This window comes from Ambystoma mexicanum, chromosome 2p (genome assembly GCF_040938575.1).
Source record: "Ambystoma mexicanum isolate Mex_15411 chromosome 2p, UKY_AmexF1_1, whole genome shotgun sequence".
NCBI lineage: Eukaryota > Metazoa > Chordata > Amphibia > Caudata > Ambystomatidae > Ambystoma > Ambystoma mexicanum.
In genome coordinates this window covers 981,066,535-981,138,623 of record NC_090923.1, presented here as the reverse complement: position 1 = coordinate 981,138,623, position 72,089 = coordinate 981,066,535, and positions in this window count along the sequence as shown.

Below are 72,089 nucleotides of genomic sequence, written 5' to 3'. Positions count from 1 at the left end.
GCTTCTTTATTCTAGAAGGCCAATCTGACTTTGAAAGTATCCACTGAGCTCATGTCAACTACCTGGTACACATCACATGACTAGGGCCATGTGGAGTGGAACATTCTTAAAGACCCGCCAATCATGCACCTAGAACCCAAGGTGGCGGAGCAGAAGTCCATATGTAGGGGTCCGGGTAGATTTGATGCTTCCAAGGTACTATAGGGGACTGGCACTATGCACATAGGTGGTAGCCAATGAGGGTGAGGATAAATACTGGATACTGTGTGCACAGGGGGGCGAGGATTTGCTTTATAATTATCTGTCTGCTTTGAACTAACCCAGAGAGCTCCATGGCAGTTGGATTCTAAGGCACCTTCTGTCACCTTTTTCCTTTTTGTATACAAAATAAATCTTGTTTTCCTTGCAATGAGATGCACCAAGCCTTTTTCTTAGAGGATTGTTTTTTCTTGTGTCTGGTTGTCTGGAGGTCTGCCTTACACCCTGTAACTGTTTGCAGTAGCACACCTCAGTAAAGCAATTGTAAGTAGATGAAAAGCTTGCTTTGCATTTAAAATGATCATCCCTTTTATAAAGGTGATGACCTTGTTTCTCAGCCTGCCCTTCTCAGGTTTTCTGAGACCTCTGCAGCCTCAAGGTCTTAGTGTTTAATTGCGGGTCAAAACATCTAATCGTGGGTCAGTGGGCAGCTGTGCTAGAGGGTGTGCATCTTGGAGCACAATGACAGTTCCTGCATGCAGCAGAGGACACGAGCAGGACCAGAGCAAAGCCGCCGATGGAGGAAGAGGGGTCAAAAGAACTTGCAAATAGCATCATCGTGAGCCCTTGGCGGGTGGAGAGGAACCCATAGCAAAATCTTCCTTTGTGGCATTTTAAACTTTCTAATTTATTTCCATGATGTAATTGACAAAAAAGTTTTCTTTTCCTTTACATTGGGCATAATTGCAAGCTGCAGGTTTGGTTCCCTTCAGGCTTCAATTTAAGTTGCAGGACCAAGTGGAGAATGGGTTCATAGTGATAGCATCGACAGTCAAAGCATCGACAAACCATAGCATTGACACCAAAGCATCTAAAAAAAAAACATTGATTGCAATTTTTATTTTTTAATGGGGGGTTCCCCACCAACCCACCTTTTTAATGGTTTAAAACACATTTTTACTAAACTAAACCCTTTACCATTGAAAAAAATGCATTCAATGTTTTTTTTTAATGCTTTTTTTCGATGGTATGGTTTGTCGATGCTTTGTTTTAGATGCAATGACCGGATACCAGGAGAATGATTAGTGTTGCATTACTTTACATTCTGTCACTTGGATACTTCCAATCTGAATGTGTAAAAAATGCTACACAAATTCTATTTTTGCTTAATGTATTTCAATTAAGATGTAAACAGTTGTCAGATCGGTTTACTATATGTTTTTAGCAACCCGAGCCGAGAAGATGTGTGGTCAGTCAAGGGCCAAAAAGCAGACTGGGCTTTAATGCCACCATCTCCACTTAAAGTGACAACACATTTTCCCTTAATGTGCCTTTTCTGCCAAAATGGTTAGTCCGCTGAAAAAAAAAACAAGTGATTTAAGTGTCCTGGCGTAATTTAAACAAGTAATGGGTTACAGTTACAATGAAGTCAATCTCTGAATAATAACAAAATAAGCATGCACTGGGGAACCAGATATACAATTGCACTGGTTCTATGCGATTTTACCAATTACAAAAAATGATTGTACATTGGGGGGTCCCCTGAAAACCCCTGTTTCCCTATGCTTTTAAATCCACCCACACCTCCCCAACCGTTTTAACCCCTTATCCCACCCCCTGTATATACTTATTTTTTAAATCAATCTTTTCTTGTTATTATTGTTTCATTATTAAAGTCATTCTCTGTGTTTTATTCGTTAAAATCGCTGGATATGTTAATGATGTTGCAATACATCAAGAAAGCCATGGATAGTGAACAGAAGAGTTCAGACAGTTTTGTCCAAGATCACAAGGCACTCCACTGCAATCCCACTTCCTCCCAACCCTGATTAAGGCAGTACAGGCTTCCATTGAGTGAGACAAATACGATGTAGTACTCGAATGTCAAGCTAATGGCAAGATACAGTCACATAAGACACAGTCATCTCCACTGGGGCAAAAATATTTATCTACCAGGCAAACTAATGTAAACTGTGCTTGTTCCTGATTCTAATGCAGTGCTCTCATTGTGTTGGGTCTGTAGCACATTGCATCCTTTTTAGGGTGGTGGGTGTGGTTATGCTGAGTGTGGGCAAAACATCTATGCCATAGTTATGATAAGCGTAGTCACAAATTTCCACATTTCGCAAGTTCGCCACCACATTGGGAGAGGACCAGAGCATGTGCCAAGATTACGGCATAGCAGAATCCAGCTCAGCATCCCATATTTCGATTGCTCGAAGTGTCTGCTATGTAGATGCTCTTTGAGCAAACGTTGAGTCCACGACCGTAGTGCCATCCCTACAGATGCTCTCCAGCTGATCCTACAAACCTAACACGAGTCTGAGAGCTGGAGCCGACATGCCCTTAGTGGGCATCAAAGAATAGTGTGAGTCTGTGACACAGAGTACCTGCCCTGATGAGCTGGAGCTCAGGTTAATAAAGGGCGTAACATTAATCGATGGCGTAAAAGCCTTGCCTTCCAGTAACGTCACGCCACATTGTCAGCCTTTTGTATGGTGCAGAGGAGGAGCAGAACACAACTTGCATTTCCGCTGCCTCCCTTTCTCTCCACCATACACATTCCCCAGCATTTGCGCTGCATTTCCAAGTCGGCACACATGCTGGCTCCATATGGATCCCACTGGCTTTATGCACCAACATTAAGCTGGAGGGATCAATAGGGATCCATTTTATATGACAGGCAGCGTTTACAATTACAAATGAATGTTGATTGGTATGCGAGCATGGTAGGCAGAGTTTACTCATTTGCACCCTTCATTCAAGCCCCACCTAATAGCCCAAACTAAAATGGAGGCGAGGGCTTGTTTCCCATTCATACAGATAGTGAACAAGCACAGTAACAACAGCTGAAGAAGGAAATTAAATATGACATAATACCATGACAGAATAAATGCCATATAATATCATTGCCTCACTTTGATGTTGTTAATAAGGTGGCAGCAAGGGCCTGTGTCGGAATCAGGCGCCCCTGAATACACAAGCTCTGTGACGAGGAAGATGGACAAAGAGCTAATGGAGGCCAGTCAGTGTTGATAGAAAGCTGTTTTAACAAACAAATTGAGCATTCAAATCTTCTGAAAAGAACTCTTCAGACGTGGTATTCATGACCTGATGCACGAAAGCACCTTTATTGTTTGAAAGACAGTGTGACACATCCAATTTCTTACTGGATTCAGCACGAATTGTGACGCCGTCTATTTCTTAATCATAGTACATGACGTATTGTCATGCTCAAAGACGCAGGTCTTGATGCCCTCGTCCAGTTTGCTGCTAGCCACTTTGAGAGTGTGGGCGATTCACTGCACTGTCAGGGGCTCCAGAGTGTGTTTTGCTGGAGCGCATCCAGGGCCGGAAAACACAGATTCTTTGCTGCCCAACTGCCAAATACGCTCGAGTCCGTTCACGTGCATATCATACGCACATACATACACACATGTGCGAACACACAAATACACTAAGGGGCCTGATTAATTAATAAAAGGTTTTAACCTGGGAAAGTCCCATTGAAAACATGTTTTATAAATCAGGACCTAAGACACACAAACACATACCGTCTCTTTTGGCATCCATAGTGCAAGCTTCCAGCACTGGCAGAAAGAGTGCAAGCTTTGTTCCGACAGAAAACAAGTGCAAACGTCATTATATTCATGGATGGCAGTGGCACAATATGTGCAGTAGTAGAGCAAGCTCAAACACTCAAGCGACAGGCAGCACAAGGGCAACAGCACTAAAAGCTTCAATCACACACACTGGAAAGGGAAGGCATGGACAGCAGCCCTGCAATCACACACACTGAACAGGAAAGCATGGGTAGCAGGCGTGCAAGCTTCACACACAGTTCACTTAGTGCAAGGTCTCCTTGGAAACAGCAACAGATACAGCATGGACAGGCTTAGTGCAAGGTCTCCTCAAAAACAGGTACAGATACAGCATGGGTAGGCTTCATGCAAGGTCTCATCGGAAACAGGTACAGATTCAGCATGCACAGGCTTAGTGCAAGGTCTCCATGGAAATAGGTACAGATTCAGCATGAACAGGCTTAGTGCAAGGTCTCCATGGAAATAGGTACAGATTCAGCATGCACAGGCTTAGTGCAAGGTCTCCTCACAAACAGGTACATATACAACATGGACAGGCTTAGTGCAAGGTCTCCTCAGAAATGGGTACAGCTAGAGCATGGACAGACTTCGTGCAGACACAGGTAAAGATACAGCATGGACAGGGTCAGTGCAAGGTTTCCTTAGAAACAGGTGCAGAGACAGCATGGACAGGCTTAGTGCAAGTTCTCCTCCGAAACAGGTGCAGATGTATCATGGACTGGGTCAGTGGAAGGGCTCCTCAGAAATAGGTAGCGCATGGGCAGGCTGAATGCATGCTTCCCTCACAAACTGGTACAGATACAGCATGTACAGGATTTGTGCAAAGAACAGCGTGCACCATGCACAGATGGGGCAGCTTTCTGGACTCCTGCAGCAGGGCTTGACAATCCCTTGCCCTGAGTCCCTTGCTTAGGGATCAACACGTGGGTGTGGGATGTGAAATAGATGATGAAGGGGTGGTAAGCACGACTGTCGGTGGGCCTGCATGGGCACCTGGTCCTGCTAACTTGCACACATGCTTAAAAGAGTTGCAGGTGGTAGCCATTGTCAATGGCAGCAAATGTCCGCCCACTTAGTCTGCCTGTTAGCAAACATCAGACTTTTTCAATTTAGTGATTTCCAGGTGGACAGCCCACAGACGGCAAGGCAAAGAGGCTGAACAGGAGCACAAGCAGTCCTTAGGACCACTGGTACATGCCAGAGTGCTGCCAGTGTCCCCCATATTCCATGCCATTCCTCTGGACTAGTTGTTGTTCAGCCCAGCTCTTAAGGAAGGGTACAACCTTCTTTTTAATCATCCAATGAGATCCCTTTCATACAACGTTCCTCCAAATGACCCTCCAAAACCTCTCAGCAGCAGTAGTCAGTAATAAGTGGAAAGTTAGCAATGAAAAGCACCCCAGTTATTTTGCACACAGGCACTCTATTTACTTGGGCAGCTTTTCACTGCTAACGTTCCAAGAAATGCCAGGCCAAAGAGGCCTTCAGCAGTGACTACACCCAGATATGTATTCCTTCAACATGTCAGTAGCATGAGTCCCCAAAATAAAGTCTATTTATGCAATTGTTTTAAAATTGTTTGAATAGATGCATTTCAACTGCAGAGCCCATGTTGACATGCATCGATCGTGGTATCAGAACTCTAGAGGCAGACTTTTAAGGCATTGCACTCAGTGCTCCAGATAGGATTTGGAAGTGGGAGTATTTTACTGCCTAAGTTGGGAGTAAAATTATTTTTTACAGAGTAAACATGTAAGTCCAATTCCCAATCAGAGTATTTTGTAAGTGAGTCAAAATGTTTTAACTGAAAAACAGAAATGTTTTTGTAATATTTATTTCTTTGCACGTAGTTATTCGTGCACATTAAAATATACATGTTTACTCCTTACAATCAAGCGCTTCGTGCACTACTGGGCAAAACATATCCATAGAGCTGAAAGCAGGGGCGCAATATTCCACATGTCTTTTTCCTATTTATTTGTTGGGAGTATGTTTACCCACTATTTCATTGTTTGGGAGTATTTGGCAATTTATAGGGAGTAAAAGTGGCCAATACACCACTTATGTCTACGGTTAATTGAACATGTTCATGCTAATGAAAAGGTTCGAAGAAATATGCCAGAAGCACAGCGCTCACACTTTAAAAGTGTGTTTCAAAGGCCATTGTCGGTTCCCTTTTCCTTCATCTGCATGAGATCATGCATGTCCCTCTCCCCATCCCTCTTCTGATCCAACCTGTGAGTTTTCTACTTCCACTGGTTCCAATTTTGTCTCCAGAAGCTCCAAGTCTGCAATATATTGTTAGGTCAAATCGTCTTCCTGACTGACCTTATCCAGTAACTTCACCTTCCAGATATGGCCTATTGAGCTACAACCCAAAACAGGCACTCAAACGAAGTAGGCCTGCTTTCACTGCCCCACACAGTGGAGGAGAGTGCCTCTTCCATCAATGAGCTCTTGAAGAGTTTGTCCCCTGTTTGCTGGAGGTCAACGACCAGCACCTAATCTCATGAACCTACATATTCTCTTTTGTAATTCATAAGAACAGAGCGAAAAAGCACACTGAGCCCCCTCTGGCTGGTGCCCAATGGAAGCACCCTAGTTTGCCTAGTGCTTGCCCTGGCCCTGAGTGCACTCACTTGTGATTCGAGCTGATTGACAATGTGCAACATTTTACTAAGCTGTCCATAGCTCATACATGACCTGCAAACACACCCTATGGGAGGTGTGGCAGAAGTGGAATCGAAGACCCTCAGCCTGGGCCACCCTTTCCTGCCCGGTCACACTGTATTTCAAGCTATGCCTGACCTTGGTCCATGACCTTGCAGCTTGTCTTCATATACACTCAGAGCTGCATAGAGGTGGATGTGTTTTTGTACAAAAAACAGTGACAATAATTATTCTGGTGCATTTCTGTATTGTTATAAAAAAATTGCTTCTGTACCAAGCGAACAATAATCTTGTTCATCCCAGCCTTGGGTTTGTAATGCATAATGGGCAGCTGTGTACAAAACCTTACCAGCTGCCACAGCCTACAGTCCTGTAACGACCATCAGGATGGGTAAGAACTGGGCAATCCATCCATGAAAAATTGGAGAGTAGTGGTGTTTTGCAAACATATTCTGATGTCAAAAGGGCGATGAGTGTACTCCTCCATTAAGGGCGAGCTTCAGAGGATGAGTACTGGTGCAATGATTGCTTTCCTAATCGGGCTAATCATATCTTAAGGCGTAATGACTGTCAAATCAGTGGTTTCCTTAACTTATTGGACTGAGGCAATAGAATCCATGGGTAAGCTAAAGATTCACGCCAGCCTGTCTTCCTTGGATAAGCCCTTGGGTGAACGACTAAAATATCTGAAAAGGGTTCCATCTTCTTTCTTCAGACAGCGCTTCCTGTGATTTAGAATGAACTTAATTCCAACAAACCAGCTAAAAAGTATAAGGGACTGAACTAAATCCATATCAGAATTGTGCTCCATTTGCAATGATGGCTCCAGAGTGAAGAAACGGAAGCATTTTTCGATTGACTGCAAGGCTCTGTGGGGGCTGCAATTGTCTACTTTTCGTTGGCTAAGAATGCCTGAAGGAAATAAGCCTCGCCTCGCAATCGTAGTTTTAAACTATTTACAGCAATTGAGTTTGATATAAACTCATTGAATGGATTTCAATATAGATGATTTGCAGTATTGTTCCTGCAGAAATCTATTTGGCAATTTTTTGCCCTTTTTACATAGCTCAAAAGAAGCATTTCTATCTTAAAAACATATTTTTGGAAATACATTTTTATATATTAATAATTTTGAATGCAATCTGGATGATTTTATGTGTAAGGTTATAGGATTAACCAATTCACATTAATACATTTTAAAAAAGCTTCCATCAACCAACCTCCACGGTGAGTCAGAGCGTATCCTATAGCCCCGAAGCAAGGGGAGAAGGGCCGCCTCTGGACGAGTCCTGCAGAGCCATTCTGCTGCCAGTGAAGGGTCCCGCTGGAATGCACACATCCTGCATAAAAAAGATAATATGCAGTTAATAGCAATGATATATATCCCTTTTTATTAATACTAGCATAGAACCTGCAATGCAATGGTATTAAAACCCATGTGAACGTGATCACAAGAAATAAAGGGCAATGTTAATGTTAACATGTTAATGTTCTGGCGATTATGTTTAATAGACTTGAGGAAGCGATGATGAGGCACAGGTTGATTTGAAGAGTGATGCCATGGACTGTAGGTCGCGGCTGGTTATAAGCTATTTTGTTTTATACGATAGCAACAGAACCCTTGGCAGACTATACCCCCTCGTATTTGTCCGGTCCATTCAGAATATGGACTTCAACCTGGCAATCTGATTATGTAGAGGGATTAGTACCTTCCCACGGGTGTTTCCCCTCGGCCCGCTCTATTCTTTTCGTTTCTTTGCTCCCTTTCGAGAGCAGGCGTGTGTACTGCCACTCTATTTCTGCATTAGATTAAGGGGGTAGATGTACACGCATCAATGCAACATTCTTTAGAGCTGTGCATTGTAACCTTCTGTTTATCTTTTTAGGTTGTTGGGCAAAGTGGTTTGCTCCTGAACTATAATGTAAAAGTACTTTGTGCACTAAAAAAACTTTAAATAAAAAAATAAAAAAATAAATAATAATGTTCTTTTAAACACATTATGGTGCCCCAGACTGCTACCCCTGTTACATCTCCCCTCTCTACACTTGTAGAGAAACAGGTTTTTAAACATGGGGTAAACCTCCTTCGCCCTGGAGACAATTTTAAAACAAATGACGATGCAGAAACTAAAAAAAGAGTTAAAGTTCATGACTTTTATTGAACATATTTATCAGATGTTTTCTGGGTTCGTCACAGGAGTGGTTGTGGAGTTCAGTGGCTCAGCAGCAGTGGGCAGCAGTACATTTCTCAGTCACATCCTCCATCCTCCGCAAAAGCCTCCTCCCCCTCCAAATTCCAGGCACATTCTTTCGTTCCTTCACTTTCGTAGATGCTCTCCAGCAAACGCGTCTTCCACTTCCAGGTGTGAACATTTTTCTCTTGATCACGTTCACATGGGTTGTGGGAACTCCTCGTCCTGTTCCCACCATGTGTGTCTAATTTTTGGACTTGAAGGGAGCAGGGAAGCATAATAAAAGAAAAACATATTAGTGTTTTTATTCTAACAGACAAATGACAGAATTGGGAAATGTCTTCCAGAAAGCCCCACGTTCTTCCCCAAACCTACCCTCGAGGCATGCATTAGAAGGCTATTATTAAGATGGAGGGGGGTTGCGCAATACACTTTTTGGGTCTTGGAAAGCCTGCATAGCAGGTTCAGCCCAAATCAGAGGGTGTAGCTTGTTGTTTGGAAACATTGTCGTTAAAATATGACCTGGGTGGGAAACTGCAGAAGACACTTTTGTTAATCCTATCAGGCATAAATGATGCCTTATTTATTTATTTTCCTGCTGTGTTGGTACTTCTTATATTACCCATTCTTTAGTGATGAGTTTTGATCAACCCATTTGCAACGCGGTACCCTAAGTGTTCCAGAATGGCTTTGTGAGGGTACACTTGGGCATCTCGAGGGTGGAACGAAACCAGTCACAGATGTTTCATTTGTTCCTCTATACTTTGAAGCACACATGAATAAAGAAAAAGCATTAAGGTAAGGAAATATTGGACCATGTGCCTTATTCAAGGATATAACATTATAACATATTGTGACGTGGTCTTAACAAGTCTGTTGAGCTAACAGTAATGAGAGCTGCACGATTGAGCACGAAAACAAGAAAAAGTACCCTGCAGAATTCGGTATTACCTAAATTGGTTGTTTCTAATTGACCGTATGGTACAACTGGCCGAATACGGCCAGTACTATTTGGTCGTTTGGAAACAACCAATTTGGGTAGTCACTACCAAACATGTGGAGCGGGGGTTGTGGAAGTCTCGGCAGGGGGACAAAAAAAGAAAAATTAAAAATTGAAAAAAAGTAAAAGCAGACGCAGCGGCGTCGGTTTCCGACCCGCGTAGGAGGGACGGATACGAAGTCGCAGGGTCAGAACATGCACAGACGGCAAAAAGGTAAGCAGGGGGTGGGTGTGCGAGTCTGACGGTGTGTGGGGTGGGTTGTTTTTTTTAATTAGTGCAGTTTTGGCTGTGGCAAAATTGGCTCTGCGGCTGAACTGACCCTGTTCAATTCGGCCGCAAACAATTGTGCCACAGCCAAAGCGTATACATCCCAGAATTTATGGTACTGTTGAACATCCACATGATGTCTGCTTTTAGAAACTCAAATAGATGTATAAGACGTAGGTGTAAAACAAGGGGCCTCAGTGCTGATTGGTCTAATATACTCTCGGCGGTGCACTATTTCTGAACTTGCATAAAGGAATATTGTAGATCGGGAACACAGAGGGCAAGGGTCTAAGGTAAATTATGATTCCAAAATAAGGGGAATTAAGGAGTGAAGTTATGGGTACACATACAATTCTGAAATAGTAATGTTGTTTCTACGATAGATTGAGGACGCCTGGGATCCATTCATGTTGGAAGAGAAAGTACATGGTTGTCCTGATGAAGGCCATCACAATACATGGACCAACTGCCTGTTAGCTTGCTAGAGGCCGAAACACAGTGTTTAATATTGTAGAAACTGTGAAACAATGAAGAATGTGTATAAAATGATATGTCGTATGAATTAAGTCTCAGGATGTGTAATGCAAACGTAACTGTGTCTATGCAGATATAATTGATTGTGTGCCCCGTGTTATTACAAACATTTTAAAAAATATATGTTTTTCATAAAACTATTATAAATAAACTATTTTTGTAAAGAATGCATTGTGTGGATCAATCAAAGGATTTACTGCAAATGAAGTCATTTTATGATCACGTAAATGTCCAGGAATGCTTTGTTGACCAGCTTTTGACATTTTGCAATATATAGTATGTGGTCTCCTACATGAAGCTGTGGATGACATTTTCTGGTAGTGGTGTAAAAGATGATCCCTTAGTCTTTGGAAGGTGATGAGTGTCCCATGCATCCGATTGGTAACACCACAAGCTGAAGTAGTCTTTTGGAGTGGCATGCACTGTGTTTTCCTAATCCAGTGGATATAGTGATACCTACAAATACCCTTCTCTGAGGTCCAATGTGGTACTATATTAGGACTGACCTAATCTTTCACACAATGAATTAATACAGGGCAAGAATTTGAAAAGTGAGTTCCCCTCCCTGAAACCTAAACAGAATACCCAGGATGCATCAGGGTGTGGTAGCCCATGTTTAACATGTTTTCTTTTTCTTCTTGGATCACAGTTGAATGAGCTTCTGGCAGCCAATAGGGTGTTTGTCATACTACATTTATAGGAGATGTTCTCCTCTAGTGGCTGGTGGTATCTACTCTGCCTGGTCAGGCGTAAGGGAAGTCCTGATAGTCATGAAGGAATTTGGCCAATACTTTCCCCACGGGTAATGGCTAAGGCTTTAAGGATTTTCAAGGATCCTTCCCTCTGAGTAGCGCGGATGTCTTCCGAATCCTACTCTTGGTTGGCTTGGCATTGGACAGGTTGTGCCACTTCTTCCTGGGCTTTCCAAGCCTTCAGCCAGTTCACGTGGTAGATTTGGTGGTCTTCTGGTTGTCCTGCTGATAGCCTCACAATGTAAATTCCCTACAACCACAGTTAGCAAGTAGGACCCATGCTCTTGAGGTAGTACCTTCTTCTCATTAGTTGGAAACAAAACCAGAACCGGGCCTCCTACTTGAAAAGCACAGAAGTGGGCGTTATTGCGATATGGATTTTTGTGTTTGTCTTGTGCTTATCTCTCACTGGGGTTCTGACCAGCGGCATTCTTTGCAGTGTTCTTCGCAGATTCAGTCAGATTGGCGCTACAGTTTTCTTGATCTTTTCACGCTTTACACATCATATCAAGAACGCCCCACCTCAGACAGGTGCACTGCACTGAAGGATACAAGCATCTACACATTCACTCCTGCAGTGCTGATATCAGAGGTACCCTGCTTGTTAGTATTACAGAATAATAGAGCCCGCCCTGCCGCTCTTACTGGTCCCTGCTGCGAAGATATTCCTCCCCTCCTACCATATTTTTGAGTCTGGAATTGTTATAGTAGAAGATGTACTATTTGGAACTAGGACATAACTCCCGGCTTCCCAACATCAGCGAAATTGTGTGATCTTGAACATATCCGGTTAGCTTTAGTAAAATTGTAAAATCACACAACATTGGCAACTATAAGAATTGAATGTGTTAAGAAAGCTTCTGCTCCTTATTTACTGGCAGGCTTGGTGATGCAGAGCAGGATTGGGGGGCAAGACGTCTTAACGCTGGTCACGTGACAAGGTTGCTGCTCCCGCTCATATCATGAAGCTTAACATGTTTTTCCACTGAAGACATTTTTACAGAAATTGGACCAAACGCAGGTTAGAAGCATAGGAAGGTGTCCGGCAAGTGATTAAAAATAGAGAATGTATTAACTGCTAAACTTAATAGTTCTTAGTTGTTTCACTATATTAGTGTTTTGTCTATTCTCCTATACTTACTGAGTAATTCGTAGAAATTCCCACAAAAGTGGCGCACGCGGCTGGCGCACAGCGTGCCGTGCAAATGTCTGCGCCAGCCGCCTGCGCTAAAATCGATTTCCGCGCACAGCGTATTCATGGATTTTCGCATCCAAAACCAGCCGTGGCGCAGCGTGGCGCAGCGACCCTGCAGCAGCGCCAGTTACGCCCCCAAGAACGCCGTCGCGCAAGGAAAAGCCTTCAAAATCCCCAAATAATCGCAAAGGGCTGCACCAACCCTGGACCAGTTCACAGGGCTGGCAAACAGCAAACGCCAAGCGGGGAACGTGTATTTCAGTGGTTCGCAGGAAGTTCCACACGCAATTGTCCTGTGTACGTGTGCATCAGGGGTGCGTGGGAAGTAACACACGCAAAAGCAGCAGGGTACGTGTATTCCAGGGGTGCGCGGGAAGTATCACACGCAAAAGCAGCAGGGTACGTGTATTTCAGGGGTGCGCGGGAAGTATCACACGCAAAAGCAGCAGGATACGCGTATTTCAGGGGTGCCCTGGAAGTATCACACGCAAAAGCAGCAGGGTACGTGTATCTCAGGGGTGCGCAGGAATTATCACACGCGATTCCATCAGGGTACGTGTATTCCAGGGTTGCGTGGGAAGTATCAACGCAAAAACAGCAGGGTACGTGTATTCCAGGGGTGCGTGGGAAGTATCACACGCAAAAGCAGCAGGGTACGTGTATCTCAGGGGTGCGCGGGAAGTATCACACGCGATTCCATCAGGGTACGTGTATTCCAGGGGTGCACGGGAAGCATCACACGCAAAAACAGCAGGGTACGTGTATTTCAGGGGTGCGCGGGAAGTATCACACGGGATCCCATCAGGGTACGTGTATTCCAGGGGTGTGCGGGAAGTATCACATGCAAAAACAGCAGGGTACGTGTATTCCAGGGGTGCACAGGAAGTATCACACGCGATTCCATCAGGGTACGTGTATTCCAGGGGTACACGGGAAGCATCACATGCAAAAACAGCAGGGCACGTGTATTTCAGGGGTGCGCGGGAAGTATCACACGGGATCCCATCAGGGTACGTGTATTCCAGGGGTGTGCCGGAAGTATCACATGCAAAAACAGCAGGGTACGTGTATTCCAGGGGTGCACGGGAAGTATCACACGCGATTCCATCAGGGTATGTGTATTCCAGGGGTGTGCGGGAAGTATCACATGCAAAAACAGCAGGGTACGTGTATTCCAGGGGTGCACGGGAAGTATCACACGCGATTCCATCAGGGTACGTGTATTACAGGGGTGCGCGGGAAGTATCACATGCAAAAACAGCAGGGTACGTGTATTCCAGGGGTGCGCGGGAAGTATCACATGCAAAAACAGCAGGGTACGTGTATTCCAGGGGTGCACGGGAAGTATCACACGCAATTCCATCAGGGTATGTGTATTACAGGGGTGCGCGGGGTACACCCTCCACGGCCCCTGCAGGTGGCCCACACCACAGCGGCCTACCCTGCACATGTCCTGCAGGCACCCCATCCACCATGGCCAGGCCCCCCAGCCAACCCACATATCACCTTGCACTACTGCCCACCAACGCATGTCCCCCTGCACCCCCAGCCACCAGGAGCAGCCTCCACCAGGCCCCCACCCATGTCTCCCATCACCCCCACCCCCCAGCAGTGCAGGGGCAGCCTCCACCAGGCCCCCACTCATGTCCAACTCATGTCTCCCTGCACCTCCACCCCCCAGCCACCAGGGGCAGCCTCCACCAGGCCCCCACTCATGTCCCCTATCACCCCACCCCCCAGCCACCAGGGGCAGCCTCCACCAGGCCTCCACTCATGTCCCCTATCACCGCCACCCCCCAGCAGTGCAGGGGCAGCCTCCACCAGGCCCCCACTCATGTCTCCCATCACCCCCACCCCCCAGCCACCAGGGGCAGCCCCCACCAGGCCCCCACTCATGTCCCCTATCACCCCCACCCCCCAGCCACCAGGGGCAGCCTCCACCAGGCCCCCACTCATGTCTACCACCACCGCCACCCCCCAGCAGTGCAGGGGCAGCCTCCACCAGGCCCCCACCCATGTCTCCCATCACCCCCAACCCCTAGCCACCAGGGGCATCCTCCACCAGGCCCCCACTCATGTCCCCTATTACCCCCACCCCCCAGCAGTGCAGGGGCAGCCTCCACCAGGCCCCCACTCATGTCCAACTCATGTCTCTCTGCACCCCCACCCCCCAGCCACCAGGGGCAGCCTCCACCAGGCCCCCACTCATGTCCAACTCATGTCTCCCTGCACCTCCACCCCCCAGCCACCAGGGGCAGCCTCCACCAGTCCCCCACTCATGTCCCCTATCACCCCCACCCCCCAGCCACCAGGGGCAGCCTCCACCAGGCCCCCACCCATGTCTCAAATCACCCCACCCCCCAGCAGTGCAGAGGCAGCCTCCACCAGGCCCCCACTCATGTCCAACTCATGTCTCCCTGCACCCCCACCCCCCAGCCACCAGGGGCAGCCTCCACCAGGCCCCCACTCATGTCCAACTCATGTCTCCCTGCACCTCCACCCCCCAGCCACCAGGGGCAGCCTCCACCAGGCCCCCACTCATGTCCCCTATCACCCCCACCCCCCAGCCACCAGGGGCAGCCTCCACCAGGCCCCCACCCATGTCTACCACCACCGCCACCCCCCAGCAGTGCAGGGGCAGCCTCCACCAGGCCCCCACTCATGTCTCCCATCACCCCCACCCCCCAGCAGTGCAGGGGCAGGCTCCACCAGGCCCCCACTCATGTCTCCCATCACCTCCACCCCCCAGCAGTGCAGGGGCAGCCTCCACCAGGCCCCCACTCATGTCCAACTCATGTCTCCCTGCACCTCCACCCCCCAGCCACCAGGGGCAGCCTCCACCAGGCCCCCACCCATGTCTCCCATCACCCCCACCCCCAGCAGTGCAGAGGCAGCCTCCACCAGGCCCCCACTCATGTCTCCCATCACCCCCACCCCCCAGCCACCAGGGGCAGCCTCCACCAGGCCCCCACTCATGTCTCCCATCACCCCCACACCCCAGCAGTGCAGGGGCAGCCTCCACCAGGCCCCCACTCATGTCTCCCATCACCACCACCCCCCAGCAGTGCAGGGGCAGCCTCCACCAGGCCCCCACCCATGTCTACCATAACCGCCACCCCCCAGCAGTGCAGGGGCAGCCTCCACCAGGCCCCCACCCATGTCTACCACCACCCCCACCCCTCAGCAGTGCAGGGGCAGCCTCCACCAGGCCCCCACTCACGTCTCCCAGCCAACATGTCACCACAATGTAGATCCCTGGCCCTTATGGTCAGCCTCCAAATGGCAAACACCCACCCGAGTATTGCATCCACCCACTTAGAAATTGCAAAAACATGACAGAAGCCCAATTGCAAGTTTTGAAATGAACACATGTCCCTCACATACACCCAATGGGTGTCAGTGAATGTCAAAACCCATATCATGATATGCATGAAACCAATGAGATAATACTACACATTGAACTTTGAAGAAAAAATATGTATTAAAAGCAACATAAATTGAATCAAAAATAAACAAACAATAATAGAAATTGAACAAAAAAAAAAACAGCAGGCCCGTGAAAAAATGCTAAACCACAAATCATAATGCAAAGGAAAGGTGTCCAAAGTCACAAATTAAAATCGAAAACCATTGCTCCATGGCGAAATCATAATAAAAATTGAAAATCCAAAAGTCAACTATGTACAGATAAACAATCCAGGGTCCATGATCCCAACCGAAGAAATGAAACCTATCTAATAACACTACCTAAAAAAAATAACTATATACAAAAATGTGGCCCATTGTCCAAAAGGTTCAAAAATAAAGCCAAATCAAAGGAAACCTAACACTAACTATATAACTATTTACAAGGGCAGCGGGCTAGTCCGACGGCTCACTTCGGGATGTTCCGGGCCGGGGCATCATCGAACTCCTGCTCAATGTCCCAGAGGCGCTCCTCCTCCATGGCACCGAGTGTCCGCAGGGCCGTCCACATGTTCCCCTCAAACTCCCTGCGGATTGCCTCGAGGCACTCGGCACGCCTCAGGGCCCTCTGCATGGAGTTCTCCGCTCTGACCATCGTGAGCCGTGCCTCTTCCGCCCGCTGCTGCTCCGCATCTATGGCGTGGCCCAACCGCTGCCACACGGTCAACGAGCCATTCGAGATGACGTGCAGTCTCCTCATGAAAAGACTGCAGGTCACCTCGCATGGCCCGTTGACGCAATCCCACACCAGTCAGGACAGGCTCAACCCGGACTCGGATAGCCATGTCTGCAGGCAGAGGAAGGCCAGTTGTCGTGAGCTCATCCCCTGCCTGAAAACGGGTCTGGATGTAGGCATCCCTGCTGGTGCAAGATGATGCAGTGACAGGATCAGGGACAGGATTGCACAAAGGCACCTCCGCGGCGACCTGTGCTGCCTCCTGTCCCTGGTCCTGCACTGCACCACTAGCACCAGTGGAATCCCCACCTCCAGACCCCGTCTCTGTTGCTTGCACGGCCTCCTCCTCCACCAAACCCCCCACCAACCTGGATGACTTCGTACCACCTTCCCCCGTTGGGCCCTGTGGGGTCCCAGCTGCCCCTTCTGCTGCTGAGGAGTCCAACTGCAACCTCCGCCTCTTGGACCTCCCCCCGGCAGTTGCGGCCTGGGGCGCGGCACCGGACACCTCACTCCCCGACGAGATCACAACCTGGGAGGGGAGCCGGGCCTTGCGTCTCCGGCTGGCGGCGCGATCCCCGCCGCTGTGCTCCACAGCACCTTCTCCGCCCTCTTCATCAGTTGACGCTGCAGACAGGGAGAAATTAAACACAGTCATCAGGGCACTGTACAATGGACACATACACACATGACAGTTGCACATGAGTGGCATTGGCAAACCTCAGACATGGCATCACAATCGGCAACACACATGTCAATTCAACTTGCACACATGAGCCATACCACAGCCACATCCCAACTGCCAGCACCATCCATACACATACAACAGCATGAGCAGGCAAAGGTGAGCCAGACATCACATGCAACACAGGGAGTGCACTACACATGCACGCACACCACCACACTTGCATGCATGTGTACACCTCAGCCAACTGTCGCAGTGTTCCGATGGGCATCCATGTCACATCTGCCAATCAGGCTTCCACATCCCGCTGTCACATGCATCCATGTTGCATCACTGTTGCACCCTTGTCAAATACACACACATGCACATGTACACAGTGCTGATGCATGCAGCTGAAAACAACATACATGCGTGACATCACGAACATGCCCACTTACATACACATTCATCCAAACATGTGTGCCCACACAACTGCATTTGGCATGCAAGCCTACACACACAAGCACCATCCATGTCTCACACATGACAGCCCTCGCATGTGTTAGCCTCACAGCCCTGTACACCCCCACCCATACTCGGCCCCATACAAACAGATGTGCAACCGGCACACTACTGGCACATCACCACACGCACAGCTTACAATCATGATGCATGTACGCTTACCGCTCGACTCCAGACGGGTCTGCCTCTCAAGGACCTGGATGTGGAGCGCTGGGGATATGCGTTCCAGGACCCTCATCTGATCTTCCGACAAGTGGCCCCGGCGCCCCTTAGCATCCGCTACCTTCAAGAGGCGCCGGGCCTTGTTCAGGGTCCTGGACCTGAAGTCCTCCCAGCGCTTCTTGACATGTTGGAAGTCGCGGACTGCCACCCCCTCCGCGTTGATGGCAGTCACGATGTCCGTCCATATCCGAGTCCGTCCTTCCTTGTCGGCGCACACACTTCCGTAGAGGGCATCATACTGCCCCAGGACTTGCTCCACCAGGACACCAACTTCCCTGGCACTGAAGCTGGTGCCCCTCTGCCTCTCTGGCCGGGGGTTGTCAGTGGTGCCAGATGTTGCAGTGCCCGACATGACAACCCCAGAGGCAGGAGTGGGTGGGCAACTGGGTCCTGGGGCTGGGCTGTGGAGCGATGGAATCCCAGTCGGGAGTCTTCGGTACCAGAAGGGGTGGTCACAGCAACAGCACCCCTGGCTGATGTGCAGGCAGCAAATGGCAGGGCATGTGGGCAGCAGGCAGTCAGGCAGCAGCAGATGGCAGGTGGGAGTGTGCTCGGGGCTCTGGGGGGCAGTAATTCGGCCTTCTGGGCAGGAGCGTGGTCTTCCGTGTGCTTACGCATGGCCAGCTTGATACGGAGTGATTTGGCACGTAAAATCCTGCACGTCTGCGTGAGAATCGAGGAAAGGCCCTTAGCGCGTATGCACGTCAGCACGCATATGCGATTTCATTGGACCAAAAGCCCTTAGCGCGTAAGCGCGTCTGGGACGTGACGCGCGCGGGTGTTTCCCTCATTATACGTGATGACAGAGCACACATGGAATTCCACCAATCGCGTGTGGAACTTCCTGCGCACCCCAGAAATACACGTACCCAGGCCAATCGCGTGTACGCTCACTTCCCTCCGATTACACGCGATGACACTCGGACGTGCAGTTTTACCACGTGTGCTCGCATATGCGATTTCATTGGCCCAAAGGCCACCATGCGCAGCTGTGACGTCACGCGCATGGCCGTAGAGAATGGCACGTGTAAAAATGAAGAGATACACGTCCGAGTGTCAAAGCGCGTAATTGGTGGAAATGTCCTCATCGCGTAGGCGCGTCTGTGACGTGTGTATAAAAGGTACGTGTAGAACGCCATTTCCTTGTACGTGCTTTTCGTGGAGAGCGAGTGGGTGAATTCTGTACTTCTTGTCGGTTCACACGCGATTTACTTCACGGCGTTTCCAGTTCGTACTCCCTGTTACCTTTGACAGCTTTTTCTCTTTTGCTCTTTTTCCTGGGCCTGTTTCCTCAAACAGCGTTCCCTTCTACTGTTGTCCTGTCTCCTCAGACAGCGTACAATTCTTCTTTTGGCGGGGGTGTTGCCAACACGCACACGCGCATATTTTTCACGCTTTTGTTCCTGGCAGACGGTGAGTCGCGCACGTATTTAACATCTGTGCTTGCCCCGTGTGCCGCGTACCCCTTCAGAGGTCATTCTAGGCTGCGTGTGACATGCATACATTCATTCTTGTGTTTCTGGGTGCCACAGCGTAGTGCAGGTTTAATTTTCCACGCACATGGTCTAGGAGGGGTTGCGTGCACCTTACTTCGCTTTTTTGGGGTGCCTGTGCGTTGCGTGACCCGTCATCTTTCCCCAGGGGTGACATACAGCCTTGCTAGAGCACTAGGGTACGATTACCATCTGGTACCCAACCCATTTGACCCCCAATTGCCCAGGACAATAGTTCACATCGACTCCCATAGGCACAATAACATCAGTGCCATGGCTGGGAGGCGACCAATCCGTAAGGGTGGCAAAGGTAGCCGAGCCCCAAGTGGTGGCCGTGGTGGATCCAGTAGGGGACGTGGCCGTGACTTGCAGGGTGCCCCTAGCCCCCCATGTGTGGAGGAGCAGTCAGGGACACCCATGCCCCCCCCCCTGGTTGAGGTTGCCGTGGCTGACACCATCCATGCTCAGCCCTTGTTGGACCAGCCCACTGTGGAACCAGACCTGGCACAGGGTGACTCCATGGCTGACTTCCAGGTCAGCAGGTCTAGGCCACGTGCGCCGGTGAACGTTGGTGTCATCAGGCCACGTGGATCAGGGGCAGCTAGGTCATCTGCTGCCCCGCGTAGGCAGGCTGGGGAGGCTGCAGGGGCAGCTGCGGCTCCATCCACCCCACCTCTCACACACCCATCCAGGACAGTGTCGGTCCAAGTCCATCATGCTGACATTCCCCCTGACACCATCACACTTGAGCTAATGCCTGCACCAACTCCCATGCTGAGTGTGCAATCCCACACTCCTGCCCCTAGTGTCCAGAGCGGCGTAGGACACTCAGGATCCCCACCACCTTCCAAGCGGAAGAGGAAGAGTGCTCATCCAGTAGAGGCTGATGCCCCAGACAAGGCTACACAGTCCGGCCCGTCAAGGAAGCCCAGCTTCAATGAGGCCGAACTGAATGCACTTGTAGAGTATGTGTCCGCACATGACCGCGAAATGGTGATTGTTGCAGGATCCAAGACCACACCTGCACATTGTCAGGCACACTGGCAGACCATTGCGGACATCATAAGTGCCCTGCATCATAAGTGCCCTGCACAGCTAATGAATGCTACAAGCGCTGGAATGACCTGAAGCGCAGGGCAAAGAATAAGCTGGCCTCAAGTCATGCCGCAACTCTAGTGATTGGAGGTGGGTCTCCAGCAGACGACATAAAACTCACTCCACATGAGCAGGTTGCTGGGACCTACGTCACGGAGGAACAGATCCAAGGCGTGGGAGAACTGGCAGATTATGAGGCATTGTCCAGTGAGTGCACATGCATGTGTGTGTCATCCATGTGCATGGTGTGTGTGGGAGGGCTTCTGTTTGGGTGCCAGGGGAGGGTGTGTGTGCCTGAGTGGTTCGGCTCACACATGTGCCTCTTCCTATACATTGTTGGCACCAGCATTTGGGTATAGCAGTATCCCTTCGGCCAACATTAGACATCCAGCCCAACACCACGCCAGTTGCCCTTGGAGTGTCATCTTGCCACAACACTGTTGGTTATTTACCTCTGTTTATTCAGGCAGATTGTTTGCATACCACCACTTTTACTCAGGATTTCTCAGTCCTATTGTCACATGTCTGACATAGCTATGGTACAGTGGACTGGCTCAGTTTCCTGGACATGATTAGTTTAGACATGTCCCTGTGCTATAGGACCATTTTTGACTGGCAGCTGCAGGTTAAACATTTGAACCATTACAATGAAAATAATCAATTATTTGAGCAAACTGGACTGAATGAACAATTGGTGCCCTCCTCTCCCTCTTCACTTCATGGCTAGGGTACATGCCATCTGTGTGATGGCATGTGTATTTGACCTGCCAATCACTGGCCAATGTGTGATGCCACTGCTAGGCAGCATGCAGCAAATGTGTTCATCTTCAAGTACTGTTTCTGTAGCCTCTCAGCCCTCATTGTGTGCCATAGTGTTAATGCCTGTTTCCATTTGTTTTCTTTTATGTCTTTGCAGGGGAAGATGCACTTGATACTGCTGGGGTTGTGGAGATGGTGCAGACCCAGGAGGGGTCTGAGGGCCGACCGACCACCAGTGAGGGACGTGGTGTGGTGGTGGGTGAGAACCCACAACTGCTGCAGGTCGTGCTCTCAAGGGGTGTCTCTGGCTGCACCTCCCCCGAGCTGTATTCAGGTGTTGCTTCGGATGATGAGACCTACGTGCCGTCGCAGGTGAGTGTTCCTGGGAGGGATTCTGTTCTGTCCGACCCACCTGCACCAGGGTTAGAACCCTCAATGGGGATGTCAGTGTTGGCAGGTACGCCTTTGGTGGTTACGGATGCAGGGTCACACTCCGCGACATCTGATCCTGTTCCTGGGCCAGCAGATCAGAGGGGGAATGCAGTCCTGCAGCCTCAGGCAGTGCTGGCACAGCAAGGCGCAGTTCGCCTTTCCCCAGACAGGTGTGGTGCCCGCCGACGTGGTGGCCATACGCCACCTGGTAATACTGCATGGGAGCAATCCATTTACGGTATGGCAACCCAACAGGCAGCATCATCAGAGATGATGGCTCAGGCCATGGATAGGGTGGCCACTTCCATGGTCCCCCCCGAAAGGATGATGGAGCGACTACAGCAGGCAACCGACTCCATCTGCCAGTCACACAGGGAGGACATGTTGGCGTCCAACAGGGACAGGCGGGCGGCACTGGCGACTCTGCAGGAAGCCATCTCCATAGAGTCCAGGGCCACAGGGAAGCCCTGAGGCTGGAACTCCTTCACCTCAGGACGACTCTTGCTGAGCTTGAGGCTTCAACAAATGGAAGGACAGAACAGCAGCTGGAGCGTCTCACCTGTACGCTCTCAGCTGAGATGCAGGCAACTAGGGCGGAGGTCCGGGCATCCTGTGAGTTGTTGCATGGGGACCTCCGCACACTTATCCTCCAGAACGAGACCTACCACACCCGCATGCTTGCAGCCATGGAGGAACAGACTAGGGCTTTGTGTGGGCTGCCTCACATAGTGCCACCACCTCCTGATGCAGCTGCAGAGGGTGAGGATAGCAACAGCAGTGATACTCACACAATAGGGTGGCCGTGGAGGTGTTTTTTTTTTCCGCAAGATCCACACAGGTGGGTTTTGGTGTGCACCCTGTACTCGGACCTCCTGGGTGGCCTCCCCCATCACCCCCCCGGGCCCATTTTATTTTGGGGACAGTGTGTTGCCTTGTGTGGCTCCCGTGGGCATACGCTGCATTGTGGCTGGGCACATGCAGGCTTGTCATGGATTTGGTTCAGATGCTTGGGTTTTTGTCACACACACCCCTCCTGCTTCCCGTTTCCATGGGCTTGCAAAGGGTGTGCCCAAGTGACATTGACGTACATGGTGACATTGGACTCCCATGAGCTGTGTGGGCAGTCTGTAGTCAATACTGTGTATACATTCATAGTGCATATTGTTGTTGTATTGTACACTGCATGGTGTATTGATATGTGCCTCTGCATCCATCTCATCCTCCATATTTGCAGGTCCATTCCTCATGTCTTCACAATGCGGTCCACCTTGGAACTGGAGTCCATGTTGTAAGCAGTGCACCTACACTCTTGCGTGGCGCTAACACTGTTTACTTGGAAGTGTTCAGAGGGCTGTCATCATCAGGTGGTGAGGCTAGCTAATTTTTAAGTCTGTAATGTCATGTTTAAGGTAGGTTGGAGGTTGTGTAGGTGACTGGTATTCTTGGTAAGTATTTGGTAATGTGGGTTGTAGGTCCTGCATTACTGTGAGCATTTCATGTGTGGACATGTTTCCATTAGGGACACTGTAGCTGGTGACACTTGGGGCATGTTGTGGGGATTAATTTCTTTCCTCTCACATTGCATGACATGCCATGGTGTGTTGTGTGGCCATGCTGGAGAGGGGGTGGGTGACATGGCACTGTTTTCATGTAGTATTTTGCGAGTGGGTATTCATTTCTGCAGCATGGAAGTGTCTTTTCATGACACTGCATTGGTGGTGTTTGTGTAGGTAGGGATGCACACATTGTGACACTTCCACATGAACAATCTCAGGCTGCTATGGTTCTGACAGTTGACAGTCCCTTTGTTCGTCTTAATTGTCAGGTCGAGTCATCATTGCTTATCAGATGGTATGTGCCAGGCCTGTGTGCACTCCACTGGGGTGTGATTTCTATGTGAAGTAATTAGCCACCGGCTGCGTACGGGCTGCCTCACCCCGTGCCCTCTCCCCTCCCATGCACAGCGGCCGTGCATGTGGTTGGGGATGTGGGGGCACCACCATGTCCACTGCCAGGCCACGGCGTGTTGCAACATTGTGCAGGACACATGCTGCCACTATGATCCTGCACACTACTGGGGGCGCATATAACAGCTGCCCGCCAGAACGGTCAAGGGAGTGAAAGCGTGACTTGAGCACTCCGAATGTGCGCTCCACTATGCCCCGGGTTGCAATATGGGCTGTGTTGTATCTTACCTCTGGAGGCGTGATGGGGTTCCGAATTGGCGTCATCATGTGGGTGCTCAGAGGGTAGGCACTGTCCCCTGGTGAGGAGGTGATGGGTATCATTAGTGGGGTAGTGACATAACTCTGCATCTGACCTGCATGCATGTGCAGTGGCATTCATACTCACCAAGCAGCCTTGTATCGCCATGCCGCCTTGCTTCTAGGTCCCGGCTTAGGGTAGACATTCGGTAAATGAAGCTGTCGTGGGTGGACCCTGGATAGTTGGCATATACTGAGGTGATGATTCCCTTAGCATTACATACTACCTGCACGTTGATGGAATGCCAGTGCTTGCGGTTCCTATAGATGTGCTCAGATGCCCTGGGGGGACGTAGTGCCACATGGGTGCAGTCAATGGCACCTAGCACTTTTGGGAATTGTGCCACACCGTAGAAATCGAGGGTGGCATCCTGCCTTTCTGCAGGTGTCCTGGGCAGGTATATGTGCCTAGGGACTGATGGGTGTGCAGTGATGATGTTCAAGACCTGGTGTAGGCAGCGTGACTGCGTGGCCTGTGACACCCCACCCACTATGGCACTTGTCCGCTGAAATGATCCTGTGGCCAAGAAGTGCAGTACATTGAGGACCTTCTCCAGGGGGCTGAGTGCTTGGGAGCACAGGGTGGGTGATGTGAGGTCATCCTCCCACTCACTGACCAGGTCCAGTATTATGTGTGGGGGAAACCTGTACCTCCCATACACCAGGTCATCAGGCATCCCAAAAAGGCTGGTACTCGGAGTGAAAATTCTGGCCCTCACTATCCTCCTCCTCTTCCTTTGGTAACCCACGGCCACTGCTGCTAGGAATGGTATATTAATCCTGGCGTATGAGCTTGTTTGTTGTTTGCGCGCACTTTTATGCTGCGCGGGTCGACGTACGCCTGCTTCAGGCTGGCGTACGTGTCTCAGGATTGGACCATTTATTTTTCGGCACGTCGTAGGCGAACGTGTGAATCTTCCCGCCCACCCCAGGAATACACGTAGCACGCTCTCCCAGGCCCAGTCGCGGGTAAATATTCCTGCCCAACCCTGGAATACATGTACCCCACTCTCACAGGCCCAGTCGCGTGTGGAAGTTCATGCGCACCCCGAAGTACACGTACCCAGGTCAATCACATGTGGGACTTCCCGCGCACCCCGTAGTACACGTACCCAGGCCAATCGCATGTGGAACTTTCCGCGCACCCCAAAGTACTCGTACCCAGGCCAATCGCGTGTGGGACTTCCCGCGAACCCCGAAGTACACGTACCCAGGCCAATCGCGTGTGAAACTTCCCGCGCACCCCGAAGTACACGTACCCAGGCCAATCGCGTGTGGGACTTCCCGCGCACCCCGAAGTACACGTACCCAGGCCAATCGCGTGTGGGACTTCCCGCGCACCCCGTAGTACACGTACTCAGGCCAATCACGTGTGGAACTTCTCGCGCACCCCGAAGTACACGTACCCAGGCCAATCGCGTGTGGGACTTCCCGCGCACCCCGAAGTACACGTACCCAGGCCAATCGCGTGTGGAACTTCCCGCACACCCCGGAGTACACGTACCCAGGCAAATCGCACGGCTGGGGGGTGGGGGAGCAGGGGGACATGTGTGGGAGCCTGGTGGAGGCTGCCCCTGGTGGCTGGGGGGTGGGGGTGCAGGGGGACATGTGTGGGAGCCTGGTGGAGGCTGCCCCTGCACTGCTGGGGGGCGGGGGGGGTGGTAGACATGGGTGGGGACCTGGTGGAGGCTGCCCCTGCACTGCTGGGGGGTGGGGGTGGTGGTAGACATGAGTGGGGGCCTGGTGGAGGTTGCCCCTGGTGGCTGGGGGGTGGGGGTGCAGGGGGACATGTGTGGGAGCCTGGTGGAGGCTGCCCCTTGTGGCTGGGGGGTGGGGGTGCAGGGGGACATGTGTGGGAGCCTGGTGGAGACTGCCCCAGCACTGCTGGGGGGTGGGGGTGGTGGTAGACATGAGTGGGGGCCTGGTGGAGGCTGCCCCTGCACTGCTGGGGGGTGGGGTGATGGGAGACATGAGTGGGCGCCTGGTGGAGGCAGCCCCTGCACTGTGGGGGGTGGGGTGATGGGGGACATGAGTGGGGGCCTGGTGGAGGCTGCCCCTGGTGGCTGGGGGGTGGGGGTGCAGGGGGACATGTGTGGGAGCCTGGTGGAGGCTGCCCCTGCACTGCTGGGGGGTGGGGGTGATGGTAGACATGAGTGGGGGCCTGGTGGAGGCTGCCCCTGCACTGCTGGGGGGTGGGGGTGATGGGAGACATGAGTGGGGGCCTGGTGGAGGCTGCCCCTGCACTGTGGGGGGTGGGGGTGATGGGGGACATGAGTGGGGGCCTGGTGGAGGCTGCCCCTGCGGGCTGGGGGTGGCGGTGCAGGGGGACATGTGTGGGAGCCTGGTGGAGGCTGCCCCTGGTGGCTGGGGGGTGGGGGTGGTGGTAGACATGGGTGGGGGCCTGGTGGAGGCTGCCCCTGCACTGCTGGGGGGTGGGGGTGATGGGGGACATGAGTGGGGGCCTGGTGGAGGCTGCCCCTGGTGGCTGGGGGGTGGGGGTGGTGGAGGCTGCCCCTGCACTGCTGGGGGGTGGGGGTGATGGGAGACATGAGTGGGGGCCTGGTGGAGGCTGCCCCTGCACTGCTGGGGGGTGGGGGTGATGGGGGACATGAGTGGGGGCCTGATGGAGGCTGCCCCTGGGGGCTGGGGGTGGGGGTGCAGGGGGACATGTGTGGGAGCCTGGTGGAGGCTGCCCCTGGTGGCTGGGGGGTGGGGGTGCAGGGGGACATGTGTAGGAGCCTGGTGGAGGCTGCCCCTGGTGGCTGGGGGGTGGGGGTGCAGGGGGACATGTTTGGGAGCCTGGTGGAGGCTGCCCCTGCACTGCTGGGGGTTGGGGGTGATGGGGGACATGAGTGGGGGCCTGGTGGAGGCTACCCCTGGGGGCTGGGGGTGCAGGGGGACATGTGTGGGAGCCTGGTGGAGGCTGCCCCTGGTGGTTGGGGGGTGGGGGTGCAGGGGGACATGTGTGGGAGCCTGGTGGAGGCTGCCCCTGGTGGCTGGGGGGTGGGGGTGCAGGGGGACATGTGTGGGAGCCTGGTGGAGGCTGTCCCTGGTGGCTGGGGGGTGGGGGTGCAGGGGGACATGAGTGGGGGCCTGGTGGAGGCTGCCCCTGCACTGCTGGGGGGTGGGGGTGATGGGAGACATGAGTGGGGGCCTGGTGGAGGCTGCCCCTGCACTGCTGGGGGGTGGGGGTGGTGGTAGACATGGGTGGGGGTCTGGTGGAGCCTGCCCCTGCACTGCTGGGGGGTGGGGGTGATGGGAGACATGAGTGGGGGCCTGGTGGAGGCTGCCCCTGGTGGCTGGGGGGTGGGGGTGGTGGTAGACATGGGTGGGGGCCTGGTGGAGGCTGCCCCTGCACTGCTGGGGGGTGGGGGTGATGGGGGACATGAGTGGGGGCCTGGTGGAGGCTGCCCCTGGTGGCTGGGGGTTGGGGGTGGTGGTAGACATGGGTGGGGGCCTGGCAGTTTGCACTGCTGGGGGGTGGGGGTGATGGGAGACATGAGTGGGGGCCTGGTGGAGGCTGCCCCTGCACTGCTGGGGGGTGGGGGTGATGGGGGACATGAGTGGGGGCCTGGTGGAGGCTGCCCCTGGGGGCTGGGGGTGGGGGTGCAGGGGGACATGTGTGGGAGCCTGGTGGAGGCTGCCCCTGGTGGCTGGGGGGTGGGGGTGCAGGGGGACATGTGTGGGAGCCTGGTGGAGGCTGCCCTGGTGGCTGGGGGGTGGGGGTGCAGGGGGACATGTGTGGGAGCCTGGTGGAGGCTGCCCCTGGTGGCTTGGGGGTGGGGGTGCAGGGGGACATGAGTGGGGGCCTGGTGGAGGCTGCGCCTGCACTGCTGGGGGGTGGGGGTGATGGGAGACATGAGTGGGGGCCTGGTGGAGGCTGCCCCTGGGGGCTGGGGGTGGGGGCTGGGGGACATGTGTGGGAGCCTGGTGGAGGCTGCCCATGGTGGCTGGGGGGTGGGGGTGCAGGGGGACATGTGTTGGAGCCTGGTGGAGGCTGCCCCTGGTGGCTGGGGGGTGGGGGTGCAGGGGGACATGTGTGGGAGCCTGGTGGAGGCTGCCCCTGCACTGCTTGGGGGTGGGGGTGGTGGCAGACATCGGTGGGGGCCTGGTGAAGGCTGCCCCTTGCACTGCTGGGGGGTGGGGGTGATGGGAGACATGAGTGGGGGCCTGGTGGAGGCTGCCCCTGCATTGCTGGGGGGTGGGGGTGGTGGTAGACATGGGTGGGGGCCTGGTGGAGGCTTCCCCTGGTGGCTGGGGGTGGGGGTGGTGGTAGACATGGTTGGGGGCCTGGTGGAGGCTGCCCCTGCACTGCTGGGGGTGGGGTTGGTGGTAGACATGAGTGGGGGCCTGGTGGAGGCTGCCCCTGGTGGGTGGGGGTGCGGGGGGACATGTGTGGGAGCCTGGTGGAGGCTGCCCCTGGTGGCTGGGGGGTGGGGGTGCAGAGGGACATGTGTGGGAGCCTGGTGGAGGCTGCCCCTGCACTGCTGGGGGGTGGGGTGATGGGAGACATGAGTGGGGGCCAGGTGGAGGCTGCCCCTGCACTGCTGGGGGTGGGGGTGATGGGAGACATGAGTGGGGGCCTGGTGGAGGCTGCCCCTGCACTGCTGGGGGGTGGGGGTGATGGGGGACATGAGTGGGGGCCTGGTGGAGGCTGCCCCTGGTGGCTGGGGGGTGGGGGTGCAGAGGGACATGTGTGGGAGCCTGGTGGAGGCTGCCCCTGCACTGCTGGGGGGTGGGGGTGGTGGTAGACATGAGTGGGGGCCTGGTGGAGGCTGCCCCTGCACTGCTGGGGGTGGGGGTGATGGGAGAAATGAGTGGGGGCCTGGTGGAGGCTGCCCCTGCACTGCTGGGGGGTGGGGGTGATGGGGGACATGAGTGGGGGCCTGGTGGAGGCTGCCCCTGGTGGCTGGGGGGTGGGGGTGCAGAGGGACATGTGTGGGAGCCTGGTGGAGGCTGCCCCTGCACTGCTGGGGGGTGGGGGTGGTGGTCGACATGAATGGGGGCCTGGTGGAGGCTGCCCCTGCACTGCTGGGGGTGGGGGTGATGGGAGACATGAGTGGGGGCCTGGTGGAGGCTGCCCCTGCACTGCTGGGGGGTGGGGGTGATGGGGGACATGAGTGGGGGCCTGGTGGAGGCTGCCCCTGGGGGCTGGGGCATGGGGGTGCAGGGGGACATGTGTGGGAGCCTGGTGGAGGCTGCCCCTGGTGGCTGGGGGGTGGGGGTGGTGGTAGACATCGGTGGGGGCCTGGTGGAGGCTGCCCCTGCACTGCTGGGGGGTGGGGGTGATGGGGGACATGAGTGGGGGCCTGGTGGAGGCTGCCCCTGGTGGCTGGGGGTGGGGGTGGTGGTAGACATGGGTGGGGGCCTGGTGGAGGCTGCCCCTGCACTGCTGGGGGGTGGGGGTGATGGGAGACATAAGTGCGGGCCTGGTGGAGGCTGCCCCTGCACTGCTGGGGGTGGGGGTGATGGGGGACATGAGTGGGGGCCTGGTGGAGGCTGCCCCTGGTGGCTGGGGGGTGGGGTGGTGGTAGACATGGGTGGGGGCCTGGTGGAGCTGCCCCTGCACTGCTGGGTGGTGGGGTGATGGGATACATGAGTGGGGGCCTGGTGGAGGCTGCCCCTGCACTGCTGGGGGTGGGGGTGGTGGTAGACATGAGTGGGGGCCTGGTGGAGGCTGCCCCTGCACTGGTGGGGGGTGGGGTGATAGGGGACATGAGTGGGGGCCTGGTGGAGGCTGCCCCTGGTGGCTGGGGGTTGGGGGTGATGGGAGACATGTGTTGGTGATCAGTAGTGCAAGGTGACATGTGGGTTGGCTGGTGGGCATGGCCATGGTGGATGGGTTGACTGTGGGACATGAGCAGGGGTGCAGGGTAGTACTGTGTGGTGTGGGATGCCTGCAGGGGCCGTGGAGGGTGTAGAGGGAACACCTGGGAGGACCCACATGGCCAAATCACGTGTAGAATTCCCCGGCACCACTGAAATACACGTACCCTGCTGAAATTGCGTGTGAATCTTCCCGCGCACCTCGGAATACACGTAAACAGGCCAATCGCGTGTTGAACTTCCCGCGCAACCCGTAGTACACCTACCCAGGCCAATTGCGTGTGGAACTTCCTGCACACCCCGAAGTACACGTACCCAGGCCAATCGCGTGTGGGACTTCCCGCGCACCCCCACCTACCCAGGCCAATCGCGTGTGGAACTTCCCGCGCACCCCATAGTACACGTACCCAGGCTAATCGCGTGTGGAACTTCTCGCGCACCCCAAAGTACACGTACCCACGCCAATCGCGTGTGGAACTTCCCACGCACCCAGAAACACGCGCACACGCTATTTTTCACACACCTCATTTGTCCTAGAGGGCAACTGTATGGCCCATTCATCATGGCTGTATATGGGTGCTTTTTGTTAGCGCACATTTTGGCGCACATTTTTTTAAGCCAAAGGGGCGCTACCGCCTGCTTTCTTGTGGCGTACTTGTTTGGCCCTGTGCGCGTCTTTGACCGTGCGCTGGTTTGCCCTATTCGATTCCATGAATATGGGTTGTAGGCGAGCGTGTGGGCGTTCCGCGCACTTGCCTCCTGTACTTCCCCCGTGACGCCCATATTTTCACGCGTTGTTCCCCATTCCGTGTTACGCCCCGTGTTCCGCCTACTTTTGTTATGTGCGCCGCGCTATGTGCGATTTCGCAGTGGCCGTGGCGCACGCTGTTGGATGACCTGTGCGCGGTGTGCGCGGCGCACATTTTTAGCGCACATCCAATGTTTTTCTCGCGCACGGACTTCCATGAATCGCTGTGCGCTGGCTTCCCTGCGATTTTCGCACTTGCACTGCGATTTTCGCACTTTTCCTGCGATTCGCACGTTTTGGCGCACATTATTTCCTTGAATAGACCCCATAATGTGTAGTTTTGGTACTGGTTTGTGCTCGAACCTTCTTGAATTACCTGTGGACGAGCTATTGATGTATTGGCAATAGTATTTATAGAAATGGTACTGAGTGTCATAATTCTGAATATGACACCATTGATTTTCCTTTCATGAAATTAAAGCATCAATAAAGAAATCTGTGATTTCACTGGAATGAATAGGCGTCATAAGCACGACTCGTACTGTGCAGCTCGTGCTTGTATTTTACAGCATTTGATGTCACTCACAACAACCCCATTTTTCAGCGTACAAGCAAACTTTCCAATAATGGTGAAAACAACCGTCAAAGAAAAAGCTAGCAGGATAGCTCAGCGAGTTGAGAACACGGGCAGCGATATGTGTGTGCATAGTGCAATCACAAGTTCACATCCTGACAAATCTCACTCATCTCTGCCCAATAAATTGAGCTGCATTTTACAGCGCTTATAAATGGGAGTACCATTTCCAGGATCATATATCTTTTACAGTGAGTACCATTATGCCATTGTCTGCATTTAGCAGCACAAACTTCAGATATGCATCCCCCACCTTCCCATACAAAGGTACCAATATAAATAAGAGCCTAATCAATGAAGTACAGCACTTTTCAAATCTTATTATCTTATTATTATGAACACAATCAAATGATTGGTGCAGTCTCCGAGTGTTTCCTGTCTCCACTTCCTCTCACCCCTCTTCTCTTCTTTGTCCCCTTGTCTAAACCTCATCCACCGATCACCCATTTCAAAGCCTCTCTTGTCTGTGGAGGGAAAGAAAACACTTGCTTCCCATAGCAACCGAGTGCGCCTGCGTGGGAGCTGTGAACGAAGGTGTCAGGCTGCTGTGACAGAAGCATCGCACGAGAACATCTCATGCTGCTCAAGCTCATTTGCGGCACCGGGGCCCTCCACACTGTTAATATCTTCTCTGCCACGAAAGAAGGACACACTGCCAACGCTATAGACTTAAGGCAGGGGATAGCAACATCTAGCTGCTTATGTGTTTTGATCTAGGACCCCCACCCCCATGGACCCACACCATTGTTTATGCCTACAGGGACTGTTGGGAGTTGTAGTGCAAAACATGCGACAAAGGCTGCAGACCCCTGATTTAGGCAGTAGGGCACTGCTTTTTAACAAGCCCTACCACCAGATCCTACCACTGAGTGTATGCCATGATCACTCAGAAGGGGCTACATGTGAATGGCCATTGAATGTGTACGTCATATCCAGACTAGAGAAGATGGTAGCCATGTAGCTGTCTCGTGGACATGTCATATCTTTCACTCCTTAGGTGCATCTTGAAAGCCAGGAGGGAACATGGAAGCCATGCTGGTTGGACGGTCAGCGTGTGTTGCCACGTGATAGTGGCAGCGCGGATGGCTGACACAGAAGAAAGAGAGGGTCACAGGGGAGCTAAGTTCATAAAACCGCAACACATATGTGGGAGGCTATTGAACCGCAGACAGAGGAGAGGGAGTATATTCGCAAGGACCATAGATAATGCTTACGGTCCCATGGGACAGACTGATAAAAACTACAAAAACTACAGCAAGCTCTGCATTGTAATTTTCACATAGTGATTGATTTATTGCTAGTCAGAAATTGCCCCGCAGACACTGCCAGGATGGAAGCATCTGATCTGATCCAAATGTCTTTTGGTGTTTTCGGTCACGTGACGTCTTGGTCATATAATGTTGAGAAAATACCATTAATGTTATTGTGGGTTTGGAATGCATGGAGAAACACTTCTCCCTGAAATGTGAGAGTAGAAAATACCATTTCAGCTAAAAAAGCAACATGCCATAGGGCTCCGAAATGCCAAGGAGATCACCTGCAGTCCAGAGCAACCAAGCAGTACATTGTAGATGTACATTTTGCTACAAAATTTCACTTTGCCTTCTAGTCCAGCACTATTTTATATTTATGGATAGTTTAATCAGCCCAAGACAGGCATATTTCAAAGGTGGAGACACATAGACATTCCACAATCATTAGAAATCTTCAGTGTGTTATCGTCTGACATACTTCTTCTTCTTCGGATGGCTCCTGAAGGGCCAGAGCCATCGATTTCCATCTGGAGATACGATGTTCGCTGTTAGTCGCCCTTGTCAGACGCGCACCTCTGCTAAAGCGCCACCCACTTCCCAAGTTCCCTAACATATTGAAGGAGGAACCTGCTCTGCTTATTCTTGGACCCCGTTTTGAGGTGAAGCAAGTCAGATATATTCTTCACTGATATCCCATGCTACTCATCCTGGCTATTTGCAATTCCCTCTGCGGTCTGACTTTTTTTGCATTCCATCATATAGTGATCTGCCATTTCTGGGCTTCCGCATGACTAACAATGTGCAGATGTCGGTCTACCCATCTTAAACGTCCATCCTTTCAGACCTGCATGGCTCACTCTTATCTGATTTAAAATAGTTTCCTCTGTGTGTCCCAACTCTGTATTCCCCCCCACATCGTTTACACCGAACCTTCCTATGTACCACATATAATTGCCTCCCCTTCCTGCTCGTATCCCATCTGCTTTGCCATTCTCCATTAACTCCAACTTTCACCACCACCTGAACCTCAGACACACTTAAGTGGATCTCTATATCCACTACCTCCCCAGTCGTGGCATCATACACAGCCCTGTCCACCAACTCATTTCCCAATATCCCACTATGACTTGGGATCCATGGCAACTCAATTCCCATCCCTCCCACTGTGTATTTCTCCACCTGCTGTCTAATATGCACCACAAGATATTTTCTATCACCTTTGAATTCCTTTATAGCTTGTAATGCACTCAGTGAGTCCACAAATACTACTACTTTTGGCAGCCGTTTCTACATAGCGCTGCCCACTGTCATCAACTCTGTCTTGCATATGGAAACAGTGTCTAATAGCCACGCCTTTTTAAACTCCTCTTCCACCTTAAAATAGTAGGCCATACCTACTTTGTGCCTGTTGGGGTCCCTGAATCCACCGGTATACACTTGTGCACCTACTTTACTCCCCATGCACCCAAGTGCCACTTTTTTTGATTTCCCTTCTATCACCCTTCTTTTTCATCACTGCCTTCATCAATTCTAAACAGATCTTGGGTTCATGCATCATTCACATGGGAAACAGCACTCTGTTGACATTCTCCACAATCTGTAACACCTCCACCCCCAGACGCTTCATTAACCTATCAGCATGAAACTCAAAGGTCCTTCTCTTGTCACCCATCTTTCACCTTTGTACACAGGTATCCTGTTAATCTCCAGGCACTTTTCTACTGGGTGCCACGCACTGAAGGAGTGGCATTTCAACCAATATTTAACACACAATTCAGCCCTCCTGCACGGCTTCAGTAGGTGATGACCTTACTGTGCCTGTCGCAATTCTCAATGCTCTTGCCTGAGCTCAATCCAGCGAACCAAGCGAGTTCTTGCTGTAACTAGGCTGCAGTTGAACCCCGAACTCCACCACACTCCTAACCATTCCAATATTCAGCAGTCTCATGCTCTTTTGACATCCCCCACTCCTGCCCTGGCACCATCCTTAGCAGATTTAGGCGACCTTTACATGTCTCTATCGTCTTATCCACCTGTGTATTCCAATGTAAATACTCATCCAGAGGTATGCCCAGGTACCTAAATTCCATCACTTGTTCCAATACAATCCCATGCAGTCTAAGGTCCAGGTTTACTCCGGTTCTTCATCTATGAAACAGCATACAAACTGATTTGGAGCTAGACATCATATATCCCCATTTTGTGCACCATCCTTCCATGACATCCAGTGTCATTTCAATTTCTTCTGAGTGCTACCACCTCGCTTTTTTCTCACCTGTAGCACCCCATCATCCACATAGAACCCAACTTTACATCAAACTCCTGGACCTTTCCCATGAGACCATCCACTGCTATATCAAAGAGGACCAGACTAATAACACTTCCCTGAGGAATCCCATGCGCTGTCAGATATTCCTGCGATAATATATCCCTCACTTTCACACAAACCACTCTACTTTGCAAAAGATTCTTCACCCAGTAAAATAATTTAGCTTGAACACCATTCTCCCGCAATGCGTAGAGCAGACCTCCTCTCCACACCATATCATAAGCCATCTCCATGTCTATGAAGATGGCGCCGTCCATTTCTGTGCAGCCCAAGGCCTCTTCAATGTCCGACATCAGAGCAATCACGGCATCCACATTCTTGTCATTGGAGCGTTGGGGTTGGTCTAGCAATGTTATGGTGGGTTGAAAAAAAAGCATGGGAAAACCCTTCTAGCTGCTATTTGAGACTAGGATAGGAAATGTCAGCTAACCATTCACACAAATCACAGCCCCCCCACCCCCAGTAGCCATCCCTAGATATTCACTACATACGGCATCCGTTCTACTCCCATTGCTCTTCAACTGTGCTGTGGTGCTACACTCCTTCACCACCATTTCAATGTGTCCCTGGCTTTGTCCTCACTGCTGCTGATGAAGCCTGCATTCAACACCTGCCACCTCTGCACGCTTGCCCTGGCAGGACTGCTCCCCTGCTCAGAGGCAAGTCATGCTCTCTCCCTCTCTGCCCTTTCCAGCTTTTCGCTCGCCTTCTGTGCCACAGGCTCTATATCATGTGGGAATGGTTTCAAATTTTGGATTTTGTATTTTTTATATTTATATGTCCACATTTTGAGCATTCTGTGATTTTGAGTGTATATGTTGAGCAGTTACTGGTGCTGAACTCCTGGGGATGTGTGGGACAGAGTTGTAACACGCACCCCTGAACTACAGAGTTGGCACCCAGAAAACATCTAATTGTGTGCTCATTTAGTGGTGAGGCCTAAAGAGCCTACTGTTCACTTCCCAAAGGGATGCTATGACCTAAAGAGACTCTGTGGAACACAAAAGGAAACAGCACTGCAGAACTACTATGTTGGTGCGCACAACGCATTGCCATATGGTATCATTCCCTTTGACTCTTTGATAACACCCATTACAGTAGCCTCCATGTTAGGGTGATTGGAGTCCATGATTGTTCTGGGGCTGGGAAAGATCCTCTGGGAAGATGGACATTGTAGATAGCAGATGTATTGGTTGGTTCACAGTACCCGGCATATCTAGGCTAGCAAGGAAGGGGCTGCATTGCAGGAATGGCATGAAGAGCAAGGAAAGACAGAAGGCAGGAGGGTCAGATGTAAGATAGGACAGAGAGGGAGACAATGAGTGGTGTAATCTTTCCTTTTACTTTGGAAACAGTATTTCACATAACAGTGCCCGTCTTGGAACTGTGGGTTAGCTGTCCCCTCTCGTGTACTCTTGTGATCCTGACAGAATGGAAGTGTGATGGGCACTTGAATACAATGCTTCATGTGCACTGCCATCCATTACAGGATTCAGGTAGGATTTGTACAGCCCAGCACTGCAGAGCTTGGCCTTATACGTTGTGAACTCATTGCATTGAAAGCTGGGGAGGCATAAGTGTGCAGAACTGGCGTTAGGCCATAATTTGGGTAAAACTGCAGCACCTACTCAACCAGACACCACCAGCGATGAAAGTAGGCTTTAGGACCTTTTAGGGAAAAGGTGTTTCAGGTCATATCAGGAGTGCATTTTTCAGAACACTTAAATGTGACACCTCCGACGAAAATTAACCAGACTTTAGGGACTAGGGATTAGAAAGGGTAATCAGTGAAATTACATTTGGGTAGGCAAGTTATGTCCAGTTCCTGCTAGGGACTGGAGATCGTGCTCCTTATCTAAGACTGGGCCTGGAGCAAAACAACATGAGGGAGACTAAGTCTATCTAAGTTGACAGGTTAGCCCCCTAAGCATTAGGCCTTCCAAGAAGCTAGGGAATTAGGTGTTCATCTGCTCTCAAGAAAAATGTGCTCCACGCTGTAGAGAACATTTTACAAGGAACTGCTTTTAACTTGCAGATAATGACTGTCCACTGTTAAGGAGGTGCCGAGAATCACACTATCAGCCAGGAAAAATACCGATATGATGGAGGACTCAGGTGCACATCAAAACCCAGCTATATTCAAACAACAAATCTAAACCAGGACACCATGCAAGCATTTCCTCTTGCAGCTCTTGTATTCAGAACGATTAGATGCAGGTTTTTTTACAAAATGAAGTCAGACATGACATCACATTACATTATCAATTTACAAAACCTACAGCGAGTTGGGGTTAGTTAGTAAGTCGAGCTACATATAGAATGTTTATGGATTAGTCACTTAATAGATTGGATGACTAGCTGATGGCTCCACCTGGGCCCAACCTACCTACAGATATTTATTTCTAATACAGGGGTGATTAATTGATTGGCACAATCCATCGTGGGTTGTGTGGTCAGGGGATTTCTTTTTGGTTACCATCTAGCTTAAAAACATTGGTCAATTGACAGGTCATCAAGAGATAAGCCAGACATCCAGCAGGAGGCGAGAGGTCTATGGACTGCTCTTCTTCCAATTAAAAGTTAACATCCCACAGGCAATCACTTTGTATTTAGCCTTGTGTGGTGTTTTATGTTTATGTGTAATTTTATGGAGTTTTACAGGTGCCCTATTTGTGTTCCCTTAATTAATCTAGGAGTACGATTCTTGCGTCTTGGGAACCTTTATCTCATGCCTTCATTCTGCCGTCCCAATCTCCCTTATTTCCCTCTAACCTTGGCACTTGTTGCCAGCTACTGTCTGAGCTCTGCACAAATATGTGTTTCTGTAGATTCAGCTTTTTGAGTTTTCCCTGAGGCTTTAGGGCCTGTGTTTACTCTGAGACATGCTGTGGCTTCCATTTTTGGAAAGATGCCCCCCCAATTACACACTTGCTTCCATGCTAGCAAGCTATATTTGCTTGTCGTTCATGCAGCATTCACTTTATGCATTGGTCATGTTAATGTTCTTCAGGTTTTATGGATGCTATTTTAGTATTCTTCATGTCAAGATTCATATATTACCTTTTGTACATGCTCTTCATGTGAAGTGCATGTTTTCGTTGTGTATAATACATTCATCTCTGCTATATTTACTTGGTGTGTATGTTCATAGTCATCTAGCTACTCTCTCTATATATATATTACAGGGCCGGTGGTAGCGGCCCCGTAGTTATGGTTAAGTTGCTCAACCAATAGGATGTGCACTTTTATAAATTTACCCCCCCTGGATAAATCCTCATAATACATTGTCAAAAAATTGATTCTGGGAAGTTCAATGAAGTTTTGTGCAGGGGGGCCAAAGCTATAGGGAAGTCCCAAAATATGTAGTTTTTCCTATAGACACATTGGAAAGAAATGTTTGCTCATGCTTACAGTCCAAACCCCTGGATGAATTTTCAACAAATTTGCACCAGGAGTGGTGGTTTCGTCCCAAAATTTGGTGTAAATATGTTCAGTAGCTTTTTTTTAAACGGCTAAAGAGTAGGAAATAAACAATTAGTGATATCTGGGTTCGGTCCGCAGACTCACTTCCCTGTTCGGTCTGCGGACGGGCCTCCGGTTCGCCCAGAGGGCAGCGTGATGTCCGGGAATATCGGACTGTCTGCTGATTGGATGTTGAAAAGTGTGAGGTGCGTCATATTTTTGGGAAAAGCCTTCCATGTTGGATTTGCGGACAGCGCTCGTTGTGCGTGAACATCCCGGTAAAAACATATTAAAAAATACAACATTGCACTTGCCAAACTAATGAAACAATCTCTGGGGAGGTGACGGGTGATGAGTGTGGGTTGGGATATGGCCATAAAAAGCAAACAAATGGGCCGTTTTCCACTTTCGAAGTTTGCTGACGGTTTGGGGCATCCCTGTAATGGTCACAAACATCAGAGATGTTCGGGGGCATACATATATATTTTTGCATTACAGGGTTGGTGAAAAGCAGTTTTTGGATGGCGTATAATTTTGGCGCCACTCAATGAAACTGTATGAAATTTTGTGATATTAGACGTGGTTCTACAAAGGTTGGTGCCGTTTTGCCAAGAGGGAACAAAATCAGAGACGGGGTCCCAAAATATTTGAAAGGCTTATACATTTGGTGCCGTTTTACAAATCTGCACAAAAGTATGCAAACAGATTTAAGACCCAGATTTGAATGTTTTTGCACAGTTGGTGGGATCTTGTGGAGAGGGGTCGAAATTAGAAGGGGTTTTCAACCTTTTTAGATGGGTTATAACTTTGTTGCCGTTTGACAAATGTGCACAAAAGACTATAAACCAAATCTTCAATTTTTCTGCAAAGTCTGAATGGATTTTGTCAACTGGGAGCAAAGTTATATGACTATTTTATGTATGGACAGTTTGACACTTTTCAAAAAATAATACAGATGGATTTGCAGGAAAGTTATGCAACGAGCATTGGCAAGGACTTGAAAGCATATTTTTGCAAATGTGTCTGTGTTTTATTTTTTGAAAAGTGTCATAATGTAGGTACAAAAAATAGTGATATACCATTGGTGACAGAGGTATAGCCAGTGGCCATGGGCAGCGGCCAGATTGTCTGAGGCTTGGCCAAAGGCCATGACTCTGATAATCTGGATACTGACCATGAGGGACTGGCAATGGGGTTCAACTGGGCATGGCCACCAGGGACTGGCTATGTGGTAAGGTTTTTCAAAATCATGATATGTTTGAATGGGAAAATAAATTCTGATTGTGGCTAAAATTCTGCTCATGGCTAAAGCCCGAAGTGCTGCACAGAACTGCATGAACAGATCACTGTGACTATCGCTGCCTACACTCAGAGACAATGCTAATCAGCAGATATTTATCAAACACACCAAACCAGGTGCCCCCGTGGCCACCTGACTACCCCTTGAAATCATTACCCACCGTTATTTGCGACCATAGTGGGTGAAGATTTCGAGATTACATGCTGGACTCATTTCCATAACCTCGAAGCATTGACTGGCCCACAATCCACATGCCTTGAGAAAGATTCTTGAGAGTCACATTACGTGTCAGCTGAGTTCTAACAATAAATATAGCATCAAGAATGGTTTTGAAGACGGCTTCATTATGACAACAGTTACTTATTGAATAACCCATTGTTGAGGTGAACAGGGCTCACTCTCCTATTAAAAGCCTAACACTTGAAGAAGGAAGGGCACCTTCACAAAAGAATCCCCAGCACCAGAGCAGGGTGATCTGTTTAAAGTACAAGATGAAGCGCAGTGATCTGCTCATTCTACCGCCCTGCAATTACTTGATAATCGTGTAGTCGGATTTGATTATTGGGGCATGCAGCATGGCCAAAGCCCTAGGTTCGAATGGGAAGAAATATTTTGCTTGCGGCTACAGCCTGAAGTGCTGTACTGAATAACAACAAACCTCCGTGACGAGCATCAGCAAGGACCTGAAAGCATGGTTTGGCAAATTTGTTTTGTGTTTTATTTTTCCAAAATGTCCCAATGTAAGCACAAAAAATAGTGATATAAATTTGGTGCATGTACAATGGGCGTGGCCCTCGGCAAGGACAAATGCATACTTTGATTTACTTATTGGGGCATGCAGCGATGCTGAAGCTCTAGGTTGAAATGGGAAAGAAAATGCTGCTTGTGTCTGCAGTTCGGAATGCTGGACGGGATTGCAGCGCATTTTTGAAAGGAGCATCAGCAAGGACCTGAAAGGATGATTTTGCAAATGTGTCCTGTGTTTTATTTTTGTGAACGTGTGGAAAACAAAGTACAAAAAATAGTGATATAACCTTTCTGCCATGGGCAGTAACACAAAAAATAGTGATATAAGTTTAGTGCATGGACAATGGGCGTGGCCCTCGTCAAGGAGGAATACATACTTTGATTTACTTGTTGGGGCATGCGTCATATCTGAAGCTGTAGGTTTAAATGGGAAAGAAATCTGCTTGCGACTGCAGCCCAGAGTGCTGGACGGAATTGCAACAAAGTTTTGCAAGGAGTATCAGCAAGGACCTGATAGGATGCTTTGGGAAATCTGTCCTCTGTTTTACTTTTTTGAAATTGTCAAAACGTAAGTATAAACAATTGTGATATAACTTTTCTGCCGTGGGCATAGAGTCTGGCCTTCGGCATGGACAAATGTCTACTCTGATTTGCCTATTGGGGTATGCGCTTCTGATAACGACTCCCATAAGTATGCTTTGCAAAAAATATGTTTGTTAAAGGAGGTTTATAGTTGTTTCATAAAAGTTAAAAGAGGAATTATTAATAACTTATATGTAGCAATTATAAAAACTTATGAAAACGTATTCAGTTGACAAAAAAAACTTGGTTAAAGGGACCTTATGGTTAAGACGTACCCCACCGCTGGGACGCCTCTGCCACAGCAATTAGCTACTGGTCTCCCACCTTGGGATTCTTTGGCACTTCCCCACTGGGCTCCCATGAGCACTTGTCCATCCATACTGCCCCTTTTAAACATGTACATCTGTCACTGCACAATGCACATGTGCATTTATAGGAGCATAATGTACAATTATGTGGTATAAGTATGGAAAATGTAGATGCAAATGATTTGTAGAACATTGTTAAGTGGCAGTTGGTGGGTGGAAGTTTAATAAGTTGATAGGTTATATGTAGAGGTTGTTTAAGTGATTGGTGGATATATGTGTGAATGGTTTAAAGCAGGCAATGAGGGAGTGTTACAAACATAACAGTGAAAACAGTAGATGGGCTGTCTTGTTTGATGGTGTGCATGTGCAATCTGGGTATTGTAATAAGGCATGGGCTAGACAGGGGAATGCAGAGACTGTGGATTGACATAAAGGGCAATGCATTATGGTGTTTATTGTATACTAGAGAGAAGAATTCCTCACAGAAATGTGTTTCAGTGTTTTTTTCTTTTTCTCTAGTACATAATTGTCCATTATTTACATTAGCATAGTGGAAAATGCAAATGGAAATGTTGGAGAATCCTATTGAAGTACTTTACTGGAAAATGTAAAGTAGATGGAGTCTATAAGCGTATTTTTGTAGTTCTATTTTTAAACCGTGAAAGGTGGTTCCTAAAGGAAGCTTTTTTATGTTTTTTATTTAGTTTATTTTATTTTTTGCAGGAGAGGCCAGAAAGTAAGGTGGGAGGGAAATGAGGGAAGGAGCACCAACCAAACATATTGAGGGCCAGGTGGACAGGGGAAGATGTTGCGCGTATATTAAATCTAAGGTAGAGAGCAGTGTTTCTCATGCACCTTGGTTACAGCTTCAAAAGTACTTTGAAATCGCTATATTAGTATTCTTCATGTCTAAATGCATATATCACCTATTGTACGTGCTCTTCATGTGGAGTGCATGTGGAGTGCATGTTTTCTTCATGTCTAATGCCTGCATCTCTGCTATGTGTACTTCGTGTGTGCATGTGTATAGTCATGTAGCTACTCTCTATCTCTCTCGCTTCATATATATACATATATATATATTTACAAAAAAAGGGAAACTAAGCATTAGTAACCCAAAGAGGTTTGCACTCGAACCGATCTGTCAGCAGAAAATACGGGACGCCCAGTACAAAAACCAGTCTGACAAAAGGTCAGTTCCTCATAGTATCAGTTTATTCAATACTTCACCATTTAAAATAAAAAATAGAAATTACATCAAATTTAAACCTATTCTGGGGATTACAAAAATATGTCCACCTTTTTCTGTTATTCTTATTGTGGCACCCAAGATTTCGCTTCATAAATGCACAGTTGATCATTCATAAGAAAAATTCTGTTTTAAAGTTCATGGTGCATTGAAATTCATAATCAAAAATGAATTATCGACCAACCAAAGGCGATACTTCATTTTAAAGTGCTTAGTGCATAGAAATTATAGCAGCCATAGTAATTATTCCAATAATAAAGTGCTTAGTGCAGAATTATAGAGTACATAAATTGGACTTTTAAAGTGCTTAGTGCATAATCACTATAGCTGCCACAATTATTATTTAGATATTAAAATGCTAAATGCAATTACTATACAAATCCTCCTGGCCAATTAAAGTAGATCAATGGACCACAAATTAGAACATTTCTAGTCAATATAACTACATGGTGGACATATGGTAAAACCTCCCCATCAGTACTTCATGCACATCATTTGTCTAATGCACACAAGTCAAAATCCTAATTTCCAAGGGAAAATGTTTACAATAAAGTGCATAGTGCTCCCTTAGTCCATATGACCAACAATTATTTAACTCAGATTACTTAATGTACTAGTATCCAATAGTGTCCTGATAAAATCGCATGAAATGTACTTTAGTATTAATGGAACAACTGTGAAAAAGTTAAAAGACGACCACATGACAGTGTATCCCACATTATCACAAAATATTAAAAAGCATAAAAGAAAACTCTTAAAATGCCAAAGTGAAACACAACCTACATGAAAAAAATCTAGCAGCTTCATTAATTCAAGATCTTCTTCTATAGTAGAAGGCAGTCATTTACTCATTCCATGTAAATAGGACATTCTGCACAGAAATTAGGACATATAGTAGAAGAGGTTGTACCAACACAGATCCCCACAAAAAACTCCATATAGTAGAAGGGTAATAGTAATAATGATGATAAAACTTCTGGCTTATACATTTAGGTTCCCAAAAACGTTTATAATTCTTCATCAAGATTATGTCCCTTTGGTTTTTTGGTCTCAAGATCTAAGATGTATCTTGTTTCCATTTGTCGAAGTTCAAGTTCTCTGTTGCCCAATCGAGGATTCTCCTTCACATGATACAAACCAAAAAATCTCAAACTGTCAATCTTCGCTTCATGGACTTCTCTAAATATATATATAATATACAGTAACAATTACCTGTCACTCGACTAGTCAAGTCATCTATCTTATTCATAAAAGTAACTTCATGATTTTAGTGGGTCTTCTCTTCCACCCCTCGACTCTTGGGGCAGTATGGCTGTCTCAGTTGGTAACGTTTCTCACCTGGACAATACTAGCGAGAGGCAGGGACTGGAATCATTACTTGCATATTCATCTGAGTAAAGGCAGTGGGTATTTCCTGAGCATTCACCTGCCCCATTACAGCAATAAAAGGTTGGTTGTTTCTTAGGGAAGTGCAGCACTTGTAGTAATATTGCTTCTGTTTTTCTCGCTACATGCAGGATCTACTCCCTCCAGACCCTGCACTAACCTATTGCATGGCCCTCACACAACCGATGTATTCAAGGAAGCTGCAGTGATGTCCAGTAGGGCATGGATTGTTGCGGGAGTTCCATGCTGCTCCTGTAGAAAATACCAGCCAGACATATGGCGCAGGGCCCAAAGAACAAAAAAGCGGTCAATGTTGAAGTTGTGTGCTCAGATTCATTCCCAAGACCCCACAACCAAAAGGCTCTTAGCTGGCAACAAAAAGACACAAGGGGCTGGTACAGATGATTTAATGCCGGAGACTGCTTTATGTGGCCCTGGCCATCACAATTCCTGCTTCAGCCTTGGGACCCAACTTTTGCATATTAGAAACTATTGCATTAGATTACAGCTAAGAAGAAATGGCATATGAGGAGGTGGCGGGGGGACGCAGCTTGTAGTGTTGTTTGGTTATTTACCCACCAAGTGACTGCCCATGGCCATGCTAATCCCGACACAGTTCATTACAACCTAAAGGCTCATCCTTTAAGTAGCTCATAAGTAGATGTACCTTATTGGTCTGAGGGAAGTGTGATAGAGTAGTTCAGATATGATGAAAACATTATGTACATAGTATAAGGAGCATGCCCTGATGACGGACTGTGGTACAAAATCTATTGGTAGATTATTAAATATCTGTTTTTCTTTGGATATACAATATGGATTAAAAAGTATCTGACCATTAATCATGATTTGGAATTCGATAATTTTCAGATTAATCATATTAATGGTTGACTAATGTGATTAGCTATTGTTGCATTGCATGTGAGCATGCAGTTCTCTGGGGAGTCTCTCTCAGGGTTTCTTTATGCAGTACATTTGCCCAACGTCTATCTTCTCATTCCTACAATGCACCTCGGAGATATCATGAGGCTAGAATATTTGTTAATAATGGTGTGCCCACCATTCTAATGATATGATATAAGGTGGCATTTAAAATATGCCTGTACACAAGTGTTCCTAGGCGCGACAAGACAAGGAGGGGAAACAAATGGAGGACAAAATAACGATCTTAAAAGGCCTTGTGTCATTCAGATTGTGCAAGTGCAGGTAAGAGGGAAGGGGAGAAGTGCCAGGGGGAGGGGAAGAGGGGAGTACAGTTAACTCAAAAGTGCAGCCAGCGGGTGGCTCATAAGTGCAGAGAGAAGGGACTGTAGGGTTGCAGATACAGACCCGGAGGCAGCGCGAGGGCAACTGGACATGCAGGAGCCTGGGACGGGCTCAGAGGGTGACCAGGTGACTACTGCACGCAGCAGTCAGGTGCATCAGCAGGGGAGTGGAAGAGAGAAAGCGGAAGCGGAAAGGATGGTCTTGAGTTGTGTCCAGAACCCCGGAGGTGGTTCTGCTCAAGTTTGAGAGAGGCAGGGAGGCTTTTCCAGAGGGAGACCCCAGCTGAGGAGATAGATCAGCCCGCAACTCTCTGCTTGGAGAAGCGTCTGACCCACAGAGAGTTGGATGTGGATGAGCGGAGAGCTCGAGAAGGAAGATGTTTTGGAAGACAAGTTGGTGGTAGAGCGTCCCAGGCCCCAGACAGCCTTGTGGATGACGCAGAGGGTCTTGAACTTGAGCCTTGCAGCGACAGGGAGCCAGGGAAGAGATTTCAGAGCTGGAGAGATATGATCCCTGGGCTTGAGGCCGAGGACAATTCTTGCAGTCCTGTTCTGGATAAGTTGTAAAGGTCGAAGAGTAAAGGCAGGAAGATTTAGAAAGAGGCTTTTCCAATAGTCCAGCCTAGAGAGGACCAGTGCTCTGGAGACCATGAGCTTCTGGGGGAATTGAGAAAGGGAAGAAAACCTCTGAGGCGGTGAAGCTGATAGTTTGACTTCTTAAAGACGTCAGATATGTGAGGAGAGAAGTAGAGGGTGGAGTCGAAGATGACACCAAGGTTCTTAGCCTCACAGGAAGGAGCAGGAAGAGGGCCCAAAGTGTGCGACCAGAGATAGAGAGGAAAGGAGGGAGCGGGTGTCCCAATGAGTAGGATCTCAGTCTTACTGGTATTAAGGCAGATATCATTGGCGGCACAACATTCCTGAATTGAGGCCAGACAGTTTAGTATGAGAGAAGAAGCAGAGGTGGCTGAGGGGAGCCTGAAAGAGAGCTGAGTGTCATATGCAAAACATTGAAAATTGCAGCAGAAAGTAGCGATGCAGTGGGCAAGAGGTGCCAGATAGTGGTTGAAGAGCCAGGGAGAGAAGTTAGACCACTATGGAACGGCATGGTTGACCGTGTCAAAAGTAGCGGATAGATCGAGGAGAATCAGGACAGAAGGGAGATTAGAGTCAAGATTGTAGAGGAAGTCTTCACAGGTGTTCAGGAGCGCAGTTTCTATTCTATTTGCAGCTCCGAGGCCAGACTGGTGGTCATGGAGGCAACCAACAGATCCAGTATGTAGATTAAGCTGGAAGATGGGCAGCTTGTCCAAGAGTTTGCCCAGGAAAGGAGTGATGAAGATTGGCGATAGTTTGATTTCCATCACTCCATCAATAATCATTCTCATGCTAATCACTATGCTATTCCCACCCACTTCCTGTGCCTGCCCCTGCCCACCTAAAACACATCCACCTGGGATCTCTTTGGGATAGGTTTATCCAGCATTACCATCAAACAATGCACTCGAAGTTCCTGCGTGTTTTTCAAAGCAGTCTTCTGAGACTAAATTACTTAATCAGAGCTGCAACTGTGCTACTGTTGTAATAAAAATGTTGTAAACAGGTCTGCCTTCAGCCACTATACTTCTAAGCAGTATTCATGCCATTTACCGATCTGCTGTTAAAAACAGGTATTGGCAAAGTCACCAGTTTTGGTTTGTGGATAAGTATTAGGCATTTGCCAGGCACTGCTATTGTATGCCCAGGTAAGCACATGATGTTGCAGCTGCTACCACTAATGACCAGTTAATGTCACTAGAGCAGTTCCTGGCAAATGAATTTCCCATGCATACACAAAAGGTAAAACAGTTGGCATTGCCAAAGCCTGTTACTTTTTAAATATCCCTTCAAAATTGCCATGGTACTGTGACTTGTCCCTGGCCAATGTTTCTCTGTGGACCCGGCATCTCCCAATAGAACAGAAATTGGAACGTGAGGTGTCTTAATGAATGCCCTTGTTCCCATAAAATAAAGACTAAAAAAACATTCCCCCAAGACTACCACCTCACTGCCCCTAGTATCTGTAGTTTGGTCCCCCTCAACAGTTTTTTTGGCTTCTCCTTAATAAAATTCCAACTAGTTTTTAAAATAACACAGTTTGGACCAAACATCCTTTTTTTTTTTTCATTGTAAATTGTGACATGTACTGGCATCAATCTTCACATTTATTTGAGCATAAATAGCCTCCGCTGGTCAAAAGGCAAGCCAAGGTCGACTACAATCATGTGGGTTGGCTGTTGATGGAGAACTAAAAAGGGGCCTTCTGCGTCCAGCCACTTGATTCTCCCTGGCATTCCTCACACTGCTCAATCTCCTCTAAATACTTGTTTTGATGGCTGCAGATGCATAAAAAAACAGGCATAGGTTTCAATTCTGCCTGTTTTTACAGCTGACACAGAGTATCCATACGTGGGAATTCTGGTGCCTGCACAAATCATCGAAACTAAGGGCAACATGTTAAAGGGGATAAGTTCCCCGCGGAAGACACTGGAGTTGCAGAATTAGGTAAGTAACTGATTTACTTATGGTCTCGTAGCAAGTGTTCAAGCTCCAAGTTACAGGTAAGAGCATGATGTTAAAGGGACACAGAGACATCCACCAGCACCCTCTCTCTCAGGCAGCTCACTTCTCAACTGACAAACACAGAAAACACACAGGGAATCACACATCAACATTCCACCAGAATTCCAGCAGCTCCCATGCTCACAGCACAGACATTAGGAAAGAAGCAGGTTACCACACACCTCCACTAGAAATGCGCACCAACTGAAAGTGGGCACAAATCAGGTGTAGCTGCCCTTCAAAAGTAAATGGTCCTTAACAAACTAACCTGACACCATGTAGGCCACTCGTTTGCCATACAGCAAATTCCCCTAGAGTGGGAACAACAAGCAACCTAGAATACAGTCCATCAGCTGTCCATCAGGCAGCCAATCACCCTGGAGGCAGCAATTCCAGCAGTGGAGAAGATGGAGGAGTGTAGCAAAGGTCTACAGGCTCGTGCTGCCCTGAGATCTCAGTGACCAACTTGTGCTTTCCACCTACCTGCTGGATATGACTAAAATATACCCAATCTTGGGTGCCATCCAGGATGGTCTAGAACAGAACTGGGAGTACAGAACAGGCCCTGTCTCCCCTGCTGAAGCTGCTCACTGTGTTACACTTCTGTGCAAGTGGCTCATTCCAGAGTTCCGTGGTACTTGCCCCTGACATTGCATTCATCAAAATCATCCGATAGGTCCTGGGTGCCATGATGCTATGTTTAGAACAGCACATCACCTTCCCAAAAATCCCAACTGTTCTAGATGTCATGAAGGCTGCATTCTGTGCCATTTCTGGGGTCACCTGACTGCACTTTTGTAGCTAATGTATTACATCAGGCCCGGGAGGGTGTACCATGTAATAACATCCCTGCATAAATGTCGCCTGGCAAAAATGTTGCCAGAAAATGGCTGTTTTTTGCAGGGAAGAAGCAGAAACGTGTAGGGCAAGGAGTACCTTCTTTTTTGTTTAAGGGGGCTTTGAGTCGGGAAGGTCAGTTAAATATATATAGTAAAGGATTGACTCAAAAGCTACCCCTGTTCAACCATGCAATAGAGGTAGTTATGCAAAACAACAGGCTAGGTTTAACAAATACTAGCTGATAGAGATCACATACAAGGCTAGGGAGTTGGAGGAGTCAAATTTTAATCAAATCAAAGGATTAAGACACACATCTAAAAGTTGTAGGTCTAGGTACATAGAATTAGACCTTAAAAACACATATATGCCCGAGGGGGCAGCAAGTTCGAAAAGTTACACTTCACATTCTAGTGAGGGTTAATAGACAGATGTCAATACAGATTCCTATACTACTTTGCATTAGTAGTATGCTGCTGTTGTCGACACATGAAAAGGATTGGTGTTTCTGGTTCGAGATGTTAGTGGCCTTCAGAAGGTGCTAAATAATAGCAAGTGTATTGAAGGGTCCGAACTGTCATCAGGACGTGGTCACTGGGGGACCAGGCAATGTCAAGACATTGATAATGTTGTTTGGTTGAACCCAAGACAATGGATAGGGCCTGTTCTTTGTACTGGCCGAAATATGATAGTTCCTAATGTGTGGAGCACCTGGAGCAGTCGCTTTGCCAAGTAGGCTGGATGTTGTTGAAACATAAATGTCATGGGATTCGCTAAGGCATCTTGGCGTCAGAGCTTGACGCAAACGTTGCTGCAGGGACGGTAGAGCTGTTTGTTTTTTGCAGGGGCATTATTAAATTGCACATGCACTGGACACCCCGCAACTCCTAAAACCTTTTTCTTTTTCAAGCGGAACGGGGGGCACCTCCGCAACCTCTGTTCCCCTTGACCCCCTATATATGGTTGGTCATCATCTATAATGTTGCCACAACCTTTTCCCGGTGACATTATGTATGGGGACCTTATTACTGGTTACCCTGGGAGCAATCTCTCTACATCATCTGTAAAGCAGACCCGCGGTTTCACCCGTTTCTGTGCCCAGTTCCCACAGTCAACCGAAGACACCATGATCTTGTGTAATACCAGTCTCTCTGCGGATCAAGGATGGTCTCTGTGTGCATCAAACAACATGAACAGACGCCAATGATTAGCTGAAGCCACTGCCCGATTCCTGCATCTTCACACTTCTTGGTGAGTAGGAACATAGAGGTTGATGGGGCACAGCGTACCAGGCAGAGTCAGTCACTAGCATCATGCACCAAGTGGTCCAGAGCATGCAAACGTTCCCATGTATGCACAGCCTCCATTGCTTACATGCCTTCACTCTCCTCGCTGAACGGGAATCTGGATCACCTGACTCATGACGCCTGTGCGCCACCATGTGACACAAGGCAGCGCTTCCACTTGCAGTCACGCATTCCAAGGCAAGGGGATCACGATCGAACGCAATGCTGTGTGCTTTCGGAGACCTCAAAAAGCATTCCCTGTGTCTGCACAGAACTGGGGGGCTTTACAATACAGATCTGATCGGTTCTATGTTATTATAACAAATAAAAAAACAGGGAGGTATTTTCCAACGAAACATTTACAACGAAAGAATACCGATTTAAAAACAAAAAAGAATTTGGGAGGGTCCCCCCAAGCCGCCCATTTCACTCTGTTTGTAACCCCCAACCCAACCCGTTTTAACCCCTTTCCCCACCCCATATATATTTAATACAAATTCGGTATTTTTGTTGTCTAAAAGTTTTCGTTATTAAATACCTCTCTGTTTTTTTATTCGAAATAATCAATGTATACCCTTTGATGAGGCTTTTCAGATTGCATGCAGCACAGAGCCGCCTTTTGCACAAATTAGCCATCAGGTGCAATGTGCCCACGCCTTATGTGGAGGGGGAGGATGACAAAACTGATGTAGGACAGATGAAACTCTGCAGATGAGTTCGTGGAGAGGTACGAGGTAAATCATTCTGCTAAAGTTTTACTTTGAAATAAATACCCTCTTACCAAATTACAACAGCACCCACAAAACCAAAGTCTATACAAATTCTCCCCATGCCTCCATGAGCTCCCATTAAAATAAAAAAGAAAGTGTTCTCAAAAGGGTTAGGTGTCAAAAAGAAAGAGTTCTCCACATTTGTGTGGTTCAAATTCCAGTGTGTTCTCCGAAGAAAATCAAAAGGGAACTAAAAGGGAGAGTTGTGTGGGGTGGGGGTTTAATTTTAAAAAACGAATCTCGAAAAGGAGAGGGATGGTTGGGGTAAAAAAAAAATCTAACAGTTCTCCAAAGTGGGTCAAAGGGTGAAAGCAAATAATTCTCCAAAGGTGGTGGACGGCAGAAAAACATAATGCTCTCCAAAGGGTGGGTCAAAAAATCAAAGAGTCCTCCAATTGGGTTCGTGAGGTTTAAAAGCAAAGAGTTGTTACAAAGGGTGATAAAGAAAACAGGAAGTCCTTCAAAGTGCAGAGTCAAAAAGCCTAACAGTTCTCCCAAAGGTGAAAAACAAAGACTTCACTAATGAAGAGGTGCCAAAAATGAAAAGTTATCTAATGGTTTGGGGGTGTCCAAAAACACATGTTGACACTCTCCAACCTCAGTAGGGCTTTGAGAAAGGTCAAGGCCCCTTCTTTGGTTGTTTGGCCCTTGAAAGGGCATCATGCGGCCTCCCATATGTCCCATTGGGGTGCACTCTGGTGGTAGCTGTGTGGAGCAGAGGGCAGAGGGAGAAGAGGGATCAGCAGATGATATTGTTTTTTATTTTCCAGCTACAATATATCTGCATTTCAGGTAGGGATTGCTTCTGGAGAACCATCAATCCAGACAAGTTGTATGCCTGATGTTAGCATCAGACATCTGGCAGCTGCGGGAGAGGATGGACCGGGATATACTGCTCAAGACTCCTGAGGTGAGGCCTGAAAATGGCATATGTACTTGGGGAGCATTGCCTCTGGACTGCCTTGGACTCCTCTCATGCCTCAAGGTGCTGGGCCTCAGCATCAGTCTGAGCCTGGGCAGCTTCATCAATCACCCTCCATACATCTCTGGCCTTTCATATGACCTTATAAGCCTGGACTAGCATTGCCTCAATAGGTGTCGCTGGCTGTCACTATCTGCTTCACCTTCTCCAGCAACTGGAGTATGTTCACCAGCATCTGCACCATGAAGGTGCACATTGCCACGAGTTCCCCCCATATGTCCGAACCTGCGTCTGTCACACAGTTTTGGAGGGCGGGGCCAAAGATGTCTGCCTGGAGAGCAAGTGCTGCAGTTGGTGGAGGTGATGGGGGAACATGGACTATTAGCAAATCATGGGAGATAGAGAGCTGGGGCAGTGGAGAGTAGCACACCTGCCTGCCCCTGTTGCAGGGAAGGATACTTCTCCATGGATAGAAACTCCAAAACATCCCTGGTATTCATCACTTGCAGGATGTCTGTGGCCTCAGGAGTTGGAAGATTGGTGTGCCCAATGTATGGTGAGTGGTGTGTTGATAGTAGCACCTTGGGTGTCTGAAGCCGGGGGTGGGCTAGTCGGTGCACACAGGGGTGGACTGGGAACCAAAAGAGGCCCTGGAAATAATTTTCAAAGTGGCCCCATATGACACATTTTCAGCAAGCCCAATGCTTTTCCTATGAAAAAATATGGAACTACCACACAAAAGAGGCCCAGGATGCAGAGGCCCACCGGGAAATCTCCAGAGTTCGCTATAGGCCAGTCCGCCCCTGGGTGCACAGTGAGAGTTGGAGTGCCTGTTACCTTTGTAGTCTGACAAGGATACCTCTCCCATGGTGCCCTGCCATCATCACATGCCAGCTCCATCGGGTACTGTGTGACAGCTGTGACACTATGCTATCAGTAAAGCATGTGGGCATAGAAGTGTGTATGTCACATGCCAGCATAAAATATCAAGCAATTGAACACTCAAATGTCATGCCGGCGCGTTATTGAACTACCTCCAATTGGGCATAAACCAAGGAAAAGACTGACAACATGATCACAGCAAACATTTCTGTATCAATCCACCTATGCCATTCTAAAAACTGCAATCCTCGCAGTTCCACACTCTCTAACGCTCTGCTAGTGTTTACTCTCCTTTTCTTTCCCATTTCACAGGCCTTGGTCTCGGGCTTATACTCCAGAGGTTGTACAATCCTGATCAAGTATCCTAACCACGTGCATGGCCTCACATTCGGCCTGTTTCATGGAAATACTGATCCATCTCTTCATATGACAGAAGCGGATTACACAGTCACTGAGTGCATTCAAGGAAATAGACATTTGGGAATGCCAGGTATGCTTTGCCAGTTGAAATTTGGGTGATATATGTAACTGCAGCCAACATGGCAACCATGGTGCCCATTATGGCACCATTGGTTTCACTAGACTGTGCCTGCCTTCTACAAGCACAGACACAGCAGGCACAGCCTTCAGAAATCAAGGCAGTCACACGGTTCAGAATATTGTTTGTGGACATATGGAAAATATATTAAAAAGTATTATAACTATGGTAAGCGTCAGACTTTTGTAATATTAAACATACTCATGCTAAGTATAATGTGATTGTTTAAATGTTTAATGAAGAATACGTAAAGTACTCAATGTTTGCACTAATACACATTTCATAACATGAGCAGACATATAATTAAATGTTATTTTTGAAAAACATTAGAACGCATTAAATGTACAACTTACACAATTAATAACTCTATTCTTAAATGTTTTAATTAATGAAAGTGACACATTACAGCTTGATGTTTCCATTGATATACTTATAATGTGAAGCTTACAGTTTTGTAAGCTCTACGTTATTTTTAATCCTGTTAAAATGTTTTGTGAATTGTACACTAGTAATGCTACAAAGATGACATTAAGCATGCATAAGCAATTATTAAATGTATGCTATGAAAACAACGGGACACACTTTTAAAAAGCTGAAGTGCCCAATAATGATGCATTTTGAATTAACATAATGTTGCCATTAAAATGCTTATAATGTGAAGAGTACAGTTTAGTAAGCTGTGCATTATGTTTAATCTAGGTGAAATGTTTTGTTATTTGTACACTAATAATGTTATATGTACTGTTCAGCATTATGACCTGTTGAAGCTGGAATTCATATGAAATGTACAATATCGTTGAACGTGTCCATATTATGAAACTGGAAGAATTCTATTTTACCAACCTGACTCTAAAGTGTAGAAAGTTGTTTAACCATTTCATACAAACTGACATACGTGTATTTTACTAATGTTATACATATTTAGTGGCATATAGCATTTCAAAATAATTAACTGAATTATCAAGAAACTTGTTAAATATTAAGTGTACCTAATAAATGGTTATTAAGTCTAAACACCTGTTGAAGCGTATGAAGCGTATGAAGCGTATGAAGCGTATGAAGCGTATGAACTCGTTGAAAGTGTATCAAGCATATAAACTAAATAGTACACCACTGCATACATTTAAATTGTCCATTTATATTTAGTGCCATATAGCATTACAAAATAAGTAACTGAATTACCAGGACACATGTCAAATATGAAGTGTACTTAATACATGGTTATTCAGCATACACACCTGTTGAAGCTATGAAGCATATGAAGCGTATTAGCTCATTGAACAACTAAGTAGTACGCTACCCCATACAGTTGTATTTGAAGTTAATATTTATTGTGATATAGCATTATTAAATAAGTAACTGAAAGAGTAGATTTTTATTGTTTAACAATGTTCACATATAAGTAATTGTTCCATTGGCTGGTAAATGTAGATTTTATCATTAATGTTTTACTAACCTGGCTTTGTAGAAGTATCCAAAGAAGGTGTTGACATTTTGAGATTTGCTAAAAATGAAACAAGCATACAGTCATGTTTTAAAATTCAAAATTAGAAACTATGCAAGTTTAACATTATTTATAATACTAGTGGTGATTTTAATAATACAGTTGAAAAGTTTGCAAAGGGTACTTACTTTGCATCTGCACTGGTCACTGTCTTCAATTGAGGTGTTTAATATTGTTAATAGGTGTGGTTGGAAATGTTCCGCATTTGGGCCTGGTAAAAAGCATAAACAGTACATGCGATTGTTTTGAAATACGTTCGGCACAGTGCTTCTGTATGGTCATTGGTTATTAGTATAGCAGAAATAGTTTACGCATACGCTGTTATCAATTGTTGGCACGTATGTCTGTGAACTCAAAAGGTAGGTCGTAATTGTTTTTTTAGGAAGTCGTTGTTGCAGTTTTTGTAAAATGGAGCAAGAAATAAGTGTACAAGCAAATGCGGCATGTATGTATTATTTGTAGTTGTTTATTTCTTAATTTATATCATGTTTTCAAAATATTTTATGTAAATAATGATATGCATCCGCAACATAGGTGTATTTTACATTATGCATGCATTTGTATGAGTAGTAGTGGAGCATGATTACAGTCCCATGTGTGTGAGTATATGTGCAGCGTCATTACAGTATGCATGTGCACACTGTTTACACAGTAAATTAAGCATACTTTATGTTTGGCATGCACGTACATATAATGTTTTCATCTAATGTAAAGTACACATGTGCTTGTTTAGCAAATTGATTGTAGTTTATGTTTCAGATGTGCATATTTATTCTTTTATGTATGTATTTTCCATGACACATGTGCTTGTAAATGTTGTTTTCCATGTGTGCATGGTGATTGAAAGTACTTAAGCTAAAATGTTCCTGGTGCCGTTTATACATCAAGTGGAACAACAAGTAACTGTTGCAAATTAGGTTGTAAGTATGTGTGTGTAAAATAGGTTAAAGGTGATATAGTTTATTTTTTCATTCAGTTTAGGGAAAGACAGTGTTAATAATTAGAGACTCCTGAATATTTTGGCTTAAACATTATGTGAGATGAGTGCTGACTCTCTTGTCATTACAAAATGTTAATGTGGAATGGCATGGATATCACGTGTGAAATGAAAGACATAGGGGTCATTACGACCTTGGAGGTAACCATGCCGCAATTTGCGACATGGTTACCGCCTTACCGGGTACCGGGTCCGGGTTTCTTAAATGAGGAATTACTGGGCCATTCCGACAAAGCTGTGTGATACATACAAACATCAAAGCCGACTTAGGTGATGCATCTACCCAATGATAAAGTAGATCCAGATCACTTTAGCCAGTTGTGCAGAAGGGACTGTTCAGAGAAGGGTAGTCAATCTTTCTTTGCCTTTGACTATGTCACTACAGCCCGGCACTTATATATTGGTAGCTGAACACTTTCACCAAGTCACTTAACAGCTGCTTACTCCCCAGCACTTCCATCTTTCGAACACATAGCACATACCCCCTACTGCTTCATCCCCTCTCTTTATCACTTAAATAGGGTGCCTGCTGTGCCCAAAAAAAAATGAATGCTCTTTGCCCCCCTCCTTCTTGGGGGAGGAGGAGTGTCAAGGAAAATGGCAGGGCCTTTCAGCTTTTTCAAATGAATGGGGAGCCGATACTCATGGGGTGCACAGCAACTACCCCCATGTTGGCAGTCAGAAGTCTTCTCACATGGCAGCATATTTTATTAATTCATGGCTTTAAATGTGCGCTTTGCAGCATGCCTGTTACAAGCTAAGGTATACAGAAGTGGGCTTATCGGGTTGTTGCTCTTTTACCGTTTTCTCTGCTTCTGACCCTTGCTGACAAAGAAGCATTAATAGCTTTTGAGTGGATGTTTAGTGTTTCAGCTACCTGCTGGATGGCCGTCTCATTGTAATCTATTTCTGTGTCTCCATTAAAATGTATACACTCCACGATGCTCCAGACTGTTTTCCTCTGCTCTAAACCAGGAGACGACCAAACATCATGCTGAAATAGGACCTTGCCCAACCTTCAGCCAGCCCATAAGATGGTGGAGACAAGTGTCGTGGCCCATACCTTCAAGGCTGGCATTTGTTTATGCAAAAGGCATGTTTCAAATTTAAATTAAGAATGCCCACAGTTTTAAATTTGAAACATGTCTGTGATTCAGCAAGAGGTCCGTTTAAGAAGTAACAGAGGTGTCACTCTGCTAATTGGTAACAATAATCACCCTAACAAAAACATGCCTGTATGTTGCAAGACATACACACCGATTTGGACATCTTCAGAACAGGATGTGAGTTGGCTGTTTCTGCATTCGGTCTCATGGCAATTTTTCTGAAGCTGTGCTTGGGATCAAATCTGGGAGTTTCCTGGGTCAGTCCTGGTCCTTCAAATAAACAAGCTTCCTGTGCTGTTGCTGGTAGCTTTTCTTTTACAAAGGGCACTGTGAGGAATTCGACCAAACGCATGGTGGGCATGTGCTCGCCGGTACCCAAGCAGCACACAGCATGCCCTGCTAGTCTCCGCAGCAATCTCCCTGTATAGGAAGTGCCAGAAGTTCTCTGAACCTACAACCAAGGACAAGGCAGCTGCAACACACTCCACAGCTGTGGGACGTCCACCTTAAAGGACGACACAAACCAATTGAAGAAGCTGGGAGAAGTGGCTCAATGAGCATCCTCTGACGTCCTCCTTGAAGGACATTTTTGAGCTAGTCGAGTTCCTCGATCTGCAACTGACGGCAACGCTGACGGTTGGTAAGCCGCCGTTGCTTAAAGACATCCAAGACATCCCGACCAGTGCTTCAGAACCGCTGATCAGCACTGAGACAACGATTCCTGACGATGAGGCACTGCGTAGGCCAGCCTGCAGCCGTTTGTCCAGTTTCGCTCGCCGAACTGTCTTGCCACCTGAAACCTGCAGCTGAATCCCTTCTCAAACTCTGTCGCAGAAGACTGCAAAGCACCCTGAAGCCGACGCGACCATGGTGAGCACCAAGAACATCTACAGCACAAGGTACATTGTGGTTTTGTCCCACTGGTCCTTCCCAGAAGGCCCTAGAGACATTTTAAGACCTAATGTTCCATTTGTGATGAAGCCAAGAAACCTTAAACTGTTGTGGTTATTAACCATACCGACCTCCCTCTTGTTAGCATTCAGAGTGCATCCCGTTTCCTTCTTTGAAACTGTCTGTCCTCTGCATTCCTTTACACAGTGCCTTTTATCATTGGGTAATAATTGAATGTTTGCTGTGTTGCAAGTAACCAACGATCCACAACCTTACGGAGACAAGCCTGCTGTTCCGTCCACGTTACCAAAATTGGACAAGGAGGTTTTTAATTTGCTTGTTATACAATTCTGTTCAGATCCATTCTGGTGTGTTAGAGGTGTGAGGATTATTAATGGTTTAGAAACCGATATTCACCCCTGGTCCACTGGTGCCGTGGAAGTTGATTTGTCACATTGGTGGCAGACGGTCAGATCTAGTTGGAACCTTGTGCCTAGCTTTGTCACCCAACAATAAAAGTACTGTTGATGGCAACGTTTAGAACACTGCTAGATATTTGCAATAATCATGGATCTTGACATAGAGACGGCAAAGGGCATGGGTCAAGAGAGGGGACTTCCCCACTGCACCAGGGTTAATAGACCTGAATTGCTAACCTGCCTCCAACCTTGGGTAGAAGTGAGGGCGTCTGGTGTCTGGGGAGAATACCCTAGGGGTCGGGATAGGCCTTCCGGGAGGGGTAGTGGAAGATGACGAGGAAGACAGCATGAGCACTGTTTCCCAACAACCACCCTCCCGGGGGAAAGCGTGGTTTCTCAACACTCTAGAGTATCAGGGAGGTCAGGGGCTAGTGTGGCATCCTGCAAGTCCCAGACCTCGGCACAGTCTCTAAGTGTCCCAGTAATTGTTCCGGCTGTTAACGATGTAGGGGCTAGAAAGCTCCGGTTGGAGGAAAGGAGACTATCACCGGAGGAACAAAAACAGCGGGACAAGGTCACCATGGAGGGGGGCAGGGCCGCCATAGACCTGCGCAGACTGACACTCCATGAGAAGAAGGAGGCCAACAGATCCATCTCGAGCAAAAGCAGAGGTAGTGGCTCAAACCAGGAGGCACAGGATAAGCCCTGGCACCACATCCCCAAAGAGTTAGTGCAGGCTTGCGAAGTTGGGAAGGATATTTTCGACTGTTTGAAGCACTTGAGCTTGCTTTTCACCTACAGGAGGTGGGCAAGGTACCGTGGGGTGCAGTCCTGATGAGTCGCTTACCGACAACGGGGACTGATGCAATTCTTCAGTTAACTCCTGAGGAAAGGTGCGTTTTTGAAAGCATGAAGTCTCTGGAAATTCTGTAAAACTGCTGAACAGTATCTCAAGAACTTCAGAGATCTTGGACAGAAAAGTGGGCAAAGGTTTTTTACATTGGTCAATCAGTCTGCTCTTGTTCAGCCTAAACATTAACAGAACTCAAAGGTCGTTCAGCTTGGCTGCAAGTTCAAAACACAGTCCACCATTTTAGAACATAGAAACAAGAGTTGAAATCAAAATGGCGGATGATTCTTAAAATGGTGGCGACATTGATCAAAAAACTGAACATTTCAGATGCGGTTTTCTTTGTAATGCGAAAGGGTTTAGGCCAATATTCATAATAAGGAGGCACTATATGATTACGGTTTAACAAGACATTTGAGGCGTTAACACACTTGCTGAAATATCTGAGCGGGTGGGTGTCTGGTAACTAAATTGACACATTTAAGGGGATGTACAATTCGATTGCGTGTGAGCATTTATTGAGGAATTGTGAGGTTGGCCTACACCAGCATCGTGTGTACAAGACTATTACAGACCCTAGGGAGCTTGTAAAGGCTGCCAACAGGTTTGTAAGTACTCTAGTCCAGAAAAAAGGCCAGTCGAGCACACCCAAACCAGAAGAGAAATCTTCAGGCAAAAAGTAAACAAGGATGGTAAGGTCAAAGGTCTAACCCACTCCTCTTCGAAGTCAGGTACGCAAAAGAATGAAAGACAATCCCAAAACTTTAGTTCAGCCGTATACACTGAAAATAAAAGTGCAGGCACCCCTAACACATACCTACGTTCTCACCACCCAAATGTTGTTTTGTGTGTAAGGAGCTGGGCCATAGGAAAGGGGATCCTGCTTGCAAGGGCTTACCCAGTGAATGTTGGACTCATATAGGTGGCCATCATAAGTGAGCCTCCTATAGGAGGACTTCTCACTAGGCCAGGGAGTGGGTGAATGTGGAGTGGTTACACTGTGTGGGAACGTTACTGTGTCACCAGACGAGATTCCAGTTCCTAATAATACTCAACTGTATTTAGAACATGTTTATATCAATGGACACAAAACATCTGCGGTAAGAGACACCAGCTGTGTGAACAGCCAGGCCAGTATACCCATGGGCCTGATTGTAGTGTCAGTGGGTTTGATGGAAAGAGTAAAAGCCCCTTGCCGATAGTAGAGTTCAGCTGGTGAGGTGAAACAACCCAGCGCTGTGTAGCAGTGAACGACTGCATCCCTGTACCATGTCTGTTCGGTAATGCTCTCCCTGAGACCTGTCATGGTGGCTTCCTGATCGAGGGCCAAAGAGGTCACCAGATTGAAGACTCTCAGAGCCTTAGGGCCTGGAGTGCTTCCAGAGTGCTTGTTGAAGGGACCAGCATGTCCGGTAGACTCTGGTCCAGTTCCACAGACTGCTGAGTCACCTACTCCTGTGGGAGAGGTGCTAGTAGCCACTGAGGACACTACTTTGGTGGTAGAGGACTCAGTGACTTCAGAGTTGGCTGGCGCAGTGTAGGAACCTGAGGTGGAGGACCAGGTGAATCATATCTGAAGGGCCTGCCGAGCTGGATGAGTTTGCATCAGCTAGGCGCCCAGACCAGACTGACTTCTTTTAAGCCCAGAAAGCGTTTCCCACCCTGCTGTGTCTACAGAAGCAGTTGGAGGAGCAGGCTAAGGGGGAGGCCCCTGGACTGTTCAAAGTGTACTGTGAGGATGGACTCCTGTACAGTGAGCCAAAAGGCTCTGAGGGTGAGGGCTCCAGAAGGCTGGTGATTCCCCAATGCCACATAAAGTTCCTTTTGGATTTGGCTCACCAAATTCCTTTAGCGGGTCACTTGAGAATGACTAAGACATTGGGCCAGGTGTCTGCACACTTTTACAGGTCGCAAGCTGGGGTAAAATGTAAGGAATTTGTCTGGTCCTGTCTGACTTGTCCGGCTTCTGGCGAGTCAGTTGGTGCCACCAAGGAAGGCCCCCTTAATTCCATGGTTGGGTGGCCTTTCGAGAGAATAGACATGGACTTTCTGGGTCCTTTGCATCCCCAAACCAGCTCAGGGAACAGATACATATTAGTACTGGTAGACCACGCCACAAGGTACCCTGAGGCTGTCCCTCATGCATCGAAGCCCCTGTGGTTATAAACACTCTGATTGGGATATTCTCCTGTATTGGTTTGCTGTGGTAGTCATTTTTGACAGGGGATCAAACTTCATATCCATGTATATGAGGGCTATGTGTGGGAAGAGTGTGGAGCCAACTACTGGTTATCTACCTCCTTCCATCCACAAATGAAAGGGCTTGTTAAGCAGTTAAATAAGACCCACAAAGGCATGATCAGTGGCTTGGAAGAACACCTGAGGATTGAATGGGATATTCTCCTGCCATGCCTACTGTTTGCCTACAGAGAGGTGCCACAGAACGGAGTAGGATTTAGCCCCTTTGAGCTTCTGTTTGGACACCCTGAATGAGGTCCCCTCATTCTAGTGAAAGAGGAAGGCAACCCCTCATCCCCTACCTGAGATTTGGTGGACTATGTACTTGGCCTTTGGTCTAGATTCACAAAGTACATGGAACAGTTGATGAGAAACCTAAAGGCCAGTCAGGAGCTGATGAAGCACTGGCACAACCGGAAGGTCAAAGTGACAGTTTATTATCCAGGCCAGTTGGTGTGGATTATGAGCCTGTCAAACCCAGTGCCCTTCACGACAAGTGGACTGAGCCTTACTGTGTGCTGGAAAAAGTCAGTGAGATAACGTATCTCATTGACATGAAAGGCCCTAGCCAGATATCCAGGGTCTTTCACGTCAACCGGCTAAAACCCCATTATTGCTGGGATGACTTGGTCATGGAGTTAGTGACAGATGGAAAGACTCAGGAGGAGACCAAAATCTTCCCAGACCACCTGCACACTGAGGACGCAAATGGGACAGTTGAAGGTGTCCCTAAAATGACCAGTGATGGGAAGACTGAAATCTGCTTTTGTGTGGACTACAGGGGGCTCTTCTGTCATGAAGACAGATGTTCACCCCATTCCTCAGGGACATGAGCTTATTGACAAGCTTGGCTCTGCCAAGTACATGAGTACCTTGACCTCACGGCAGGGTACTGGCAAGTAGGCTTGACAGATGGAGCAAGAGAGAGGTCAGCATTCTCAACCCCAGAAGGACATTTTCAGTTCACTGTGATGCCCTTCCGATTGAAGAATGCCCCTGCCACTTTTCAGAGAATGGTTAACCAGGGTTTGTCTGGACTGGATAAACTTCAGTGTCCACTATTTCGACAACATTGCAGTGTTCAGCCATACATGGGAGGATAACATATCCCACCTGAAACTTGGCTTCAGGCACTGCAGAACGCAGGTCTGACTATAAAGGCCACGAAGTGCCAGAAAGCACAGGGCATATTGACTTACCTAAGCCACCTGGTCGGTGGCGTTAAGAAACAGCAAAGAATATTAGACTTTAACTAAGTCTGTGTACTTATGGCTTTTACTGAATTTTTCATATAAATGCAAATGGAAGAAACCCTGTTTTTTACTGCATTTCTTTGAAAAAAAAAAGCAGAAAAGCGTCTTTCTCTGATTGGTTCCTATCCTGTCAGCCATTCTTTGCAGGCTAGGGGGTTTTCAGAAAGGCAGCATGAAGAGTGTACATAAATGAGTGGTATAACATTTGATGATAACACAAATATGAATCATTTCTCATTCATAATTGAATCGTTCTCCACATCTTTTCAGCTGTTTGCAGATGATTTATCAACTGAGGCAAAATAAACGGTGAAAAACAATCACAGCCTGCCTATAAAACCTCCAAGAATGGCTGATAAACTGTCGAATCTGCCTCAAAGCCACCAAGGCAGAAATGGTTTTCAAAGGGAACGCCAAGCCACCAGTTCTCCATTTTGACTTGCCTACAGTGCATTAGGGCACCCTTTAAGAATGGTGGCTATATCTCAGCCAACCATGGTGCATAAATCCACCCTTTATTGGCATAGCTGCCCAGAATATCTGCAGACCCGCATCTTGGCATACGCAGCCAATGTTCTTGCTCACCACACCTCCCTCTGGTTCACTTGGAGATCTGCTTGCCATGGTGCCCAGACTACCTCTGCCCCCTCACTCTTCAGAGAACTTCTGATGCCTCTGCACACTGTACAGCTTTCTCTGAGCAATGGCTCAGCCTACGTCCCACACTTCGGCGTCACAGTGTCCCCATGTGCAGAGCCAAGGAGAAGCTGTACAATGGAGACGTTGTGGTTTGCAGAACATGCTTTCTCTTGTTTTCTGATATAATCCTCAGCACCCTAGGGAACAGGGATACTAGCCAGAGGTAACCCTGAGCCCTAGTTAACAGCCATTTTCACTCAGGACATTCAGGCTTTCAAAGGTATTTCCAGCCCAGCCTCAGCCTCTAATATGGTATGATAGGTATTTATAACACGCTTAATACCCACGGGTTTCTAACCCACGGGTTTCTAAGCACAGACCCGGGGATCGAACCCGTGTTGCTCAGCATCGTCTTGCTTCCAAGCCGAGCACGTTGCCCCTGAGTTATCCTCTCGAGACAAATGCTTAATCGGCCTGCTCGCAGCTTATTCCGGAACAAGCACCTTACAAATTGGAGCTGCTGGCTTACTTAATCATGAACTTCTTGTGAGAAAGGAAGGTCATCCCAATGGGCATGAAAAGCAGTAAAAGAATATTGAAATGAAGATGATATTCTATCCACTACAGGGGGACCGGAATACAGGCTCACCGAAGATCCTTGATCTTAAAGCGAAACCCAGAGTCTTATCAGGATATAAAACATACTGGAATATGAAAGAGCTATTACCCTTCACAGTGTGGGTAATAAGGGCAGCGGAAAGGAGGGATCATGGGATCTGAGGGATACAATAGTCTGATGAGGTGGCATGTATCTTTGCAGGAGACGAGCTCATACTTTTAGAAAATAGAGGTCTAGCTCACAACTTTCCCCTGGCATCAACCTTGATGAAAGCTCAGGCTGATCTACCTGTACTACGACAAATCGAAGGGTTGTCAGTGCTACACATCAAGTCATACATTGGGCTTCAGTCCAGCTCGGGGGCGGGTGGGAAACATGTCTAACATCCTTTCAATATGCTGCACTGGGCTCGCCAGACAAAACACCTGTCAAGCTACAACCCAGTGACCCCAGAATTGTCATACAACGGCACCATAAGGATGAACAACGCCTTCCATGGGGAAGAAAACATACTGGGTTCCCCAAAGAACTGCCCAATAGACCACAGACACAGTCAACCGGATTATGCTTCACGCTCCAAAAGCAACACAAAAATACAGATTTGTCCTGCTTTGAAAGCACTACATTGGCCCCCATCCGTGTCAATGTTTAAATTTAAAATGTCTGTGCTGTTCAAAAAGCCTACAAAAACACCAATTAGCAAATCAAACAGTGCTGGCCGTTGAGTAGAAGTCAGATAGGCATTACCCGGGCATTGCCATAATGGTAGTACCGTGCCATACGAGTGCAACAGTTGGAAAATGGTGTGATTACCTGGGCATATGATAACAGTGACCGCCAAATGCTTACCTAATATCTATACACAATCCACATCTGTTGCCATTGTCAATTCTTGTTTTTAACAGGCCTTCAGTGCCATAAACATGTTATTTAAATTTTATGTATACAGTTCAAAGAACTTTTACATATTAATAAAATAGAAATACATTAAAATAAATGTTTAACATTAAAAGAGAAAATGCCATCTTAACATGGGTTCACAGAAGGTGCAACCTTTCATTTTATGTTCATTTGACCCAGATAGTGCATTTACTGCCTTGGCTCATTCCCATTTCAACAGACTATAAAGGTTAAGACAAAGAAAAAAGAAAGCTGAAGACAGAGAATAGAGATAAAGGTCAAGCCGTAGGCCAACGTCTCGAGGGGTCATCCATCAACTATTTTAGGTCTATCAAGTTTCCCAGTTGCACATACCCCTTTCCATACCCGACAGAGGGCTTTTAGAAATTGCTTACAGTCTGTATTTAACCAATAGCGCCAAAATGATTCACTCTTTATGCTATTGAGGTTTGCCACATAAGTGCCAAGGAATCGGATATAAAGAGGACAGTGTGCAGCGCATTCTGTTAACACATGGTGTGCTGATTCTTTTATGTTTGCAATGCTGCATAGGCAGCAGCTTCTGTGCTCCTTCACGATGTTCCGTTTGGGCCCTATAATTTCCAAAAGTGGAAGTTTGTTCAGCCTGAGCAGTAGTAAGAATCGATGCAATAATGGAGATCGGCAGATTTTCAAATAGTTTGCGGGGATTTATAAGAGTGTACTAAATGCGGGATCACAGAGTCATAGCTTTTTAATAAAGCTATATGTACATAATTCTGCGTCCAGTCCCAACGTTTCAGTTTTTGGGTAAATGCCTTCGGAAGCATAAAGAAGTCTTCCTCCTAGTTTAGCACCCAGTTAATGGGCCTCATTACACAGTAGGTGGAGAACCATGGCGCTATTAGCGCCATGGTTCATGCCGGTAAACTACCGGCACCGCCTTGGTGGAAAGGGGAATTACCGCCCTATTCAAAGGTTGGTGGGGCGGCAATTCCCCCTTCCACCATTGCCCTTCCCCATTCCCATTTTTGCCCCATAGGCCATAATGGGAATGGGGAAGGTGCTAATTACGGCACCGCAAATTGCGGTACCGTAATTAGCTCCCTGGGTCCCTTTGCAGGTTGGTTTTTAACGCCTGCAAAAAGCAGGCGTTTAATTCCTCAACCCGCAAAGTGAACTTGTAGTAAGGCGGTAAGGATTTACCGGTACCGGTAAAATACTGGTACCGGTAAACCCTTAACGCCTACCGTGTAATGAGGCCCATAGTCTTTAAAGGTCTTATTGACAACTCAAGTACCTGAATGCATCCTTGGTTAAGATATTTTCATTACACTGGTAGAGAATGTACAGCTGCAATAAAGCCATTAACTCTCACAAGACTTCATAGAAATAACACTAGCAAGCTGAGCTTTGATGTTGCTGCTTGGCTTGATAGAGCAAGCTCAAAGAGATCCCAGGAGGGTGTGATTTGGGTGGAGAGGGGCAGCTAGTGGGTTGGAATGCCAAAGGCAATAGAATGGCCATGACCAATCAATGGGTGGGTAAACAATCAAACTTCACCCACAATCTGGGTGGCCCTTCTCATGTCATCTCCCTTATGCAAATGCATTGGCTTATAGGTAGAGCTCAAGTGCCACCTATGAGCTAAAAATAAACATTTTCTGCAAATCTAGCTAGAAGCTAATGCCACAATTCACACCAATCAGGAACTGTTGGTCGACCAAAGCACACCTGATCAACCAGCACACTTTCAAACACATCAAACATGGAGGCAAAACTATTGAACAAGGAAGTGGTAACAGTGAGGCAAACCCACTTTTACTCTTTATATTTCCCATTCTGTCTTATGGAAATGTAAAGGCTGTCTGCAAATACGATCTGTAGGCCATGACTACTATGGAATCTGGCTGGTCTTGACCAGGTGCAAACCCAAGGCGGATTCCCTAGGAATCCATTTCTTGTACGGCTGCATGAAACTCTCATGCAGGTGTAGAACGAGCCACACTCACAAGACGGAGGAAGACTGCATGGCCGAGATCTCATCTCTGCTCCTTGCCCCCTCCTCATCTTATCACTGCTGCAAAATGGGACAGGGTGTTAAATGGAGGCGGGGAAGCATTGCGACTTGCTTTTACGCCTGTTCTTTTCCCACTCCGTCCCATTTAAAACGAGGCCCTAGGAGTCCCACAGCCCTCACTCAGGAATGACATGAACCAAAAGCCGGGGTCAGAATCTACGCACATGTAGTTCTGGAAGTGGCTAAAATGGAAGTGTTTGTTCTGGCTTTGAATGGAGAACTCTACGCTCTGGGTCTCCATTGAAGTATATCTGCCAGTGTCTCACGCCTCGTGTCTGGTATGACTTCAATGGCCAGTTACTTCTCGTTAGGAGCTTCACAGACATAATAACGATTAGAATAAAAATAATGATAACATGCTCAGAAAACTGCCCCGAAGAAGACATAAGACTAATAAAGCCTGTGTAAAGGGTCGAATATACATTATTTGCAAGGGAATCAAAGCTGTGCATGCATTTTCCAACAAAGATATTTAGATGATTTTGCCATGCTTGCAGTCATGGTGTTCCAGGAGTGGACACAGCAGAACCATGCTAGGCCAACTACAGTGCCTTCTTATGCCAGAAAAGCCCCATATGCCCAGTCATTCTCATCCCATGCCAGTTAAAGCCTCAAGTGCCAGGCAGATGAATACAATGCTAAATACAGTCTCACGCGCCATGCACTGGAATTGCATGGTAGTGCAGAATTATATACCTAAACAAGGCCATCTTATGCCAGGTTAATGCTCATACCCCATGCATTGCCATCATGTGTACGGTACAGTCCCAAATACCCCAAGTCCTAAGTGCTTCCTCAATTGCCCAAGTACTGCTTCTTATGACTAAAGAAAAACAAACCACGTTAACTCTTTAAGGGATATTGGGCCTCATTACACGGACGGCAGTAACCATGGCGCTATTAGCGCCATGGTTGCCGCCGGTATTTTACCAATTCCGCCTTGGTGAATGGGGGAATTACCGCCCCATTCCAAGGTTGGCGGGGTGGTAATTCCCCATTCCCCAAGGTCCTTCCCCATTCCCATTTGAGCCCCCATAGGACTCAATGGGAATGGGGAGGGAGCAAATAACGGTACCGCTATTAGTGGTACCGTTATTTGCCCTGAAGTCTCTCAGTGGGTCCCTTCCTTAACGTGTGGTCTGGCCACACGTTAAGGACGGGACCCGCTGAGGGACCTCGTAGTATGGCACTAAGGGATTACCGACACCGGTGCCCTTACCGGTGCTGTAATCCCTTAGCGCCATCTGTGTAATGAGGCCCATTGTGTGCTTATTTTATGGATACAATTTATCATCATATTTTGAATGGGCATAAATAGAATCTTCCGAAGTAGTAAGTTTGATATCTAGAACGCTAAAACCACACAGCCAAGCACACATTGAGATGACAAGCTCTTCACAAAATATAAATATTATATAATTTAATTCACTAAAGACACTAGAAGATTATAAAGCTGAAGAGATAACTTCTCCCCTTCAACACGCTCAGATGCATATGGAAATTTGGTGCAGAGTGCTGAAACTGTTTGGAATTGTATAAGGAACAACGCTTTGCCAAACCACAAACTCACAAACCCACAAACATATTTTGACTTTTGCTGAAATCCAGGGAAATGGGTGGGGTGTCCAGATGTCATGTAGTCAGTGATGTCCAGAGGTTCCTAACAGGAGACTGTGCAAAATGTGGTGCAGATTGTTGAAATAGTGTGGAATTATTTAGGGAACATACATGAATCCACAAACCCACTATTCCACACCCACATTTTCACTGTTGCTGAAATCTAGGGAAAGGGGCGGGGTGTCCACATGGCATGTAGCCAGCAATGTCCGGAGGGTCCTAACAGGTGACTGTGCATAATTTGGTGCAGATTGGTGAAACGGTGTGGAATTGAATAGGGAACATGCGCAAAGCCACAAACCCATACTGGTATACAGTCTTTTAATCGAAAAAAGATTCATAGGGCCTCATTACACGGAAGGCGGTGAGCCATGGCGCTATTAGCGCCATGGCTCATGCCGGTAAAATACCGGCACCGCCTTGGCGGAAAGGGGATTTACCGCCCCATTCCAAGGTTGGAGGGGCGGCAAATCCCCCTTCCGCCATTGCCCTTCCCCATTCCCATTTCTGCCCCATAGGGCTCTATGGGAATGGGGAAGGCGCTAATTACGGCACCGCAATTTTGCGGTGCCGTAATTAGCTCTGAGGTCCCTTAGCGGGTTGGTTTTTAACGCCTGCAAAAAGCAGGCGTTAAAGCACCAACCCGCTAAGGGACCTCGTAGTAAGGCGGTAATGGTTAACGGTCACTGTTACCATTAACGGTGGCCGTTAACCATTACCGCCTTCCGTGTAATGAGGCCCATAGAATCTTTTTCCATTGAAAAGAATATTAATTGAATTTGTTTTCATTGAATTTCCAACTCAAACATACCTTTAAAATAGATGTATGGATGTTTGGGTTGGACATTCAATCGGTCGATGGAAGGGTTACACTTTGAAAATGAGGGTTTAGGGGGGGTTGGAGGGGACCCCCCCAATAAAAAACAAACACTACACAAGTTAGATGGAGCTGTCCTGTGCTGAAATGCATTATAAATGTATTGAATAGATTTCAGCACTGGACAGCTCCCTCTGACTTGTGTAGTGTTAGCGGGCAATTTCAGGACTGGAGACAGTTATTTTATTTTTTTGGGGGGATGGGAGGGACCCACAATAAAAAATAAAATAAAAATGTCCAGTGCAGACACTACACAAGTTAGAGGGAGCTGTCCATTTCTGAATTACATTGCAACTGTATTGAAAAGATTTCAGCACTGGACAGCTCCCTGTAACGTTATTACTTTATGCATGTTTCAGTGACTTTCCATGCAAAACATGTAAAGTGGTTATATAATGAAACCCTATTTGATTAAAAGGGTTTCAATGCATAAACACTTTACACTTTATGCAAGATACCGGGCCTCATTACGACCATGGCGTTAGAGTGATAACGGCGCTAGTAGTGCTGCCGGTGCCGTTATCACTCTACCGCCACATTACGAGTTCTGCTTGCGGCCGCTATTCACGCCTGGTCAAACCAGATGTGCAGAGCGGCACCCACTAGTAGAACAGGCAAGTAGAACAGGATGGTAGCAACGGGCCCGTTATGAACGGGTCCGTTGTTACCATCCTCCCCATTCCCATTGAGCCATATGGCGGCTCAAATGGGAATGGGGGCGTACCGGGCCCGGGTCCCGTGAATGGGAATTACCGGGCCTGCAAAGGTTGGAATGGCCCGGTTATTCCGATTTTGTGGGACCCGGACCCGAGTTTTGGGGTAGCCATGCCAGTAAAAACGGCATGGCTACCTCCAAACTCGTAATGAGGCCCACTGATTTTCCTCCTCTCTCTCACTCAAACACTTTGCAAATTAAATGGATTCAATAATGCATCGCTAAACTTCAAATAACATGTGATCAGTGCTCAATTTAATTGAAAAAGGACATAGTAACACTGTCTGAAAGCATATGTGGATCACAAAAGCATTATATCACTGTCTCAAAACAGATACACAAAGTGGTTCAAAAAGACAACCTGTTATGGTCATGTGTCAATCACAACGAACATCAGATTATAAGGTAAGTGCAAACTACAAATATAGAGCCTGTCCTGGATGCCTAAAACCGACACATGTTTCGACCTATATGGGTCGTCATTTGGGCCGTTTGGTCACACTTGTACTCAATACAGTTCTATATAAGAAACAGACAACTGTGAGAAGCTTTCTTTGTGTATTGAGGTATTGAAATATGCCTGCATGACTGCAGGCATTCAGTAAACACCTCTGCATGTGAGTGCCTTTGCTCCGTGCTTATTCAGATAGCTATTAAGTCTGCTGAATACAGAGAAAGAAATAAACGCTTCAATGCGCCTGCACTGGTTATACACTGTCATGGGGGGGTCTGCAGGGGTCTGCATGGAGTCCGGCCTTCCATCTCCATGGCAGCCATCTTAAGTTAGTATTTTGTTTGAAAGAACGGGACACCGCAAGGCAAAATACATTGCTATCAGATTGGAAACCCGGGGTGCAGGTGGCAATAATACCCAATTCTGCTAGGGACATGGGCCATTACCACTAAATCCAGACTGCTGGCTTAGGTGTTATTGCCATATTCTTATGAATTGATTAATTGATATGACACTTTTTACAAACTGCTACAAGTGTAACTTGAGGGAGAGAGCATTTTCTTTCTTTTCCTCAAGAAGGTATTGTTCATTTTATATTTAACCAAGTATTGTGTGTAAACATAATAATACAATTTGAAAATGAGAATAACAACGGTTGTTCATTACTCAGAACACATCAGTCCTTAGGAGTACCTCAAAAGTTACTGCTAATTTATATCAGGCAAAGTCTGATATGCCAGGTATAGTAATCACATGCAAGGCACAGCTTCCCATGCCCAGGTGTTAGTGCCATGTCAAGCGTAAGCTCCTTGGCCCAGACACAGCCTTGAACTACTGGGCCAGACACCTCTTGGAAGATTTAAGGCAAGGTATCCATAGTCAAGAATGTTAACATTTCCTGGAATAGATAGGAATTGATGGTGCAGTAGGCGAGGGTGGTACGGTTTGTGGTGGATGAACTTTGGGTTTGAGGACAGTGACATTTAGGGCTGAACAAACTGAGCTATGTTACTTTTAGGTGATCTCAATTTGACCAGTTAGGAAAAAGAAGGCCTTATAAGGGAAAATGGTTGGCTCGGGATCACACATTTCGATCAAGTGGAGAAGACAGGATTTGAAACTAGATGTCCTTGTTTCACAGCCGCTTATTTACCAGGTGGGCAATGAGTCCTGCTATCCCATCCTTAGTTATACATCAACATACTAAGGTATTTGCTCTGTTTTCTTGAACTGAAGTTGTATTTTAAAACGAGATGCTCAATCAGCTACGATGACCTCATTGCATCGTGGACCCCTGGTACCTAAAACAGTTGATGGAATGTGGTCAAGAAACAGAGAGACCTTGACACTAACGTTGTGGCTTCTGTGACTGCCTTTCCCAAGCCAGCAAAGGGGAGCATTGGCATTTCACACAATTTGCTTGATAAATATGAGTACTCTTACGTTTCGTAACAATACACATCTGTTATCGGTACCAAGATGCCCCTTTGGGGGTGAACGTGTTATACAAATAAACCTGTTATAGCATGTTATGGTAAATATAGACAATGAGCCTGCAAATGAAAGCTAATGGACAACCAATTTGAGATGATGATAATACCAAACTTTTCATAAGGAAACCTGCAGTGGTAGAAGTGTACAAAACTGCGGTCTCGCAGGGAAGCATAGTGCAACATATGACATGGTGTTGCGGCCAGGGCATTGCAACAGTCTAAGTGAATAGTAACTAAGGCTCCCATTTCAACTTTACACTTGCACAGGGACATGAATGGACACATACCTTATATGGAATGATGAATATGGCTGTAAAAAGTAGAGGAATGGAAAACAGAAACAAATAAAAGCAGTGGAGCACCGCTCCCGACCGTTCCCTCTTACTTCGATCACTGGGAACCTGAGATAAAATTGTTGTTGTTTTCGGGCATGTGGCGTAGTACCGTCCTGAGACACTCTTGATGCATAAGCCTGCAATTTGATACTGTTTGGATAGTGCCCAGAGATGTTACAGCTTGAATCTCTATTT